Source organism: Mustela erminea, chromosome 3 (assembly GCF_009829155.1).
Source record: "Mustela erminea isolate mMusErm1 chromosome 3, mMusErm1.Pri, whole genome shotgun sequence".
In the NCBI taxonomy this organism is placed as follows: Eukaryota; Metazoa; Chordata; class Mammalia; order Carnivora; family Mustelidae; genus Mustela; species Mustela erminea.
Genome location: NC_045616.1, coordinates 102,391,006 through 102,461,995, shown reverse-complemented (window position 1 = coordinate 102,461,995; position 70,990 = coordinate 102,391,006). Strand labels below are relative to the sequence as shown.

General features: G+C 48.4%; 1 protein-coding gene across 1 annotated transcript; it reads right to left on the bottom strand.

Annotated features, from left to right (window-relative positions):
* Window positions 1–15,058: 15,058 nt before the first annotated feature.
* Window positions 15,059–30,366, bottom strand: STC2 (stanniocalcin 2). The gene is made up of 4 exons (XM_032334899.1): window positions 28,709–30,366; window positions 26,301–26,443; window positions 23,623–23,834; window positions 15,059–18,618 (listed from the first exon to the last, which is right to left on the bottom strand). Exons 1-4 carry the CDS (start codon window positions 28,857–28,859, stop codon window positions 18,216–18,218), a joined length of 909 nt encoding a protein of 302 aa, XP_032190790.1. The 5' UTR covers window positions 28,860–30,366; the 3' UTR covers window positions 15,059–18,215.
* Window positions 30,367–70,990: the final 40,624 nt, after the last annotated feature.

The window sequence follows — 70,990 nt, the reverse complement described above, 5'->3', positions numbered from 1 at the left end:
TTGCCGTCTCTGCCAGATCGTAGCCTTGTCTGGGACTCACCACTGCTTGGAGGGCACAGGTGGAGGTTCCAACTTTCCAGACTAGGAGATGAGACTTGCCCAAAGTCCTGCGAGCCAGAAGTGACAGGAAGCCATCTGTCACGTCTGGAAGCCGGAGTCATCTGTCACGCCTGGTCTCTGGGAGAGCCCACCTCCTGCCTATGCTTGGGAAGGTCTGGAGGGAGGTTTTCTGTGAGAAGAATCTCTTGAAGAGGAAAAGAAGGGAAAGAAGGACCTGTGAGGGTTTGGGCATTGCCTCCCGAAGTTGGTGGCCTGCTCTGTCTTCCTTGGGACTGCTGCTCCCTGGATTCCCACCCACATCTGGGCCATGATCACTGTCATCGTGTGGCCCTTTCCAGGAACAGTGGGTGGAGTTATCCTGATGTTTTTCTGAATTCAAAGAATTTCTCCAATCTCCTAGAACTCAGGGATTGGCCTTGACTTGGCCTGTGAGCTCCTCTGGGCTGTTTCCCTGGCCTTTCTTGAGGGTCCGATTCTGAAAGTCTTATCTCTATCCCCTCTGCTTCCCTCTCCTGTTCCCACCTTCTTCACCTGGTGGCCCTGCCCATTCCTTCCTTGATGCCTCCACACCAGAGAGTCATGCTTGGAGGCTCTGCATTCGGCTTCTCTGGTGGTCCTTTCCCTGGCCCTGTAGTTCCTGATAGCTCACGATGCCTCAAGTGGAAAGTCCTGCTCCAGCCACAGGCCCTAGAAGCCCCAGCTCAGCCTCAGACCCTTGGGGACACATGGCAGGCCCCATCCCTGCCTAGTCTACAGCTGCAAGACGGAGCATGCTGAAGTGAATGGGGGGGCTTGGGTGTCATGAGGCCCTATAGCCCTGGCCCATTTCCTTCTCTTTACCCTAGCATTTCCCAGGACACTGAGCCATGCGGAAGGGTAGCGAGCCATTTTCAGTCTTAAGGTAGAAATAGGGTAAAGGGAAACTAAGATGAGAAACAAATGGAAAATAGAAAAAAGAATAGTAGTGCTATGGTTGAGTGCTCTGTGCTAGGTACTTTACAAAGGTTATCTTGCTCTATCTCCATAGTAGCCATCTGCAGCAGGCACTGTTAACTCCATTCACAGAAGAGGAAACAGAGGTTCACAGTGGGACACTGACTTCCTCAAGGCCCCATAAGCTGGGCAATGGCAAAGCTGGCAATCCTGGCTCTATCTTTATCCGAATGAATCCTTTTTAAATCTCCAGGCCTTTCTCTCAGAGTTCTGGACTCTTATATCAGAGTCCAGATATCTGGACTCTTATATCTGGACTCTTATATAGAGAACCACTCTATGTGGTTCTGCTTTGAGCAATCTTCTCCCTGGCCACAGTGACTGTGGAAAAAACAAAACAAAACAACAACACGGGCCAGTGAGAAACCTTGGGAAAAAGAAGCTCTTTTTTCCTCAGTGAATGCCAGTGGGAAGGAGGTTGTAAGCCTGCAGCATCCTAGGGATGCCACGTGGCATCCTAGATTGAAGCTGGCACGGAGAGAATCAGGCCCGAGACATGGAGAGGAGGTGGCTAAGTCCTCATGGCACTGTCTGAGCCTGGATCCAACTATGCCTGAAGCTGAATCCTGACCTTTTTAGCCAATAAATTCCTGTTGTTGGCTTAAACCAGTTTGAATTGGGCTGCTGCCACTGGCAACCAAAATTGTCTAATACAATTGCCAGAACTTGCCCTAATTCCCACTTAAGTGATTTTGTTAGGTCTGTCCTTTTGAAGCACCTTGTACACAAAGGCCTTATAGTTAGTCTTGCTCCCAAGAGGGGTCTGGCCTTTATAAGTAGTTGTATGCTCCCAATCCTGGTGCACAAAAGGTGCTTTATCCAGACTTTGTTTTTTTTTTTAATTTTTCTCTCTTTCTCTCTTATTATTCTTATTTTTTAAATAAATAACATTTGAGTTCTAGACTACCAGCCAGGAACCACCTCCCTCTTGCCTGTTCTGACCCAGCCATATATTTAGTTCTTTTCATCTCTCTCCTTAAACTTTGTAGCCTCTCCATCTCCCTGTTTTTGCTGTCTTTATAAATACATGTAATGCTCTGAGTGGCAGGTCATGAATCCGCAGAGGCCCCCTGGACTTCGGGGTTCCCAGATACAATGTAGGAGCCTAGGCCCTAGAGTTTTGGGACACTCTGGCCTGTCCTGCTTCGGTCCCTCTGCCAGCCTCTGATCACCTCTGAGAAATGCTTAGGGAGCCATTGCCTGGAGCTGGTGGCAGCATCCTCCAGATTTCTGCTTTATCCAGTGCTCTGGGTAGACCAAGGACTGAAGATGCAAGCTGGGCCAGACTGCAGTTCTCGCTCCTAAGGTGGGGTTGGGAGTCTAGAAAGTTCTTTATGGACATAGTTGGCTTGGTTTTGAGGTCCTGTTGGACCCAACAGAACTGGATGGAGAACTGTCTCAAAGCCTGGCTCACTTCCTTGAAATGATCTTTTTCAGCCTCATCTTACCCATGGGAAAACCAAGGGAGGAACTGAAAAATGACCTGCTCGAAGTCCTGACTGAGAGTCTGACCTCCGGACTTGGAATCCCATGGGCAGCTTCTCTGCACACGTAATTCTTCCTCCTGCTTTCTTTGGTCTCTTCCCTTTGGAGCAGGGGTGGGGGGGTGGGGGACACAGCTGTTGGAGCTCTGGGGGAGGGTGGAATGCTTATTAAGAACCCCGCTCCCCAGGCAGTGGTTCAGCGGGTGAACTCCTGACCCCCGGGCTGCTGCAGGAAGTGTGACATACTGGCTCCGGCTGGATTCTGAGGTCTGTGGGGAGAGGCAGACGAGCCGGATTGGATTCTTTCATCCAGGAGGTTAAAAATGTATAGGAATGGCAGAGCGAAAGCTGCTGATGCACTTCTCTCGGCTCCTGGAGGCCTGGGCTCCGCCGAAATGACATGTGAGCATCCGTGCGCCTGCGGCTGGGAGGGCCCTGGTCGGGGGCCGGTGGCCCGCAGAGGCTGCAGGTGTGGCCTCTGGGCCTCTGGGCCGCCGCTGGACACCTGCAGGCCAGGTGGCGGGTGCGACAGGTTGGAAGGGAGTGGGGCTGATCTATCCCGGCTCTGGGAGCCCCAAGCTCTTCTCCGGAACCTTGGCTTCTGCTTGGTAATCTCCTACGGGGAGACAGGGAGCCTGGTACATTCCTACGACTGCCTTGGAGCCAGGCGGGTTCTTAGATGGAAGGTTGGGCCCCAGATGCAGGAACCATTAGTGTTAAGTCTGCCCAGCCTCCCCCTACTCTTCTACCCTGTGCCTGTAGGGCTCTGTTGAGCTTTGCTCCCTGGTATCCATGCCCCTTTCTTTTTGGTAGCAGCATCTGGACTTCCTTTGGGGAAATCTCTTACCACCTGATTAGGGTGGGGCTGGCCTTAGCTCCAAGATTCCAGGGTTGAGCCCTTGACGCCACACCTTAGGGCTGCAGGGGTGAATCTGGTCCCGAGGTAAACTAAGGACACATGTAGTAGTGAGGGTTTTCCAGGTGAAGCTGTAGCAGTAGCAAATCAACCCCCGTGATTTCTTTACAACCACAGTATTTTTTTTTTTTTTCTTAAATCCCCTCTCAACTACTGCTGTCTTCCTGCGGGGGTGACAAAACGGTAAGATCTAAGTCTAGGAAGCCACCCTTAAGGGATCCTGGCTTGGAAGGAAGCCGCCACAGAGGACAGCGGAATGGAGAGAGGCAGTTTCCTGATAACCTAGAGTTCGAGCACCTGGAGGTAGCCTAGATCCATTACCTGAGCAATACAGTGGCCCTGTTCTTTCCTCTTTCATTCCTCCCTCCCTTCCTTTCTTCCTTCCTTCTTTCCTTCCTTTTTCTTTCCTTATTGGGCTTAAGCCACTTTGAACTAGATTGCTGTTGCTTGAGCCAAAATAACTCTAATGTGTAAGTCCAAACTCTCTTTTTCCTGCAGGCTGGTTCAAAACTCACCTTCTCCAAGAGTAATGGCTCCTCTTTCTGATTCACTTATATTTTCAATGCTTCCTCAGAATTTATAACTTTTCTTTGCATGGCATCATTTAGTGCTTATTTATTTTAAAAATGATTTTATTTAATTATTTGACGCACACACACAGAGCATACACAAGCAGGCGGAGCAGCAGAGAGAGGGGGAAGCAGGCTCCCCACTGAGTAAGGAATCTGAGGGCCAGGCTCAAGCCCAGGACTCCAGGATCATGACCTGAGACAAAGGCAGACACTTAACCAACTGAGCCACCCAGGCGCCCCTCATGCTTATTTATATATTGTCATTTTTCTCATACAGTTGTTTTTAAATATCCTTGATTAGGCTATTTTCTTTTTTTTTTTTTTTAAAGATTTTATTTATTTATTTGACAGAGAGAGATCACAAGTAGGCAGAGAGGCAGGCAGAGAGAGAGAGAGGAGGAAGCAGACTCCCTGCTGAGCAGAGCCCGATGCGGGACTCGATCCCAGGACCCTGAGATCATGACCTGAGCCGAAGGCAGCGGCTTAACCCACTGAGCCACCCAGGCGCCCGATTAGGCTATTTTCAAGTCAGGTCAAAAACAAAGGTACTTACCAGGCTCTTCTGAGTAAATGGCATCGTGCTGGGTGGTGGGGGGGAGGGAGGGTAAGTCATTTGAAAATCACAATAGAACATCTGAATTGGGTCAGAGATAAAACTCACGCATTTGGAAGGCCCATTCAAGCCAGAGGAGTCCAGGAAGGGGTGATGCCGGAGCCAGGGGCTTTGTCCTGGCTGCTGTCACAAACTCAGGACTGGTTTGGAGGACCCTTACTTAGCCTCTGATGATTTGGAGAAGAAGGGCCTGTAAGCAGAGGGACAGGAGGGAGGGAGCCCAGCAGCCTGAATTGCCTCCCAGGCTCCTTCTCCTGTAGTCTGTGAACTTTTGAAGCTGCCTCAACTGCAGAGGCAGGCCTTGTTCCCATGAGCTGTCAGGGAGTGTGAAAAGTCTGTAAGGTCTCTCTGGCTGAGTCAGCATGCTATCACCTTGCTCTGACCCAGAGCTCGGCAGGCCTGTTTCCTGATGACCAAGCCTTGACTGACTTCCACCTGGATCTCTTGCCCGATAGAAGAGTCTTGCTGGGTGTGGGGTCCTGTCTTGACCTGGGTCTCTGCAGGCGCTGAGCCCTGGGCTGAGTCCCTCCTGCTGGGCTCTACATGCTCTGCCTTGCCTTCTGCTTATTTCTGTCTAATCCGGTTCTCCCTGACCCACCTGCCACTTTCCTGTTGGGCCTTCTGGGCTCTGGGCTTTGGATGGTTCCCAGAAGCCCATTGCATCCAGACAGATCTGGCCAAGATGGGTTCTGGGGCTCAGAAAGCTCCCTCTGCCCCCTGCCAAATTGCCTCCATCTCTCTGAGAACTATCTGCTTCCCCCTGAGACCTGGGATTCAGGGAGAGGAAGTGACCGTCCCAAAGTCACTCGTGGGGTCTGCAGTTTTACCCAGAAATGTTGGTGAAACATTCTGAGATTCTCAGATGAGAGGCAGCAGATAACTATCCTTAAAACAGCAGAGAATGACTTTTCTTTCTGGTTTTGGAGAAATTGGAAGGGAAAGGCTTGGAATTCTATATGCTCAGGCTCATAGCCCAGGCCTGACAAAAGCCCTTTCAGGATTGAAATAACTCTGCAGCTCCCAGCTTGGCCGCCCCTTTCTGGACACCAGCAGCACTTTCTCTTTGTCTGCAAACTGCTTGCTGGTGTTTGCAGAAGGGGTTCCTGCCGGCTGACTGTGTACTCTCGCGGCCCTGCAGAAGGCAACTTCCTAGGAAACCAGGCCTCTCATCCCACCGGGCCTCCCTGTTGTTTATCTTGTCTTCAGATGAGTCACTGCTTCTTGTGACTTATTGACAGGCCTGATGTGGCCCTGAGGAGAATCCAAAAGCTGCGGGTGGCCGCCAGGCCCCTTGGAGGAGTGCCTGTCTTGTGGAGGAGAAAAACCGGGACTAGGTCTCGGGGATTCCTGAGGTCAAGTCTCGGCAACTGCTGTTGCGACCTGGGGAAGTTGCTTAACTTCTGGGCATCTGTTTTCTTATCTGTAAAGGAGGAATAATAATTTCCATCTTCTGGGGGCATCACGTAACTCTCTCTTTTTCAAACCCCGGTCTAAATGTGGGAGTTGAGGAAAGATTTCCAGAGCCTGGGGCTACTCGCAAGGGTGCTGTCAAGCGGTCACTCCTGGTAGGTCATGGCCCCGTGCACGCCACTCAATACCTTCCCTCCACAAGGCCAGCTTCTCAGCGATCCTTCTGTGGGCCTGCTTCCGGCCCCTGGGCCCTGGTGGGAGGCTGGAGATGGCGGTCCCCCACCCACTAGGTGTCTTCAATCATCTGCCCAGGTGTGTCCTCAGGACCAGTGAGCCTGTCGTGCCAGTCCACCAAGCAAAACCGCTCTTCACTGGGCTGGTGGCTGCGCGTGCTATTTCTTTCCTTTTAAATTTTAACTTTTAGCTAACTACTACCTATATATAGTTAAAAATTTTTAAACACAAGTTCTATTGGCAGAGACTCCTTTTTCCATCACTGGCACATGGCTTTCCAGAATAGAGATGTTTTTTTTCCAACCTCCCTTGCAATGAGGAGTGACCATGGGACTCAGTTCTGGCCAGTGAGGTTTACACAGAAGTGTTGTGTGGTCACGTCAGGGAAACATCCCGAAAAGACAATGGGGATACACCCTTTATCCATCCTGCTGGCAGGAATATGGATTTGATGGCTGGAGTTGGAGCAGTCATGTTGAACTATAAGGTGATCTTGAAACTGGAGGCCACATGTGTGGTAGAGCAACAAGAAAGAGGAGCCAGAGTCTCTGCGAACTTTGTGGAGCAGCCCTGAGTTACTTATCTGCAGAATTTTACCTGGCACAGAAATGCATTTCTGGCTTAATGAAGGGATTTTGTTTTGCGTTTCTGTTTCTTTCTGCCAAACCGAATTCTAGCAGAGCCACATTACCTGCCCCACTCCTCCCCACCAACAACCCCTTGCTTTTTCTTCCAGTACTTTCCTCCAGATGTCTGAATAATATGCCTCACTGCTATGACTTTGTTTTTCTGATTTTAGATATTATCTATGACTGCCAACTACAAAATATTTGTATTTAGCTCCCTTTGCTCATCCCCTAACCCTCAGCTGTCCTCACACACAGACTGCCCTCCTGCCCAGCCAGCCAGCCAGTACGGATTCTGGTTGAATCCATATAGATTGTGTATTTATCCATTGTTACCACCACGTAATTACCATTTGCTGCTGAGCCAGGTCTATACTTACAGGGAGGGTGCCATGATTACATTTTCTTATTAAATATAACTTTTTACTTTTCATGGAATTAATGATGTACCTCTTTTGATTTGTTTAGTTTCCTTTCAAGACTTTATTGAGGAATAAAACACACGTAGTGAGACATAAATATCTCAAGTGTCTGGCTTCATGTCTTTCACATACGATACACCTGTGACACAAGACCTATGACATCCCCAGAAAGTACCCTTGTGTCCCTGTCAGTTAGCACCTGCCTGTCCCTGCCCTCTCCCCATAAGAGATAACCACTATTTCAAATTCCAACTCCATAGACTATTTTTTCTTCTTTTAAACCTTGTATCACTAGACTCAGACCCGATGTATTCTTTTCTGGCTGGCTTCTTAGCCTTCTTATGTTTTAAAGATTCATCCATGTGATCATGTGTCTCCGTCATTCATTCCTTTCATTCACAACGCTGAGCTGTGTTCCTGTATTCCTTCGCTTTGTTTATCCATGGGCATTTGGGCTGGTTCCAGATTTTGGCAGTCAGGCATAAAGCTACTCTGAATATTCTTGTACTACTATTTTTCTGGCTCTATGCACTCATTTCTGTGGACACATTCCTAGGAGTAGGGTTGCTGCCATAAGATGGACGGACGTTCATCTGTATAAAAAGTTGCCAGAGAGTTTACCGGTGTCGCCATAGGCACCATTTGTGTCTCCGTGTGCAATATATGAGAAGGCCAGTTGCTTCACTGCCTTCTCAGCACTTGGGATTGTCTGTCGTCCTTCATTTGATCAATTCTTCTGGGTGGAGAGTGATTACCGTTGTGGCCTTAATTTGCATTTTCCTAATGACTAATGTCCTTGGGGTCTTTTTCATGTGCTTATGAGCTAGCTGGACGTCGTCTTCTCTCAAACGCCTGTTCAAGTCTTTTGCTCATTTTTGGTTTGCTTAGTTTCTTGTAACTAATTTAACCATCACTAACTTATTCCTAAGCTCCCTCACAGTGCCTTGCAGTGATCACCTGTGGTCAACCTCTGTCCTCTGCTCCCCTCCCCACCGGACCCTTCTTATTGTCCTCTTGGGAAGTCCCTTCCCTTTCTCCTGTGCTAGATCTCAGCTTCCTGGATCTGATTATGTCTTTGTTCTCACTTTACTCCCTCATGTTGGTGGAGCACAGCCTCCGGGAGCTTCCTGTGGAAGGATATTTGAGAAGGAGATTTTTTGAGACTTTGCATGTTTTAAAAAATATCTGGATTGTACTCCCACTTAATTGATGATTGGACTGGATGTAGAATTACTTCCCTTAGCATGCTGAAGCCTTGGTCCTTTGTCGTCTGGCTTCCAAAACTGAGAAGTTTTGAGAAGTCCAAGTCCATGCTGATTCTTGATTCTTTTTATGTACCTCCTCCCCCTACCCCTAAGAAGCTTCTGGGATTTTTCTCCTTTATTCCTAGGAGTTTAGAAATTTCACAAAAATGCGTCTTATGGGGCCGGTTTTCATTCACTGTCTCGGGTCCTCCTTAGGTCTTTTCAATCTGACGATTCATTTCCTTCAGTTCCATGTTCTTTCTTAGATAATTTTCTCCCTACCATTTCCACTGTTCCCTTATTCTGGAATTCCTGCTGTTTGGATGTTAAGTCTCTGAGACTAATCTCCTTTCTTATATTTTTTCTTCCATAATTCAACTCTTTCTGAGGGATTTTCCCAAATTGAGCTCCCAGGTAATTTATTGTATTTTTCATTTTTCTTGCGTATATTTAAATTTCCTGGCACTCTGTTTTGGTTTTCTGAATGCGCCTCTTTGTATCCCCTTAGGAAATGGAATGACCATGAGTGGCTTGGATGCATCCATGGGTGTAGGCAGGTGGTCTACGGGGGCCAGGCTCATCAAGTATGTTAGTGTTGTCCTGTTAGGACAACAGGAGTGGTGGGGACTGTGGGGAACTGGAAAGAGGACTTGGGATGGCTCGGTGGATGTTTTTATTCTTAAAGAGAAGCTGGAAATCTGTATTTTTATGGGTTGTATGTGCTGGCAACTAATCTGGCTTTTAAAAAAATCAGCATGTAACTCAAAGCAAATACATGTAGGGCAATATTTGAGCTGTGAGCCATGATTTTGTGAACCTCTAGTTTGGGCCTTCTAGGCTGAAAATTACTGTTAGATTTATTCTCTCATTTATTTCTCTCAATAACCCTGTGAATAGTCCTCTTGCCCAAGGGCTGGCCATAGGTAGAACCTTTCTTAAGAACTGAGTACAGTGCCCTGCTTAAATGTGTTTAGAAAAGTGCTAGCAATGAAGCTGCGGCGGGAGAGCGAGGCTCAGGTCTCCCTGCAGTGCTCTGTAGCTAGCTCAGCCTCCTCCTGCCTCTCCTTTGGGGCCCATCTCAGTGTCCAGGCTGCTCTCAGCAGGACTGACCACACGGGGATAGGGGACCAAGCAGGCCATGCCTTCTCAAAACAGCCCTCCTCTTGTGGTACCCATTGCTCTTTGGTCCCCATACCCTGGCTGACACGTTCTCAGAGCTTCTCTGTAGTCTTGCGCAGCCTTCCCTCTGTCCTCCCCCACCCCCCTTGGCAGGTGGCAGGCTGCGCTGTGGTCTGAGGCTCTGCCTGCCTGCTCCAGCTCCCACCCGCTCTGCATGATCCTTCCCAGCCTTTTCCCAACAAATCTTTTGCACATTTAATTCCGTTTCTGCTTCCCCTAAATGACACAGCTTCTGAGGCCGCAGGCCCTGGAAACATATGTATTGAGGTTACTTCCATCTCTGCCTGTGGGTGTCTGTGTAGAAACCCAGAGGTTGGGAAAGGGCTCCTGGGACATTCATGCCCAGCAGGGAAGGGCCTCGAGAGGGTAGCTGGCCCCATTCCTTGGCAGAGCCATGACCACTAGGAGGCCAGAGGGCCCCCAAACCCAGGCCCCAGACCCCCTTCCCATGCTGGCTGTTGTTTGAATGGGTCAGAGGGATGGCTTCACTTCTTGAAGATTCTGGGATGATGTAGGATCTGGGGTGGGGGAGGAATTCTCTGCTGGTTCCCTATTTTCTGTCAGAATGTAGCCCATACTTAGCTGAACTCTTCCTCCCAGCCTCCCCTTTTCTGGAAACGTGTTTCCATGGAGTTCCATGCCCGTTCCATGCCCCGGAGGGGGTGGAACCCCATTGTGAACCCAGCCCTTACCAGATGACCCAGGGGAAGGGAGACGCAGAGCTGTGGCTTCTTTGTTCTCCCATCTCTTCTCATTATCACGTTTGCTCTCCACTGAATATTTTAAGATGAAGCTTTTGCAATCGGAGTCCTCTGACCTTGGCTGTTGGAGGGGATGGAGTTGTGTCACCCTCTGAGGAGGGCGCCTCCTTCCACGTCCCTCCCTTGAGGTGCCCCTGTTTCGTGGATGTGAGAGAGCGAAGGAGGAGTCCTAGGGCTCTCCAGCCCCCTGCGAGGTGCCCGGGCCTGAGGTCATGTTCCACCCAACTCCTCAGTCACAGAACTGACTACATTATCCTTATCAAAAGTGTGGAGAAGCTTCTGCCCTGCTGGATGGCTTTTTAGCATCTCTCCTGAAGAGGTGGGCACTAGCCCCTGGGGACCACAGACCTGGCCGGCCCCGAGGACTCTCTTCATTTTCGTGGCGTTATTCTCGGTTTAGAAACCCTAGTGAGCTCTCAAGCTTTTTTGCAGATTCGCCCCACTTACCCTGAGAAGGCATTTGGACCCCATCCTGGGGCTCCATTTTGTTCCTTTGTGCCTTTCATCGTTTCGCTTTTTAAAAATACATTTCTCTTCATTTCAGCTGAGTCATTTTCCTCCTCCTCCTTCTCTTCTTCTTGACACTCCCGGGAGCCGGAAGGAACCCTGTCCCAAATCCTTGGCTCCACCAGGCCAGATCTTTTCCAAATGTCAAAGTCTCAGGAGCCTTGGCACAGAACAGAGCGGAGTGGGCTCTGGCCCTGAATCTTCTCTCTCCCTCATATCTGTCAGTCTCTGTTTTCCTTTCTCATTAAGGAGGTTTATGAGCTGGCTTTTTTGTGGGTACCTTGCCTTGAGGTTTGCAGACAGAGCCTGGCAGGAAGGCCCTCCACTCCCCTAGCCTGGTCCTGCCCCTGTCTGGCTAAGCATGCCCTTTGGAGTTCCCCTGGGAACTCATGTCTGGGAGGAGGTGAAGCTGCTTTTTGGTCACTGTCACATCTAGGGAGAGGCTGGACCTTGCTCAGGGTCCCCACCTGATTGCCGTTGGTCTTGGGCTCTCATGCCTGGCTCAGGCAGGTTCCCACCCTGCAAAGCTGCCCCCCCCCCACCCCCCGTCCCCAATCCTGGCCACGAAAGGCTTTGTAGCTGCTTCTGAGAGCCACCAGGACAATGGAAAGGTTGGGTAGCCCATCTCATCTGGACTCTTGGCTGTAGCAGGGGGAGTTTTCCCAAATGCAGGAGAAATTATACCCACCGTTTGCAGGACCAGGTCATGATCTTCAAAGCATTTCCTATGTGTTGTGACCCTTGTACAGCTCCAAATACTTTGTCCTCACTGACCCCTGTGAGGGAGGCAGGCGAGCTGTTAGTTTCCTTATTTTGTGGCTGAAGAAAGTTTAACTAATTTACCAAAATCTCAGGGCCAGTCCTGATTTATGTTTCTCAGTTGTTATTAAAAGAGAGAGAGAGAGAGAGAGAGGGATTTACCTAGTGCAAGAAAGGGAAGAGTGGTATTCTTCTGTCTCCTGATTCCAAAATTACAGGCTTCTCAGGGATTTTCAATTTTGATGTCCGCTCACCGATTCTATGACATGTGGGTGCCCCTTACAAGGAGAGAAGGTCATATTTACTTTAGAAGTGTGTTGAATTTTGTCTGATTTGACAGCTCGGCACCCTTTTAGACATTCATTCATTCATTCATTCATTCATTCACTCTGTGCCATGGCTGGCTGCTGGGCAGACATGAAATTTTGTACAAGTGACATGGTCTTATCTCTCATGGCATTTGGATCCTGGGGTGGTTACAAAACCAAGGATGAAATAAAAATCCTAGCTTGGGGTTGAAGAGAGTGCTGGCAACGTTCTCTAAATTCTCTTATGGCAGCCTGTCCGTGTCTGTCACCCTGACAGAGCCCTGCTTTGAGAAGACCTGGGGGATGAGGGGCCAATGGAAAGACAAGAGAGGGGGGCCAGGAGCCCCTGAGCCACCATTCTGACGGGGCCACCAGGGAAGGGGACCCTCCAGCCCTGCTTGCCCCAGCGGATGCCAAGTGGATAAGAAACTGACCACCTGACTGAGCCCTTTCTAAATTTCTGACCCACAAAATGGGGAGCAAAAAAAAGTGATGGTTTTAATTTGTCTGTTTTAGAGGTAGCTTGTCGACATAGCAGTCAACCACTAGGGCAGAATTCTAGGTCCTGATCATCTATCCTGCACAAAGCCATCTTTGGCACCCGTGGTCCTTTGCTGACTCAGGAAGGCCAGCAGGCGGACATTCGCCGTCCTTGTTAGCAGGCCGTTTTTTGTGTACGTGGGCAATCCCCTTAACTTGAAGAACCATAAAAAGTCCGGGGAACCAACTAAGGAGAAATGGAACCAGCTGCTTCTCCTCTGCACCCGATGAACGATTGCCCTGCCTCTGAGCACTCCTCGGGGGAGCTCTTCTTGTCCCTCCCAGTTTTCGTTCACCTGGGCAGACTCGCCGGTACATGGCGGCTGGGGGGCTGCATGCCCTCAGGAGCCACGAGGCTTGGGTTCTGTTGAGCAAGCATCAGGGTGTATCCTGGTGGGCCCATTTCATGCATAAGCTTAGGTTGGCTTTGTGGTTTTTTTTTTTTTTTTTTTTCGTTCTCTTCAGGGAGTGACTTTGTGTGTGTGTGTGTTCTTTTTGGGGAGTGAAAACAACAGAGTTGCTTATGCAAGCGGCAACGCATGACTCCTAGCCCAAGGCTTCTGTTGCTCTTTTCTTCTCTTCTCCGCCCACAAAAAATAATTTCACATGAAACCTGTGCTCTGGCCAAGGCTTGTCCCCTCCTCGGCAGGGGGCTTTCTCTTTTGTTGACTTTAGAACAAATTCAGATTTCTGTCTCCAGATTTTGGGGCGCATAGCTCCAGCTTCCTTTGGAAGCTTTGATTAAATACCAGCATACTTGGAAGCCCTTCTGCCTTCTTCCTTCCACAGTCTCATAATTTCTGGACGGATGGATTGGAGCTGGCCCAAGGATTGGGAGCAGGGAGCCAGCTGCCATGTTTGAACGTGGTGTGTTTCACCCACCTTTTCACACCTGGGCGGGAGACACTGCAAGTTAAACTGAGCAGAGTGAGCCCTGGGATGGGTTGGCGTCCCATCTCTAGAGCTCGCTGGCCTTGGACGAGCTCCAGGCATATTAAGATGCCTTTGAGCCTCAGTTTCTCCATGTGCAAAATGGGGTTCCAAATAGTGCTGGTAGAACACATGGGGGGGCACACGATAGATTCACATGAAATCGCAGGTGTCATGAGGAGGGTGATGATGGCAGTGATGATTTCAAGGGAGCCCGGCTTCTCAGACAGAGCTGGCAACTGGGTGGGCTTAGCAGACAGAACTCTAGCCACAAATTCACAAAAGCCAGCTTCTCCCCCAAAGTTTCCCGCAGCTGTACCTGAGAACCTTCGAAAAATCACCTACATTTGGGGCGCCTGGTTGGCTCAGTGGGTTAAAGCCTCTGCCTTCAACTCAGGTCATGACCCCAGGGTCCTGGGTTCGAGCCCCACATCGGGCTCTCTGCTCAGCAGGGAGCCTGCTTCCCGCTTTCTCTCTGCCTGCCTCTCTGCCTCCTTGTGATCTCTGCTTGTCAAATAAATAAATAAAATCTTAAAAAAAATTATCTACATGCACAGAAAAGTGATGAGACTCCGTGATTCTTCTGCTTTCCCTTATCTGAACCAAAATTTGAGCCTTTGCTGAGAGGAAAGGTGAGGGCAACAATTTTCCTTTCTGTTCTAAAGCAGAGCTCCTCGGAGGTGCTATAAATATAAGAGTATAATTATTCTTTCTCTGAGCCTCATGTAAAATGGGAATAATACTCATTGGCTTAAATCAAGAATAAATCAAATGTGGAGATTCTAAGGCCGAAGTGGGGGAAAGCAGGGGAGCGTAGAGTCGTAGAGCTGGGTTTGGCTTCAGACCCCCACTCCCGACCCCCACCAACCCCATTCACTAGCCAGGGTTTGGTTTGGGCCCAGTTGCTTTAGCTTTCCCTATCTCGGTTTCTTTGCCTGTAAAATGGGGATGATACCCGCTACTTGTAGGGTGTAGTCTGCGTGAGATGATGTATGTGAAATGTGTGGCAGGACGCCTGGCGCGTGGTGGGTGCACTGTGAGAAACGGGGACTCCAGCTCTGTTTCGCTGTGGTGAGGCTGAACTGGGGAGGAGGCAGGAGCTTCCCTGCTGGCACTGGGCTGCTGGGCTGTCGTGCTGGTGGCATCGGCCACAAACTCAGTCTGCAAGAAAGGGTGGCCAGGCCGCAGGGGAGACCAGGGTCTCACAGGTGAGACCAGAGGGAGCTGCGAGGTTGTCCCTAATGGTTGGGGGGCTGGTGCTCCCCAGGCAGGCTGCATGGAGTTCGTTCACTTCTGTGTCTTGGTGACTCGGGCAGTGTTTTGGACATAGTCCCTCCAGTGAAGGAGAAGCCCAGGAGGGTTGTCTTCACCTGGTTTCCCTTCCTGTAAACCAAGCATCCAGCATTTTAAACGGACTCAAAACTCATTTGTGCACAGCCATTCCCCCTATGCACTGGCTCGTCCAAAGCGCTCTCAGATAACAATGCTACTCAAGGGAAAGCCATTTATTTGAAATCTTTATTAATGAATGGAGAAAAATAATGCAATGTGACAACGTTCATGTCCTGCTGCCTAAATCCGTAACAGAAGCAGACATTATTACTTAACAAGCTCACGTGGTGCCAATTCTGAGACCAGATGAGGTTGTCCTTCCTTAGGAAATGGGCTCCGGTAGCATTGTTTTTCCATGTTGTTCTAGCAAAGCCTTTTACTTGGTTCAAGTTTAAATGTCTCTGTGTGTGTTTATGCGCGTGTGCGTGTGCATGTGCGTGTGTGTGTGTGTGTGTGTGTGTGCATGTCTAAGTATGACTGCAGCTCTGGGCTGGTGTTTGCTATTTATTTGGTTTCAGGTGCCAGCATTTTGCTGTACTGGGTCCTCTCCTTTCAGAACAACAGAGCTATTTATTGATACAAAGGAGAGGTGTTCAGATCATCTTGTAAAGATGCAAAGCTCAAAATAAACGCTGTATCTTTATTTGGAAATCCACATCCTTCCTTAAAGGAAGGCTCAAGAGTCAATTTGTACGAAGCATGAAGCCCAAGTTGAGTGTCTATTTTTAATGACTACTTTGCTTACATTTTAGATTGTACAAATGCCTTGTCAACTCTTGTAGGAATTTGGACTTTATTCCGTTTTGAGCCAAAGAACCTTCACAATAAATACTATTGTATGCTTCAAAAACATTAAGAACCAGAATGAAATGAGAGCTACCTGACTTTTGAGAAGTAACAGGCTAGTGGTATGAAAAATAGACAACAGAGATCAGTGACAGGGTTCAAATGAACACGGTAAGCCATTTTATGCCTTGGGGGAAAACACTTGAGATAATAAATACAAATGACAAATATTTACAATAGAAGCAACAAATGGGACATCAGTAGGCGAACACATAAGACATTTACACTGAGGAAAATATAAAAGTGATGCCTTTCACACATCCAGCCCAGGAGCCGGCGAACAAATGAACAGCTGACCCAGCAACGCGGGAGAATGTTATTGCTTCAGCTTTTGAGTGATGTAAGTAAAACAGTAACGTGCTGCAGTGGCCCATGGCATGAGACAGCCACGGTTTACGTTTGGTTCCCATGGCAAAGCCTGACACACCGGTCCTCCTCCCCCGGAGGGCAGAGCGGGATTAAGCGCACCATCTCTCCAGCTTTTTAGGTGCTTCTCCCAGCATTTTGTCCCCTCCCCCCTACCCCCCACACCCAAATGGTTTCTTTCTAACCTGGATCATGGAAGATTGGGGAGCTGACCTTCCAGTAGCAGCATGTCCCGGCACTGATGAGCTTGGGTTTGGGGTAATAAAAACACTAGCCTGGTTTGGGGTAAGGGCATTCCCTGGAACAAATTAGAGCAGATAAATTTAACTTCTTTACCTCTGGCCTCGGGTCACTTCGAGGGAGAGCTATAAGCTGATCAAACAGAGGGTGCATACTTTTTTGCCAGCTCACTAGAATGGGGGGTCCCAAAACTCGGGCCCAAGAGCCAGATCCAGGTGGGCACCTGTTAAATGCAATCTTACTGGAGCAGAGCCAGGCCTGTTGGTGACATGTTGTTTTATATATGCCTGCTTTTTGGGCACAGTGACAGAGGGGAGTACTTGGGACAGAAACCGCATGACCCGCCAAACGAAAAACAGTGTAATTTACTCTCTGGACCTTTACAGAAAAAGTTTGCTGACCACTGCTCTAGAAGGAACTGGCCGAGAACACCTGTCTACGCCTTGTAATCCTGGCCTCCTGTTTGAGTACTAGCTGCGAGAGAGAAGCTTTAATGTTGATAACTCAGTAGGCAAGAAAGAAAAGGCCTATCTGTGGAACGTTTTGAACAACCCCAAGAACCCCATTCTGCTGACCCTTTGTTACAGTCCTCTTCCCACTCCCCCTTCCTTGCCTTGGATTTTTAGCTCTGCCCCTCCCCTCTGTCTTTATTTTGTCCACTCAGACTGCTTTCTCCGTTGTTACATTCCCAGTCCGGATCTGGAAAATCCTGTCCCTCAGTGCTTCCTGGCGGTCGCCTCCATTTATGTAAAAGGTCAGCCTTCCCTGCTGGAAGCCACAGCCCCCTCTGCTCGCTTCTCCCCCTTTCCGTCCTGCACACCGAGAAGCCCCATTTCCGACTTGGCCTCAAGGCATCAGGTACAAGGCTTTATCGATCTTGGCTGAGGGTCAAGGTGGGGTAACCAAATGCTAAGGAAAAAAAATCTGTCATATGTACTTCTCACGTGTGCGTTTTCCTCCAGGGATGTGGTTTGCTCGGAGTGGCTGTGAGCTCACGCCGGGCAGGCAGACACACGGCTACATCGCTCTTTGATTCCTTTTAAAAGAGCACTCAAAAGAAAAAAAAAATCATCCCCAAAAGATGGGCTGTATTTCTTTTTCCTTTGAGCTGGTTTTAATGACCCATTTGCTTTGTTCAAAAGCCATTTATTTAGACGACAGGTATGTAGATGTAACTGGATAAATAAAAAAGTGAAATAGAGATTCGAAGCAGTGGTTAATATACAGACCCACAGGGACCACTCCCTCGGACATGGTCCCCCAGACGGAACAATGGCTCAGAAATTACACTTAGAACCCTTGCCCTCCCCGTCCCCAGCAGCTCCAAACCTCAAGGTCCCATGCAAGAAACTGAACTTCCATTTGGCACCACGCACCCACACAGCCTCCATCTCCTCTGCAACCTTCTGACTCCCAGGGCGGTTTTCACATTCACTGCTGCACCCGGATCCAGCCTGCCCTCTGCCGAGACAGCACCAGAGCTGCGGGCCTGGAGCCCAGCACCGAGTGTGCGGTCCAGTCTGACCCCTGCCCTTCCCTGGCCCAACTCCCCCACAGCAGAGCAAACCGCAGGCCGCTGCCCAGTGGCTCCACGGATGGAAAGAAGACAAAGTTGCAAGGAGGCCGCGTGAACGCTCACTTAGGGATGTGCAAGTGTGGGAACCCTCCGCAGGCCCAGCCGAGACCTCGCTGCTGCCCAGGTCGCCTCTGCCTCACCTGTTCGTTCCGCTAGCACACACCTGCATCAAGTCCGCAATCCCCACCAAATCCTGCGTGTAGACATCCCCCCTCTTTAATGGCAAATGTTTTGGAATGTCCATAGAGAAGAAAATGGACGGCATGGAGGAAAGATTTCCCGGCCAGGCCTTTCGTTTCACCTCCGGATATCGGAATACTCAGACTGTTCCTCCTCCCACTCGCTGCTTCCAGAAGTTCCCTGGCCCCCGTGGCTGGCGGCTCGGCCCTGGGCATGGGCGTTTGGATGGCTTTTGCTACCTCGCTCTCCCCTGGCACCTCGGCCGGTCTCCCGACTACTGGGCTCTGAGAGGGGGTGACCTGCCTCCCCGTGGTGGGCCCTGGAGAGCTTGGCTCTGTCTGCCTGGAGCTGGCGCTCAGGGGACACTGTGGGGGGCCTCTGGATGGCCGAGGTACAGAAGCTCAAGATGGAGCACAGGCCTCCCCAGTTCTGCTCGCACTGGGCCTGGACGCTGTGGGTGACAGCCTCCTTCACCTCTTCTCCGCACGTCAGCAGCAGGTTCACCAGGTCCACGTACGGTCTGGAGATGGAGAGCAGAAAGAGAAAGAGAGAGAATGGAACCAGTCCTGAACGGGCCACCGAGGACATGGAGGATACCAGGCACAAGGGACATATGGCTGAGGCCTTAGTTTGGTGAAAGAGATTTCAGCAATTACTTCAGGTCTTTATTCATATCCTAAGGAGTGCTGGCCTTAGCCGCTATTTCCTAGATGGCCATTACCTCCCAGGCTCCATGCTGGGGACTGGAGACAGGCTGGTGCCTGAGCCTACTACCACCAGGAAAACGGCCAGTGACGATTTGCAGGTGCATAGTGCCTCTGGGGAAGGCGGGGGAGAATGCCAGGTAGGGCGGCTGTGTGAGTGTTGAAAAGGACTGTAGGAGAGCTCTGGGCATGTTTCCCGTGTGCCAGCTAGGAGGGTTTCAGTGGGAGGAGTAGAGAAGTGTCTTGGGGCCAGTGGTATAAGAGGCAAATGGTGAAGGGTTGGAACTACCTAACTGAGGACTCTCTTTGGCAGGGGAGGAGAAGCCATCAAAGATTTGGGGCTGCAGAGCTCCACATCGCCCTCTCGCCACGTGGTGTCAGTGGGGCTGGCTGGCTTTGCACTTGGTGCCAACTCTCCCAGGTCAATCTTCTCTAAGTGAGGCTCCCCAGAAGCCATTTCCCCACGTCTGTTTTTGCCCCTGCTTTAGGCTCCTGATGAAGGGTGTTTCTGGAAGGTCCTGGGTGCACTTCCCTCTGTACTCAGTGGAGAAGGGTAGGAGGCAGACCACGGCCCTGCAAAGTCACTTCCCATGGAGCTCTCCCCCATTCCTGGTACTAAAGGTCGAAGATGGGGAGTGGCTCTCTAGGCATCTCTGTTCTTCCAGTCTGGCTTGGCTAGAACTGGAGGTGAGGACTGGCCACAGGGGGCCTAGGTGTTGGGGTGAGGGCTGGCGATCTGTGAAATACGCACATTTGGTTCTGGCTCAGGCCATCCAGCTGCCCTGGGTTGTTCTTTGGGAAAAATGCTGGAGGAAGAATGAGCACATCATGCCGCACAGGGGTGGGAGGTGTGTGCCGCGGGCGGGAACAGCGTGCCTGCTCTTTACGGGCCCAGCTGGTAAGAGGTGTCTCCCGCAAGGGGCTCTCATAACCCACTCACTGAGCCCTTCTCACATCTCACTGGCCTTCCAAAATCCCCAGGGAGGGTATAGACTGTTTCACGTGGCTAACCAGCATTCTTTAGCAGTCCTTGGCCAGCAAAGTTTCTGGGTATCTCAGCCCATGAGCACTACAGCTCTGGGCCATCGCCTCGGGCAGGGCAATCCCTCTGGAACGTGAGATCACTTATGAGGAACAAGACTTTTTTCCTCTGTGAGCCGGGACCACCTGGGTGGCTGCCTGTTAGCCCACTTCATCTTCTCTTTGCAAGCTGGCAGTTGCTAGGCAGAAGAGCAGATTGTGTTTTAGGACTTGTGAAGTAGTTCACTGCCATTTTTATGAATTAGTCCTCAAGTTGTAGTTGAACTGTCCTCATGTCATAGATGTAAAAATGGAGATGGCTGGTGGTGGGGGGAGGGCGGGGGAGAGGAGAAAGTCAGTTTTTGGAAGCTTCTGGGCTGGGAAGGGCCCAGAGCTGGGCTGAGAGCAGAGAAGAGGAATGTTCCGGCTGATAGAGATCAAGCTGCCTTTTAAGGCCTACTTGATGCCTTTGGAGTCAGAGAGTCTGTGCATGGCTGATGGACAGGGCGCTTCAACTCTCTAAGGCAGGCCCCTAACAGTGACAAGGACAGCGATAACACTCCTCCTCCCGGGCTGCGAGAGGGGGCCATGGGGCAACACAGAAGCAATGCTGCATGCATATTTGCTTTCTTCTATCTTTTGACAACTAGCAACCGACTGCCTCAGGGAGCTCAAGGTCACGGAGCACATCTGCTACAGCAGCGTCAGGATTTCAGTGTCTGATTTGTACCTGCCCCTCTCTGGGGCAACAGGAGCAAATTGCAGGGGCTGAGAATCTGTCTTTTTTGGGACCAGCCCAGTGATCTTCGAGTTTTCTTTCCCCAGAGTAAGGGGAGGGCTCTCTTGGGAATGCACGGACCGCCTCCTGGCCTCCTTTGCCAGGGCAGTCTGCCTGCCAGATGAGCTCTCAGAACCCCAAGGCAAATCCGAGAAGGCTGGACTAGCGAACGCTCTCTCCTGCCTTTGGCGCTCTCTCCCGAGGAGAAAGCTGTGAGCCATGGGGAGGGGTGTGTGTTAATCTAAGCCGTGTTTTGAGCTGGCATGGTGCCTTCTCAGGCTGCAAGCTCAGCCCGTGTCTAATGACAAAGCCCAGCTTTCTCAACTGGGTGTCAGCAAGGCTAAAGGATTTTTAAAAATACTTGGAGGGGGACGTGCCTGGAGGCTGCCAGCACCCAGTGACAGGGTGTGTGGTGGCCAAGGCAGTTGATATGAAGAAAGTGGGGCGGGAAGGGGTGAGAGGAACAGAGGGAAGCGGAGAGCTTGAAGGGAGCCACTTTAAGCAGACATGAATGTTTTGGGGGTGGATAGGGATTGGGTTGAGGAATGGGGGTGATGTGGATTCTGGAGCGACTGTGACTTCCTCTTCTCTAAAGGGAAAAGCAAATTCAGTTCTTATTTTCTTATCTGAGACCAATGCCACGCATTCTTAAATGGCCTTCTTGATATCTGGGGACTGATGGGATCCTTTGTGCCCAAATCAGTGAAGACAGTTAAAGGACAACACCATCGTTCAGCTTGAAGTTGAGCTGACACACCCCATAGTCATGGCTTCAGAAGGAAGGTAGTGGGGTGCTGGGGGTAGCTGGGGTTCGGTGAGACCCACTGCCTGGATATACTGGCTTAGCGAGAGGAAAGAGGACTTGTGTGCAGGCACAGTGAGTGTTCTTAAAAGAGGCCCAGGCTAACTTATGGGGTGAGTCACCTGCATTTCCAGAGCGGGCTGGGGTGGAGGGCTATGTGTTCATTCTAAATGATATGAAGAGCCCCTGAGAAGTAAAAATCTCATGGCCTCATGGGCCATGTTTCCACAGAGGAGGTACCAGAGAAGCCACAGCACTTTACCCCTTCTTAAATTCCAGAGGGAGCAAAAAAACCCTTCAAAACCTTTGGTTTTCCCAAAGAAGACTTTTCTCCCATCTTGGAAAAGACAAAGTCTTGTTGCACTCCAGGAATGTCTTACTGATATATAAGCTCATGCTCTTCCTCCATTCTTGAGGCCAAGAAGCTATAGTGGATGACAGTGGACTGAGGACAAAGGAGTTTTGGGAGTCTCTTAGCCATGGGGCATTTGCCTCTTTCCAGGGGCAGCTTGAAGGAAGGGACCTTTAGAGCTCTCTCCTTATATAATGGGGGTATAACTGAGAAAAGGGAAGGACCCCCTGCTACATCTGGGAGCCCATGAGCCTCTCACAGGCCAGTATGGAGAGAGCAGGTCAGGAGCTAGGAGGTCCCATGGCTATTCCTGATAATCAGCTTGAGTTGTAGGTACTGCCAGGTCCCAAGCTGGATAGTGGGGATCAAATCTCAGAGTCAGATCTTGAACCTCTTAGCTGCCCTCTCCTCTTCTGTGATGTGGAGAGAGTAATCTCCACCGGGCAGCCCTGTTGGGAACGATAAATGAGACCGTCCAGGTCAAGTCCCTTGCCCACTCATACAATGATAGTGATTATCATTATTGTTGTTGTTGGAGATGTTGTTGCTCTGTGTCTTTACAGGTATTTGGAAGAGTGATAACTATTTCATAGGGTGTCAGTATGACTAAGGAGAAGACAATATCACTTTGCTCTTGGCAAGAGCTGCTGGCAGAGATTCATGGTAAATCTTTGAATTCTAAAAGGGCTCTGGGGGCGTTGCAAGATACTTAGACCCTCCTAACCCGGTGGGTGATGGCTGCTGTCCTCCATGATCTAAGCGGTGTGTGCGTGGGGTGGGGAGTCGCCTGCTTGATGGCAGAGCTGGGGGAAGGCCATGGCACCAACTCAGGAGCAAGAGATCATAAAATTGTACTGATTTGGCTCCGTGAGCCACTGTGTAAAGACCAATGGTGCCATCAAGCTGGTTGTGACTTGTTTCGCTCTGCTTAGCAAGTGGCCTGCTTTCTGCCCTCAGTCTCCGAGGAAGAAGCCTTGTGACCTACTGCCCAGGCCGCATGTCAGGAGCACCTTGGTACCACATGCTCTATCACGTTGCAAAGTTTAGGATCCTACAGGTGAGATTTTTTTTTTTCCTTAAGGAATAACATTTCTGGGGTTTATTACTGAATTGCCAGTCTTTGAATAAGCAAGTTCATATTTACCCACTTTGGCAAAAAGGTGTTTAGCTGATTCAAGTTCTTGACATGGGTCTTGTGTTTTCTCTGGGAGGGAATCAATGTGTTAGAGAAGGGGAACTGGGCCTTCTGAGGGAACCGAAGGCCATGGGGGCAGGAAAAAGGGCTATTGCTCTCAGTTCTTGGTTTGAAGCCTCCAGAGCTGGATGACCTGGCTTTGCCTCTCATTCTCTGTATGACCTTTACTCTAGTGAATCTCAGCTTTCTGATCTGTAAAATGGAGAGAAGAACGCTACCTCGCTCCCAGGGCTGCCGTGAGGATCCGGGGAAAGATTTCCGAAAACCGCTGAGCACAATGCGTGGCACTTAGTAAAGGCTCAGCCGCTGTGATGGGCTCTTGGCTGTCTGCTGGGGCACCTGCGAGGCCGCATGGAATACTCAGAACTGTTGGGATTCGCACTGAGGGGAAGGGGAAGCATATTTCTGAAGCCTACGCATCTCTTGCTTAGTATGATATTTTCTGTTTCTATGGCTTATGCTTTTGAAACCAACGGTGGACATTTCTTTCATTTTTCCTGAAGGCCAGCAGGAAAGGGCCTCCCAGGGGAGTCTGTGCAGCTTTCTGAGGTAGAGTGCAACCTTTCCTATTTGGTGGGAGGTCGGCCTCCAGACACAGGCCCCTCAAAGTCCTCCACACCAGCCTGAGGAGCGGGCCCCCTCCTTCCCATGGCCCCTGTGGGGCGGCACTCACTCATGCAGCAGTAAGTCCTTGAAGTGAATCATCTCCACCATCACCCGTGTGTTCTCCTGGGCGGCAGAGCACAGGTCGTGTTTGAGGTAGCATTCCCGCTGTAACTGGAACACCATTTCCTTAATGGCGGGGCACTTCCGGCTTATGCAGCCGAACCTGTGCCGCAGAGCGTGGGCCTTACACTTCAAGGCATCTTTGATGAATGACTTGCCCTGAGAACAGAGAGGACAGAGAAGAGAGAGAGGGGCAGAAGAGACAAGTCCTCGTCAGAAGCTTGTCAGTCACACTTCTTGGCCTCGCACGGGATTTTTGTTGGACAACTAAACCCCAGGGTCCTGCCTCAGACTGACATCCATGCAGGCAGCAGGCTGATGACCGTCAGGGGGTATGTCTGGAGTGACAGGACACCTCCGGCATTTGGCCAAAAAGGATGTTACTTTGGGAGACAAACAAATCTGCCTCCTTCCTCCCAGCTGCTCTACTAATTTCCCTCATTCTGGGGCTTCTGTGACCGTCTGTCCTCTAGGCAGCCCAGGGTTGGCTGCTTGGGGGCAGACTTTCTGGAACCCAAGGGGAATGTGGACAGACATAAATCCCAAGCTTCCAGCAAGAGCGTTTCCCAAGGAGAAGGTGCTTCCTGATCCAAGTCTCACATCATTGCTTTTTCCTCCAACCCCACGAGGGACATTGAAATTGGGTGCTATCTGTGCCTCAGTAACTCCCATGGCTCCCAACCCATACGCGTGTCTCCTCCTATCCTTCAAGGAGGAGCATTCTTTTCCTTTTTGAAGCTGTTAGGATTATTGCCTCTAAAAGGCCCGCCTGGCACTCTGCCTGGCAGCATCTGGAGTCTGAACTGCCCAACTGACAGCCCCTCCCCCACAATTCCTGCCTCTGAGTGGCTAAGGCAGCCAGGCATACATCTGGGCCCCAGTTCTCTTTCCTGGCAATCCCATGGGATTGTTCTTATCCTAGAAAGGAGACAGCTGTTGGGGTTGCGGAGGCTGGCTGGGGCATGAACTCCCTTATCAGCCTCTCAGGGCGGGGAGGCATTGTGGGATACCTACCTAGGGATCCCCACTCCCCCATTACTATAGAAACAAGCTGTCGTTGGAGAGGGCACCCCTCTGTTTTTAGACAGGCCTGGAAGTAACTGAGTGGAGAAAGAGAATGGGTTTAGGTTGGAAGTGGGAAGCCAGCCAGCACATTTAATTCAGTTCTTCCTTTAGAAGCAACTGAAATGTCTACCCATAGTGTCCGGTTGCTGAAAAAGCCCCTCCCTGTGGCCCCTTTTGCTCTGACTTTCCAGCGGGAGCCAAAGACGATGGAGGGTAGGGTGTGTCAGTTCATGGAGTAGTCACATGCTGGGAGCCAGCTTAAAAGGGATGCTTCTCACTTGAGAGCATGCTCCTCTTGGTTAAGAGAAAAAGGAAGATTAATGTATTCGAGGGCTGCAGCAATCTGTTTTGGTATTCTTCCCTGACATCCTGTGGGATCGCCCTTAAATACACATCTTTCCCCCGGATTTCCTATTACGTTTCCTAATTCCAGTTAATCCAGAAGGGATGCTCTATTAGGGAGCCTTGAGGAGTTCAGATGTTCTACTCTTTCTTTCCCTCGTCTCTGTTTCCCACCCCCTGCCACGCCACATCCTCTGGTGTGTAGGCTCCCAGCCCTGTCACATCCCTTTCTGGTTCCCAGGCATTGCTTTGTCAGGCTCTCTATAGCATGTCAGTAGATGGTGGCGGGTGGCATTTGTAAGTCACACTGTAACTGTTGGCCTTCTTCAAATGTTGTCCCCACTCTCCAATTGTAGGGGAGAAGAGGTTGGTGAGACAGAACAACAGGAGGCTTTGTAGTGCACATATGGGCTGGGGAGAACATGGAGAATGTGAGCCTGATACCACCTGCCACCTGAAATGTATTTGGGTTGTTAGCACTGGAACCATAAGGTGGCTTGCTGGGTTCTTGCCCTACCCCAAACTACCACTAGGCTTTTTTTTTTCACCCTGGCTACTCTGGGATAGCTGGAGTAGGTCAGGCCTTGTTAGGGGACTCCACAGAGCAGGACTCATTCGGGGTTTCTGGGTTGGGTGAGGAGGGTCTGCTACTTAGGAGGAAGAAGTCTGTTATTCTGGAAGCCCCGAATTATCCCTGTTACCTGCTCACACACCCAATGGAGATGATGAGTTTCTCTGAAGCTTGTGTCTCATTTATTCCCCCCAGGTAGGTGAAAATAGGTCTTGGAATGTATAATTGGAGGCCTTGTCCTCCCCTGACAAACCTGTTTCTAATGTGATGGGCCTTGCAGACTGAGTTCTGGGTGGCCAGACATAGTGTGTCCCCTTACAAGATGTTTATTATTTGTTCTGCCTTTTGTGTTCTCTGCTAAGAATGCTTAGATGATTGTTTAACTTGCTCTCCATACCACTCTGCCTGTGTAGACACAGCTTAAGGGTGGAGAAGGACTTCACCTACTCCATGACAGTTCTGGGAACAGAACCCCATGAATGGTGTGGGAAGAAACTGGCACCCTGCTCTGCACCAAGAATGGTTCTTGCAAACACTAAAAAACACCATAAAGATCAGCTAAGGAGACCTGTTCACAAGTCTTTCCAATGAACACTTCAGTCATGCAATGCCAACCTAAAACATTTTGTGCTCTATGTGGTTTTTACCTGGGCATCAAATTTTCCAGCGTTGTGCAGAAAAGTCATGCAAATCCCATGTAAGCCTCGAATCTCACAAGAGTTGTTCTCGAAACATTCAAACACACCACACCCCACATCGCCAGCGTTGACCAAACAGTGTTGAATTTCCGCTAAAATGAGAATGACATACAAATATATACAAAATTCTCAGCCATGCTGGGGAATGCTGAGAGGTCGGCTGAAATACAGACTAGTAATGACTACAAGAAAATTTAAGAAGATAAAGTTAGAAATGACTATTTCAGGATCTAAAAAGTTGCACAAGGAATTGTCATCGTCTAATGTCCTTATGAAAGTGTCAGTATTTGTAAATGCTGTATTTGTAAAAAATCAGCCAAACCTATGTTACAAAGATCATAATCAGAAGTTAGGACTGAGCACTCCATTTTTTATCCTTTCCATGGTCTTCAAGTCTTTGTGAAAATACTTAGTTTGAGGGTGCCTGGGTTAAAGGCTTCGGCTCAGGTCATGATCCCAGGGTCCTGGGATGGAGTCTGATATGGGGCTCTCTGCTCGGCAGGGAGCCTGCTTCCCTTCCTCTCTCTCTCTGCCTGCCCCTCTGCCTGCTTGTGATCTGTCCGTCAAATAAATGAATAAAATCCTTAAAAAAATATTAGTTTGAAAGCAAAAGCAATTTCAGCTTTCCAAACCCACAAACACAAGGAAGATTTTAAATGATTCGCTTGCTCTCTCCCTTCTGTACTTCATCAATGAAATACCCTTCTCTACTTGGAATTCAAAGCCGCTGCTATTAAATCACAGCCATTTCCTTCCTGACCCCAAATGCGAGCGTCCAAAAAGCAGTTTCAATTCAGCTTTATGATTCAACACCTAAAAATCAAAACAAAATTCCTATTAAGGCAGCGCCTCCAAACCATCAGCATTAAAAATACCAGGCTAGGGGAGCTGCGGCTGCGAGCAGGCTCAGGAATCGAGCCAAATGGGGGCTAGCCTGCAGAAACGCAATCTTCGCACTTAGAGGCTCCTTTTAAATAGAGATCCGGTGTGAGATATCACTTAATCCCCTAGAAATTCCCGCGATCCGGGAGTTTGCTGGTCCTTCGCAGAATGTGGTCCTAATTCATCTCTCCAAAAGGATAGACTGAGGGAGTTAACTGTCAGGCTGTCGCGTGCAAGAGACTCTCTTCTATCCCTCCCCCCACCTACCCAATTCACTGATTTAAGCCAACCTCAAAATTACATCAGAAAAGTACATTTTGGAAGAAGGGCGGGGTCCGAGTAGATAATCCGCATTCAGATTAAAGCTATCGAGAGAATGAGTGGAGTGTATTTGTGGAGGTCACCAACTACCGAGAATCACGTTCAATTTTCAGGGAAAGCCCTGGAGAGGGGGAAGGGTGGGCGCCGGTCCTAGGCTGAGGCCAGCGCAGGCTGTGGGTGCGGGCGCTCGCGCGTGGAGATGGGAGACTCCTGGATGATCCCACGCGCGGTCCCGACGCGCCGGGCAGGAGCGCGCAGGGCGGCGATTCACTTGCTGCGGGCGTCCCTAATGGGCACTCGTGCATTCCTGCTCGTGCGGTGAGCGCACGCACGCTGCCGCTGGGTCTCAGGCCCCCAAATTAAGGCGGCGGCGGGGGGCGGGGGGCGCCGAGTGAAGGAGCTCCAGGCAGATTGTCTTTCTCTGCCAGGAGCTGGGAAAAGGGCCAGCCCCGTGCCCTGCACGCCTGGCTCTGCTCGGCAGCTTGCCGGTGAGCGCAGAGCCGATGGAGCAGCAGCCGCGCACGGGTCGGGCCGTGTCACCATTTCTGCGCCAGCTGACCGCCCTGGAGAGAGAGAAGGCGGCAGCACCTCAGAGGTACGCTTTGCGCCACCTCCCCCGACCCCTCCCCGGCAAGCAATGCCCCCGAGGGGAAGTCCACCATACAATCGGTCTCGCCTACAAAGTTCTTGGATGTCTGGCATCTTTTGAGGAGGGGGAAAGCAGTCCTGTCCCGGTCGGCCGGCCGGCTGGGAAGAGAAGTTCTCCGGGGTCAGGGCGCAGGCTGGCTCCGGGGACCCTCCTTGCCTCCCGCGGGCGGGCCAGGATGGAGCAAGGAGCTTTGCACTGGACCGAGAACTCTCGGGCCGGCACTGGCCGTGTCAGGCGCTGCCTCGTTTACCCTCGACCCCGGAGAGGACAGCAACAAGTCCTGCTCCAGCCATTTCATCACCCTGCCAGCACGTGCGGATTGCCGGCGCGCGGAGCCCAGCGTCTCGCCTAGCCTCGCGCTTTGCTTTGCATGTCCCGCGCCACCCCAAGAGTTTGCGCGGCCCTAGATGGGCTCCCAGTTCCGGGCAGAGCGCCCGGGGCACGCTGCTTGGGTGCACCGTGTTGTCTCCCAGCAGCTCCCTGCCGCGGGGGCGCTTGCACTTACCTGTGTTCTGCAGGGACAGGCGGCCTTTCTGCTGGGAGCCCCTGTCTTGGGGACCCTCCGGCGGGTTGGTGGCGTCGGTCCCCCGCGCCGGGTCGAAGGTGGCCAATACCAAAGCCAGGGTCACGAACTGGCCCAGCCGCTCGGCACACATGGTTTTGTGTGTAAACCTCCCGCCCGGAGACCTGGATTCTTTGTGCTCTCCTCCTCTTCTTCCTCCTCCTTGGCTGCGTCCCCTTCTCCTCCCACTCTTCCTCCTTGCTCGCCTTTTCCCTCCTCCTCGCGGCCGCCGCTCGGATAGAGGTTACCCAGCGCCCTCCCGTAGCTCTCTGGAGAGCATGTGACCAGGCCGTTAGCAGCGCCGCGAGTGCCCGGCAATGGCAGGGATGGTGCCTCAAATATCCCTGGAAGCTCTGGTGTCACTTGAATGAAGGAGTCGAGCAGGTGTTGTCCCAGCGGCTGGACCAATCCGAGACCCCGGCCCGTTTGACAACACGACTGGGAGGCGGGGCCTGCGCCCAACTACTACAGGAGGAAGCCGAGCTCTGCCGGGAGCGCCCCACAAAGTTGCCGACCTGGCGCCGGCCGCGCGTTTGCTTGCGTGTATGAGTGTGTGTGAGCGCGGCCGGAGACGCGTGCGCGTGTGCGGGTGATCCAGGGCAATGGCCGAACGCACTTTAAAAAATAAAAGGGAATACCAGCTCCGATTGCGACTAAAGAAGAGCGGGAGCAGACGGTCTGCGCTGGGACAGCGTCGTTCCCCCCACCTCCCACTCCCCGGGCCCCTGGCTCGCATCACACCCGCATCTTGCCGGGAAAGTTTCCTCTTTCTGTCGTTTGGAATTCAGTGAGCTCCCCAGACCCGAGCCTTGACAGATTGGAGGTTCTTGGGCACAGTGACGCTAGGGGCAAACTGAGCACAGATGGGAATTCCTGGCTTTGTGACGCTTTGCTTTAAGGAAAAAAAAAAAAAAAACAACAACAACAAAAAAACACCTTTCGAACTAAGATAGGAGAAGCACTAGATAGGACTTGGCCTGCGCAACTGTTCCACCCCCCCCCCGCTTTTTTTTTTTTTTTTGCCCCGATTTGGTGGGCCGTGCAACACTTAGTGTACCAGTTCCTCACCCCTCCCCCAATCCAGACGGATTCCGGGCTAGGCTGCAGGGATCCAGGTGACCGATTGGACTTGCATCATTTCTAGGCGGGTGACAGGGAGGCCCAAGCCGCCCTGAGTCAGCCCGCCGCGGAGCATCGCTTGCCCCGGAGGTCGGAGCTTGAAAGGCAACTTTACGCGTCTCCAAACACACTCTTCCATTTCCCTAAAGCGCTACTCGCCGCCCGGCTCCGGATTCCCTTTAGTCTCCAGTTATCGATGGAAATGGGCAAAAAACAAAAACAAAAAACCAAACCCTCAAACCAAACCCGGGGAGATCCTCTCCATCTCTTCCGTCTTGTTGCAGCTTCCTCCCCAAGCACCGCCCGGGCTGGATGGCTCTGGCTTTCTCCCCCGGCCCGCGGAAGCAGGGAGAAAGTTGGGCGCCGCTCTGAGCGCCTCTTCCCCCGCTGTGTGTGTACGTGTGCACGCTCACGTCTCCCCGGCGCAGGGGCCGGGGACAGGAACTGCTCTGGGCACCGTCAGTCCGACGGCTCAGCTCTGGGGGCTCGCGCGGCTGGGGGAGGGGGGGACGCCAGCGAGGCGGCAGAGAGCCCAGCCGCACGCACTCACCCGGGTCGGCCCGCCCTCGCCCCTCCCCCGCCGTCCCCACCCTCATCCGGGAGAACAGGTGAGCTCGGGTACCAGCTCCCACCCCCCACCCCCGCCCCGCTGCCCGCCTGCGCCTTCTGCGGTAATGCGCCGGGGAGGTTTCATCACCCACTGCCCGCGGCAACGCGGCCCCGGGTCTCCGCGGCGGGACGCACTACTGCGCCTCGTTGGGGCCGCCATGTGACACGGTTGGGGGAGGGGGTGCGGAGACGCGGGGGCCAGGTCGTCCTTGGGCCGCCCCCGTTGGGCCTCCGGAGCTTCCCTATCTGGGTCCCGGTTGCACTGGGGCGTAGAGAGGGCAGAGGCGGGAGGCCAGGTGGCCGCCGCTGATCACAGCTCTACGGCGCGTCGAGCGCCCAGAGTGGGGAGTCTGGAGGGCGGGGGAAGGGCGCCTTCGGAGTGGGCAGTCCACCATCCCCGCCCGACTTTCAGAGCCCCAATAAATGGTCACTTTGAAGGTTTGAGTCTGCAGCCGTGACAAGAAACCGAGCGCTCATGCCCAGGACTCCAACAGCAATTACTATTTGCAGCCTCAGATCTTTGTGGAAGGAGGTGGGGTACAAGTACATTAAAATGGGTGGTTCGCATTTCCCACCCTGCTTTTGTTTGCATAGTTAACTTAGCTTCCTTTATTGCTTTATGAAAAATGCTCTCGCATAGATCCTTGAGAGACAAAACATTAACAAACAAGGGCATTCTGGCCTCTCCAAGAACTCCATAAGCCCCAGAATTTCCTGTGTCGGCTTTTTTCCCAAAAAGCCTCTTTTGTAGGTGAGAACATGAGCAATATCAGCATTAAAAAAGGCATCTGGTCACTTGGCTCTCTGAGCCAACAGAAATAGGCGAGGGCCAGGGGCAGGAGCACGCCCACCTTTGCTGGATGCAAGACACTGTTGAGTCTACTTGGCAGAAGGCTCCAACAGGTAGGCAGGTGTAGGTCTCCGGGCTCCCACTTCCTCACTGCCTTCGGTTAGGCACTACCTGGTGCCATGAGGCCCTCAGGGGACCTGCATTATTCATCTTGAGGCTATTTGCTCTAGGTTCACAGGGCACATTCCTGTCTCTCCCCTGAGCCAACTGCCTCTTTATAGAAGGAAGAGTAGTGGCTAGATTTTGAAGTATTGTGAGCCCAGGTACTCATTCTTAAAGGCTTCATCTGTCGGCCACTTGGCTGGGGCCAAACATCCAGAGAGGAATGCCCATCCTGTTGAGTTCCCTCATGGCTGAGAAAATTCTGCTCAAATATTAGGCAGTTTCTTGGGACAGCTATCCCAGGCCCTGGGTCTGGGGTGGGAGCTGGGAGGGGGAGAGCGACTGGTGACTTTGTTATAACTGTCCTCATTCTTCTGGCTCTAGAACTCTAGCCTCATTTGGCGGATTGTGGCTGATGAGAGTGACGGTGGGGAGTGGACAGTAATTATTTTATTATTATAAAGCTAACATGAATGGAGAACAGGCAACGACACCACATACCGAATTTGTGGCTTTGGTGTCTCCCCAGACCTGAGTCCCTCTTAGATGGGAACTGGGACTTGGGAGGAGCAAGGACAGGACAGCGGGTATTGTCCCAAGGTTCAGCAGGGAATCTGGCTGGATGGGCCCTCCCTCTCAGTTTAAGACCCAGAGAGTGGCAGTTTCTTGGGACAGATATCCCAGGCCCTGGTCTGGGGTGGGGCTTCCGTGGTTGGTGCTCAGGACCCATGTTTTCCTCTAGGTAAATTCAGCTGAACACTTAGTGATCAGTTTCTTTTTTGGGGGGTGGGGTGGGGTGTGATATTTGGGTCAGATTTTGAGAGATAGGAGAAGATATTGACAAACATAGGTAAGGAAAAGTGAGAGGGCACCACAGTAGGGAGGACCCTCTGTGGGATTTGTATCAAGAATAGGGGTTTCTCAGTTTGGTGTTAAAGTGGGAGATAACTGGTGAGGGCATCTGGGGCCCGTTGCCAAGGCCTTTGGGACAAATCTGTGCTCACCATAGACGATCTTGTTCTCTCATTGTAATGGTATTTAAGGCTGAGACGACAGCATGCTCTTAGACTAGATTCCCCTTTGGAATTAGGAAACGTGGGAGGCCCAGTGCTGCTGTGGTGAAGGAGGCTGGAGAGAAGAATGGGAAGTAATTAGTTTGAATCCTGATGTGGGTTGAGATGCCCTGTAGGACAGAGGTGTTCCTGCTCAGGTGCGAGCAGGTGGGGCGGTGGAGGATGGGAACAGCCCTTAGGTGTTTGAGGCAGTGATCTGTAGGCGGATAGGGACTGCCTAGTTCAGGCTTACTGTGAGTTCCAGAGCCTGAGTGGAAAACGTGGCTTCCACGTGGAGAGCTCCTCCTACTGCACTCTCCACCCCCTTGGGGCTGTCTGTCTGGGCTGATGGCACCACCTTATGGTCAGAGAGGGAACTGTCTGACCACAGAGTGGACTCTTCCTGACTCGAGGGCTTGGGGCACTAATATGGGGTCTCCTGCCCTCTTTTCAATTTCTTTGGCAAATCAATTCATGCGGTGTTCTCATAACAACTGCTTTAGTTGCCTCTTCAAGGAAATATCTTTTAAACTTTCTGCTTTTCCTCCCCCATCCTTAGCTATCCTACTGTGTAAGCCCCAAGTTTACTCTCATCCTGGCTTTCCCCCATCATGCCTATATGAAGGAAAATGTGGGCAGACAAAATAGCAAACTGTTGCTATCAGCCTCCAAAATTCTTGAAAGCAGAAGTCTGTCCCTAGAAAGTCTCCATCTTTCCCCTTGTCTTCTTTCACTGAAGTGGTTGTTATATTAAATAAACTTCAGGATAAAGGAGAATATGTCTTCAATATTTGGGTTTGTTTGTTAGTACTCCAACAAAATTGCTTTCTACTAATTTTTACTGTAAAGTAAAGGGCTTCAATAATGTTATGAGTTAAGGCTTTTGTGGGTCTGGTTTGGAAACCTCACCATCATTTATAATGTTATTTATTGAAGGAAAATAAATCCTGAGTTCCCAAAACAACCAACTCCCAAAGATTTGGAACACACCACTTTTGTGAATTGGACATTTCCTCTGTGTCATAGATTAATAGTCAAAGTGTATTCATGGATTGACTGGAAACAAAAGATAAAAAAGAGTTTTTAAAAACCCCAGGAGAATAGGAACATTGTCTGCCTCACCATAAATTCGTTTACTGGAAAGAATATAAAGCAGTACACGTCGGGTGTCTGGTTGTGGTTTGAGTTTTGTTGATGCCTTGCTTTGAAGCCTGAGTAGTATTCCGGAAGTCCTTCTGTTTTCCTTGGGTCATCATTTTTGCTTCCTCATTGTGTGCCAAGACAAACTCCAGGGGAAAATGTCCCAGGCGAGGGGGCTGCTTAGTCTCCATGGAGGGTGCTGGTGGAACCCACAGTATTGGAGAACTGTGTAGCTCGCATGGCTGGGGTTTCCGTGCTGGTCTGAGAACTGATGGATTTCAAGTGGGTGAGGAAAGAGTCTTTTTGTGGGGCACTTTTCCAGTGGCCAGATTTTGAAATTCTTCATGAAAGAACCATATCTGTAAATATGATTTAACTGTCCATGTATTGTCAGGGTCCATTGGACCTAATTTTGGTTTCTGAGTTTTTTTTCCCCCCTTAGCAGTTCTGTTTGTAAAGGTCGATGTTTCATGACTTTTGCTCTTTTTAAAGATATCTTCCAAAGAGCAAAGAAAACATATACTTAAAAAAAGACAAAACAGACTAAGACTCAGTCTCTCTTGAATTTACCATATGGGACCATTGGAACCATTTATAAAAAAAGGTACTTCATGGGATCTTAGTGATCTTATTTTTCTTATATCTTGAAACATTTTCCATTTTATTTTTATTTTATTTTTTGAAAAAGATTTTTAAAATTTATTTGTCAGAGAAAGAGAGAGCACAAGCAGGGGGAGCAGCAGACAGAGGGAGAAGCCATGGGACTCGATCTCAGGACCCTGGGATCATGATCTGAGCTGAAGGCAGACACTTAACCAAAGGCAGACCCTTAACTGACTTATCTACCCAGGAGTCCCTACATTTTCCATTTTATTTCCCAGGAATTATATCATCATTACCCATATTACTGCTAGTTATTTTATGCTAAAAACACTAAAATAATAAAAAAATGGGAGAGTGATAGAATCACCACTTAGAAGGATGATACAACAGTGAAATAAGCCATCACTACTGCATTACCTTTCTGTTTTCTTACTACATTCCTTAGCATATTACATCATGTTTCCAGAAGGTGTAGAAGATGGAAGACGCCATCTTTGTTTCTTTCATTGCATCCAGTTGAAAATCCAGGATTTTTCATTTCCTATACAAAACCGTAAAGAGGAGAAAATTGACAAAGGAGAATTTTTATTGTAGTTAGACACATCAGAAGGGACAGTAGTGCTGTTGACTCTAGTAATGCTAGTAAAATTGCTTTTATAAGCAAAATCTCAGACTATGAGTCTTCCAAGATAGTAATCTGGATGAATTTTTCTCAAACTTCTGAATCAATGAATAAACAGTATCTTTCCGAGGACAAAGAGAAACTATGATATTCTTATCCAGTTAGTCATTCATCAGGAATGATTTCATCACCCAGTATTTTGCAACAAGAACCTGGACCATCTTGTTTTGCTTAAAGAATGGGAGCCAGTATTCTTTTACCTCTTGTGTTTGGTTACTAGAATGTCCCTGATACAGTCTGCAGATGATGAAGTCAGATGTGTTTACAAAAGCAATCAAAAGGAGATAGATGATATAGAAATGGACAAAAATTATTGGACTCATTCTTTCTGGTGTTTATGCACATAAACATGCTTTGCAAATTTGGAGAAAAGAAGATATTCATCTCTTTAACAAACTTATGAGCCATCAGAGATTTGAAAAGTAACTGGTTTTGTCATGCGAGTGCAAGGAGAATCAGAAATTATGATAAGCTAGAATTTATTGAAGATTTACTTGAGATCTGGAATCAGTATTGAAGAGATGGATCTGTCCCAGTTCCTCCATGACAGGTGATAGACAGTTAGTTGCATATAGAGGACATTGTACATTTTGAGCTTATATACCTTCAAAGTCAGTATAAGGGAATGAAAATCTGCCATATTTAAACCATTAAATTTTGTAATAAAGTTTTATTAAAAATTTTTTTGAGAGAGAGAGGATGTGCACATGTGCACAGGGTGGGGGAGGGGTAGAGGGAGAATCCCAAGCAGGCTCTACACCCAGCACGGAGCCTGACAAGGGCTTTAATCTCACAACCTCAAGATCATGATCTGCGCTCACATCAAGAGTTGCATGCTTAACCAACTGAACCACTCAGATGACCCAAATTTTGTAATAAAGTTTTAAACACTATCCCTTTATTATTACATCCATAAATTACTCATAAAAATAAAAAGGGTCCATTGGACCGTAATGGTAAATGATGCTGACAATTTTTCCTCGGTGTACTGGCGGTGTACTGGGGGTTAAGGTTAGTGAGGCAAAATATCAATTATAAAAATTAAGTAAACCCCACTGTGTTAGTATCCATCCACTCCATTACCCCTTCCTACCTTCCCAAACATGCTCACCATTAAGGATTGATGATTGTTTTAAATCACTGAATGAGAGACATTGTCATATAGCCTCTCAGGTGATTCTCTCCTTTGGAACTCAGTGCTTCCCAAAGTTCAGTGGGATAAGAATTACTGTACAGGACACATAACATGGATACTTATTTTAGTGTATGGTATACAGGACTTTCAAAGTTAATTTTGAGCATTGAATGAAGGCTTTTGCTTTGAAACCTTTAGAACCTGATTGTCTTAGTCTGTTGGTCCGCTGTGGCAGAATACCATCGACTGTGTGACTGATGAGCAGACATTTCTTTCTCATGGTTCTGGAGGCTGGAAATCTGAGATCTGGGTGCTAGCATGGTCGGGTTCCTGGTGAGAGCCTGCTTCCTGGTTACATCTGCATATGGCTTTCTTGGAGTGTGTGTCAGGAGGGAGAGGAGTGAGAGCATGAACGAGCAGGCAGATTGTAAGCTAGGTGTTTGGGATGGCTGTGCAGGATGGTGTTTGTGGAGGGGAGGACTCACAGTTGTGCATCGACCAGAGCTAGAACCCTTAAGCGATAGAGGCAAGCACGTTACCCGCCCCCCCCCCCATTCTGGGATGTCCAGGGGCGTGGGGCTAGTGTGGGTGCAGCAGATGGATTGGACAGGGAGACCTCTGAGGAAGGAACACCCTGAGACGTCAAATGGCAAATTAGAGACAGAAAGGAAGAGGTGATTTTGAGAAGCTTGTGGGGGACAAACTAGCAAGGTGACCTGCTTGTGCACGTGATGAGTAAGTGGGGAGAATGATGGCAGTTTAGGTCTCTCACCATTCCCTCCTGCACCTGCACCGTGTCCCTCCCTGTCTCCTCCACGACATCTCAATCAGTGCCATCACCACATTTCCGGGTGCTCCCCGACACTGCCACCAGGAATCGTCTTTGATACGAAGTCAGTCTTTTCCTCCTCCCTTTATGCTTCTGTGTGGAATTTGTCACAGATTCTTATTTCTGACTGCGAAATACATATGATTCTATTCACCTCCCGCCATTGCTGCCATCGGCTCCTCTTTGTCTTGTATACTGCTGTGGGGTCACCCAGCTGGTCTTCTGCTTCTCCTTTTGCTCACTGGCACTCTCTCCGGTTCAAATTCTCTGCACGGTAGCCAGACTGAGGAAAGACCAAACCAAACGAACCAACAAAAATAAACCCCAAACCAAATCATACCGCTCAGCTGCTTAACCCTAGAAGGCTTCTCAGAATCCCTTTTATACTCCTGACCGTGGGCCTGATGGCACGGCAAAATCTGGCTCTGCTGGTTTTGAAGTCCTCATGGGAGCCACTCTCACCCTTCCTCATTCCCTTCCAGCACCTTCTTTCCACACTGCAAACAGGCCAACCTCTTCCCTGCCTTAGGGCCTTCGTGCAGGCTATTCCCACAGATCCAGGGCTTTGCCCGGTTATTACCTTGTTTATTTATTTAAATGGTTTGTTGTGTCTTATTCTTTCTCCCACTCAAAATGAATTATAAGTGCCTGAAGGAGCTGGTGTCTGCCACGGTCAATGTTCAATCCTTAGCGCCTACTAGAGTCCCTGACTCATAGCAGATTAAGTGTGTGTCTGGTATGTGTGTATGTGTGGTTATTGGATGACAAAATGCCTCCTGGTTCTATTAGCAGAACTGAGACTTAGGGAGGGGAAGCCCAGGCTGATGGGGAGGGGTGAACTGAAGGGTCAGTGGGTGTCCTTCCAACTCTTGCGGCATTTCATGGTTAGGCTGAGGCCTGATCCCATACTGCTTTGTGCCGGAACTATTCGTGGGTTGAAAGTGCTTTCGAGCACATCACTCCCTTAAACCTCTCTATAACCTTGGGAGGGATATTATTCCCATTCTACTGATGGAAAACCTTGAACTCAGAGATTCTTGCCCAAGACACACACACAGCTGGAGAGGTCCAAGTCCAGATTTGGACACGAGTACTCAAACTCCCATTCTTTGTTTTTTATTATTGTCCTGGAAGTCATAGCCCACTTCTCCATCCCTACCAGTGAACAATAAAGGTTATAGATCATATTGAAAAACACTTTCATTTTGATGCTGAAAGAAATGATTTTAGTTAGCATGATGGTCAAAGGAATTCAGTACCTCTGTATGTATATGTAATACTTCTATGTCTTTTTTCCATAAGCTCTTAAAACCTTGAAAAAGGCAGAAGAACTAGGAAGAGAACTAAGTGAAAGAGAGAAAATTAAGAGAAGACCTCAAAGCAAAGAAATGGAGAGGAACAAAGGTAAGATTATAATCTAAAAGGAAGCCAAAGCATATTTTCTCAAACTTGTTTTTTTTGGCAAGGTCACAAACTAAGGAAATGGGTAACAAGATAAATTAGGCACACAGAAATAAAGCAAGAAGGCAGATAACTGGTGAGAAAAAAGGGAGAAAAGTGCCCCCCAGGGGAAAGCAGAGGAAAGGAGAGACTGACCAGATGGGGTGACTCTGAGAAGCTTGGGTATGCTATCATCAACTACATGATGTTCATTGTGGGCCTGGCACATGGGGCGTGTTTATTGGCTGTTGGTGTTAGCTGACAGTGGAGATGAAGAGCAAGGAGAGTTAATCTATGGAGTGTGCACGTGGGGAACACCTTCTGGATGGGTAGAGAGGGCAGAGACTTTGGATCAAGATGCCATGAGGTTCACATCTCAGCCTTGACATTGATTAGCTGTGTGACCGAGGCCAGGTGACTTAGCCTCTCTGAACTTCAGTCCACTCAACCTAAGCCCAGGGATAATACCACGTACTTTGTAGGGTTGTTGTAGGATTAAATGAGATAGTGTGTCAAAATGCCTTGGTCAGTGCTTGGCACCTGCCAGGCACTAAATAGCCATTGTTTTCCACAGTGATCAAAGGAAGAGGTGATGGTTACTTTCTGACCGACATTCGAGTTTCAGTAGAAACTGTGACATTCTGTTGCTTTGGGCACCCTCAGATCCTCAGAAGGCAGGAAACAGAGTTGGGGAGCTGCCCCCTCCTCCTACCTTGGTTCCAGTGCACCTTCTAGATGGTGAGATCGGGGTGGGTTTCATCTTGGGGCAGCTGTATGGGTAGTGATTGGGTACATTTTTATTTGCAGGTTACTGTGTGCAGTAACATCTCACATTTGCTTTTTAAAAGTGCCTTAATAGACTGCTATAGTAGAAGGAGAAAAATCTTTCATTCGTATGTGTATGTCATTCAAATGGTATTTTTAAAGATTTATTTTTGTGTGTTCACGATGTTCTTGAATAATGTTTCCATAAGTACGGTCAAAGATAAAACTTGCACGGTGCGCAAAATCTGGTCATGCATATTTTAAAGTGTGACCGTCTTTTGGCTGGCCTCGGGCTCCATTTGCCCAGCTCTTCTCTGGCCATGTTTCCTTTTTTTTTTTTTTTTTTTTTTTTTTTAAAGATTTTATTTATTTGTCAGAGAGAGCGAGTGAGAGCGAGCACAGGCAGACAGAGTGGAAGGCAGAGTCAGAGGGAGAAGCAGGCTCCCTGCGGAGCAAGGAGCCTGATGTGGGACTCGATCCCAAGACGCTGGGATCATGACCTGAGCCGAAGGCAGCTGCTTAACCAACTGAGCCACCCAGGCGTCCCATGGCCATGTTTCCTTAGGAGGGCTTGCTTGAGCTGGCTCACCTGCCGGGAAACTTCTGAACACTGGCCAAGCTGATGGTGGTGCCCTCTGCTGGTGTCACCCCTTTCCCCTTTACCCCCCAACAGCTGGGCTCTCCAACGGAACCAGTGGAGGCCAGTCATTTGTTCAGTAGATACCCGGTGAGCATTGCTGATGTGCTGGGAGCTGTGCTGGGCTTTGTGGAATCTGATGGTGAGTAAGATGGGCAAGGTCGCTAGTCTCATGCAGCAAAGGAAGTGATGAGAAGATACAGTGTCTGAGGGCCTCTGTCAGGGAGGAGGGTCTGGGATGACCTCCTTGAAGAGAGATTATTTCTTGAATGACACAAAAAACTTGAGTGATGCAAAAAGATCACCCATTATGAAGATCAGGAGAGGCTGCTTCCAGGCAGAAGCTGGTAAATACCAGGGCCTCGAGGTTGGCATTTGGTTTGGCTAGTTCACGGAACTGGAAAGAGGCTGGCATGGCTGGAGCCTGGTGAGTGATGTCTGGAGAGTGGCAGGAGATGAGTACTTGAGGGCCGGTGGCCAGGGTAAGGAGTATGGATGTCTTGGCTAGCTCTGGCTGCTACCACAAAATACCGTCTACCGGGCAGCTTAAACGCCAGACGTGGATTTCCTCCCAGTTCCGGAGACTGGAAGTCTGAGTTCAGGGTGCCAGCAGGGTGGGGTTGGGAGCACGTTTCCTGGCTTGCTGATGGCTGTTCTTCTTAATGTGTCCTTACCTGGTGGAGAGAGAATGAGAACAAGCTCTCTGGTGTCTCTTCTCATAAGGGCACCAATCCCATCATGAGGGTCCCACCCCCACGACCTCATCTAACCCCAGGCACCTCCTGAAGGCCCCACCTCCAGGTGCCATCACGGGGCACCAAGAGGCACCCAAAGGTGTCAGCTCTTAAGATGCAGAGGAGAACCCAGCAGCTGTGAATGCCTGCCTCTGTTCTCACTCAGTAAGTCTCCGGTCCCCGGGTTCCTGAGTCAGCCTCAGACTGGGAAGGAAGACAAGTCTCTCACAGACCGGGCAGCGTTCGGAGTTTGAGAGCGAGGAGCACCACCTCGGGAAGGCAGAGAATTGGTGGAAGCTGGCTAGGCAATGGCCCTCAGTCAGGCCTGACAGATGGAGCGGAGGTTCTCTGTGCCACCGGAGAAGGGCCTTCCATGCGGGCTCAGGGCAGCCCAGGAAATGACTCACTGATGTCCCTCCTTTTCTCACGCTTTTAGAAGCACCGTCCTCTGATGGCTCTCTCTGCCGCCAGGACGGCACCAGGGGCCTGAAGTGACTTCCTGGGAGCCAGGTGGTGAGGTCACCACGGAAGGAACGTGTCAGGGCTCTTTTGCTCTGAGGCGGGTTTCCGTAGCTCCCGAGACCCACTCTGCGGTCACTGAGCCAACCCTGGGGTCCGTTTTCTTGTCCCTGCTGCCCCACCGCTCTCCATCTGCTTCTCCCCTGTACATTCTGTTTTGCTTCATTCTGTAGCAGTTTCTGCAAATTTGAAGACCTGCTCTTTGCAGCAAACGAACGATAAGCTTGCTGAAGTCGGATTGCTTCCGAGTGATGCTCTGGTCCTGGATGCAGCTGCGGCTTTTGGTAAACATTTGTCTGTTGAATCAGTTGGTGGTTCTGACCTATTCTCAGTTAACCAAGGACCAAGATGGGTCTGTGTGTGTGGGGGAGGCTCTGTATTTAGGTAATTTATGTCAGGATCACCAGTCATCTGTCATTAGCTTGTCCCCTTTGTGCATTCCACCGTGCAGTTCCTGGGCTTTCTACTTTTCTTTAAATTGGCTCACGTTTTTCCCTGACATAATTAATTCCAGCTGAAAATTTGATAGCATGACTGTGTGTGAAAACCACTATCACCTCCCATAAATAAAAGGTGATTGTAAAAAGAAAGCCAAATCTCTGAAATGGAAAGCACGTGTTTCTTGCCCCCTGAGTCATCTCAAGGGTTCTAGGAATCCGCACGTCACACTTCGGGGAATTGTGATGTACGTGACAAGTGAGGATGCGTTTAGGAAGATGACAGCCGTCCCCGGATGCACTTCTGGATCTTGGGCACCTTCCCATCCTATGCGCTGTGGGTGTGACAGCCAGGGACTGCCACTTGCCACCGGCTGCACAGGGAGGCAGTGGGTGACAGGTGAGCAGTACTCTGGTGCCGTTCTCCTGTCGTTGGAGACACCTGGCTCTTTGACCTTCTGACCTGCGTCAGGCTCTTCCTGGGACTGGGACACAATATTCTTCCTCTGTTAGCTGCTAGTCTGAGAACAGTTGTGGAGGAGGGGGAGGAGGGGGCGGGAGGGAACCAGAAGGGGAGGGGGAGGAGGTAGGGGTGGATGCAAAGGGAAGGAGAACTGGCTGTGGAGCAAAGGCTGGTCAGTCAGTAGCTGCCAGGAGGAGAGAGCACGATGAGGGACCAGAAAGTGGAGGGGACGGGCTGAGAGGTGTGCGTTGCTGCAGGGAAGTGGTTTTGGCCGAGAGCCAGGGGAGAGTGAAGTGTGCATTTGTCTGTTGAGCCTGGAGGCGCTGGCTGGGTGGACAGAAGCAACACTTTGATTCTTACACTGCAGTGTGTAACCCTCTGTAGGATGAAAGATTTTAAGAGGAAAAGGCAAGGTACAAGTGTGAAAATAGTATGATTATTATTCAGGTAATGGTTTTCATTCTGTGCTAGATGTTTGGACTTGGCTTAATTGCCAGTTTGGATCAAATGACACAGCAGATCATCTGTGAGCCTCCAGATTCTAAGTCTGTTGTGTCCTGACTCACCGTAGGTGCAGAGACTCAGAGAGGACAGGGACCTTCGTGGGAAGCAGCTCCCCAGAGCCCCTTAACTGAGCCACTCCCAACATGACTGACATTCCCAGAATGTGAACAGAAGTCTGGTGGTGGTGGGGGCTTCCTAACAGGTGACCCCTTAGCTTCCCAGGGCCCCTCTAGCATTGTGCAGGCTAATGCTAGTGCTTAAGGCGGCAGCCCCTGCCCTCTGCGCTCTGGGTTCTGGGCTCCTATGCAGACATCATCCTGGTTGGGGACAAGTCTTTTCGAGGCTGTTGGGGAACCAGTGCACCTGGTGGAGGACCTGGTGGAGGCATTACAAGCTTCTTCCCCCTTTAGACCTGGTTGCTCGTAGGGTTGGGCCAGGCTGCTGTGCTTGCAGGTGGGCAAACCAGCCACCATGTGTGTGCTTGTGGCCTGCGCTTGAGTCCTGCATTTATCTCCTTGCCTTATGCTTCCAGACAAATCATCTTACCCCTCACACTTAAGTTGACTACCTTGAATCCCAGCTTTGCCCCTTGCTTGCTGTGTGACTTTGGGCAAGTTGTTAAGCTCTCTGTTCCTCTATTTCTCTGTAAAATGGTGCTAATAATCATACCTCTCTCTTAAGAGTTGTGAAGATTAAGAGACTTGATGTATGTGAGTCTGCAGAGCCCCGAGAGAAGCCCCGCTTCTCAGTGTCCCCAGCCATCCCCAGGCTCCAGCCAGCTTGTGCTGTTGCCTGTATCATGGGCAACCTTTAACAAACCCCAGAGGCCAGGACACAGGCCCAAGACCTCTTCACAGAGTCCTGTCCCTGCTGACACTCCTGCCTTGTGGCCCCTGCGTTTGGCTCACTGTCCTCAGCATTCTGTCATGCCATCGTCTCCTAGGCCAGCCTGCCTCGGCACCCCTCATCCTGCCCTTCCTTGCTCCTGAACCCAAAGCTTCTTGTCAGGTTAGCTTTATGGAGTAACTTGGCTAGGTCATAGGACCCAGTCGTTGGTTGAATCAGACGCTGCTCTTAGTGTTGCTGTGATGATATTTTGTGGCGATGGTTAACATCCAACCTTAGTGGTCCTTAAGTAAAGAATGTTACCCTTGATGTTGTTGGTGGGGGGGCACCCATAAAGTCACCTGAAGGCTGTGGGAGCAAAACTGAGGTCTTGTCGGGATGGAATTCTGCCTTGGGACTGTGGCATCGACTGCTGTGTGTTTCCCAGCCTGCTGGCACCCCCAGAGTTCCGCCGTGCCAGCTCCCCATGACCACACGAGCCTGTTCCTCCCAAGTGTGTGTGCGTGTGTGTGTCTATATACACATTTATCTGTGGGCATGTATGAGCAGTCCCACTTCTCTGTGGTTTCGCTTTCCATGGTGTCTGTTACCTGCGGTGAACTATGGTCCAGAAGCAGACGACCCTCCTTCGGATGTGTCATCAGAAGGTCAGGAGCGGCCTCATGCTACATCTTGGTGTAGCATGTGTCATTCACCTACATCACCTCCTCTTGTAGGTGTTTTGTTATCTCCTGTCTTCACAAGTGAAGTACAGTACAATATTTTGAGAGAGAGAGAGACCACATTCACAAAACGTTATCACAGTATGTCATTGTAATTGTTCTGTTTTATGAAGTAGTCACCATGGCTCAGCTCTTACTGTCTCCACTCTAGAAATCAAACATGATCATAGGTATGTACATACAAGAAAGCCATAGTGTATGTTGGGTTTGGTACCACCAGCAGTATCCACATCTGCTTGGGGTCTTGGAATTTAACCCCCGTGGATGGGGGGAACTTCTCTGTGTACACATACATGTATGTATCACTGAGTCTGTTTCTCTGGAGATCCCTCACTGATACACCTTCTCTGGCATGGCCCAAGCCTTGCTTTCTGGAATCCTTCTCTGATATCCAGCCTTCAGGGGCTGTACCCTTCCACCTATCTCTAGTGTTAACGATTGTTGGGAAGCCTCCTTGACTTGGCTTACATGGTGGCTGGTGGGGTTACGTAGCTTTAAGGTTATACAATCATTTTCATATTCGTACTTCTCTGGAGCTTCCTCAGCTACCAAGGGAAACTGGGCACATAGTAGGTGATTGATTTCCAGATATCTGCTTACTGAATGCATGTGGGCCTCAGTGGTGAGTTGGAGATTATAAACACTTCCCTGGATTTGCAGGGAGAGAATCCAAAGTGTCTAGCCCAAGGTCATACTTCAAAGAGTTGGCTTATTCTTTTTGTGTTGGAGCCCCGAGGCTCTAAAATATACCTTAACTGCATTTCTTTCCCCTTTTCCTCCCTCTCCCTGCCCAGCATGGTTTCCAGAACATAAAATACAAGTTCAGACATGGCAGAGGAGACAAGAACATGAAATTCCTGATCTTTCAGATGGTTATTTGGTTGGTAGACATGGCTTGATTGTTGTTGTACTCGGGAGGACTATGTCTTGCTCATGGTGGAATATTCTGGGATTTGTCTTCTAAGTGGCCATCCCTTGGGTATCTTCAAGGAGTTCCAAGTGGAAAACCACACAAGTGCCTGTATAAATGCAGATGGCTGAGTAGACTTCGGAGTGGTGGCATCCTCGGGACTGGAGGCCAGCCTCTACCATGTAGGCGGCCCCTTCCATGTCCCTGGCAATGCTGCACCACATGACCTGGCATCCTTGGTGAACATTCACTCAAGAAGTTCCTGCCTTGAGCTAGGGAGCTTTTCAGTGTTAACAAAATCCAAGGCCTTCCTGGAATTTTCTTTTAAAGTCCCAGTACATAACCCTGCTTTACCTCTACTGGGACTTTTTGGAATTGACAACGCTTTTAACCAAAAACACCCCTCTTCTTGGTGGGCGAGGCAGAGTTAATGAGCACAAGGAGGGCATTGCAAATGAGTTTTGAAATGGCAAAAATTCCTTTTATTTTGTCGTTTTTATGGAAAGGTCAAATAGTTGAAAAAAAATGTCCTCGATGAGGAGTTATACTTAGGGTTTACAAAAAAGCACACTTTGTTGATAAAATATGAACTGTTTGAAAGATTTATAAGAGTCTAAAATCCTGCATAGCCCTTCAGAATTTGAAGCAGCAGGAAACCACTGTGATATTTTTAAAACAAGTATTTATAAAAGTAATTGGGTACTCTTGATGTGGAATAAGGAGGAAAAAAAAAACTGCTAAGGAAGCTATATTGGACTTGACATAAAAGCGAGGTATGTAATTTGGGAGCAGAATGAAGGGCGGGGAACGTGTACACATAGTACCTGCGGGCCCGTCTCGTTCAGAAGAGCCGGAGGCAGCGATGCAGCACCGGGAGAGAGGGCGGCTCTTCGGGGCCCACGGGCAGCGCCCAGGTAGCCCAACTTGTTGCTGAAACCCTAGTTTAAAACTCCAAGGCCCTCTGAAACTGATTACATGCAAACAGGACAGAAAACACATGTTTCTGAGGACATTTTGGTTAAAATTAAAAATGTGGCAGAAACAGTGCCAATAATTTACTTGAGAATATCTGAACCAGATGCTGCTAGCCCGTAATTCTGAGTAATTTGCCAAAATTATGTATTTAGTTTAATCCCAGAGATGAAGCTAAAATATGCATGGTTTTTGTTATTTGTGATGCAAAAAAAAAAAAAAAAACCAAACCCAAAACAAACACAAACCCCCCCCCAAAAAAAAGACCCAAATAAAACCTGAGGTGACTTCAGCACATATCAGAGAAAGCATGAGAAAGGGACAGGGTGTCTATCAGCTACGGCTCGAACCTGTGCTGAGTTAAGCAAAGGGCTGTCCGAAATGGATCCTCAGAAAGCAGAAGACCCTAGGAGGTTAGGCAGACATTTTGGAGTAGGTAATTTATGAAATGACAACCTCGTATTAAGAGCGTGTTTCTAGGGGCGCCTGGGTGGCTCAGTCAGTTAAGCGGCTGCCTTCGGCTCAGGTCATGATCCCAAGGTCCTGGAATCGAGTCCTGCATTTGGCTCCCTGCTCAGTGGGGAACCTGCTTCTCCCTCTCCCACTCCCCTGCTTGTGTTCCCTCTCTCGCTGTCTCTCTCTCTCTCTGTCTCTGTCAAATAAATATATAAAATCTTAAAAAAAAAAAAAAGAGCGTGTTTCTACTGGGGATGGTTCCTGAGTTGCTCCTACCTGTGGGCCTATCCTCTAGTTTAGCTGATACCAAACATCTGGATGCAAATGGAAAAAAAGTTGATGAGCTGTCTGGTTTCCTCTTCTCTGTGAAGTCAAATAATTGAATAGTGGGGCTAGTTGGTCATTAGACAAATGGTTTTTTGTTTCTGTTTAGATAGTATCTAACTGGACAGAGGCCGTTTAGTGTAGTGGGTAAGCCTGCAGGCTTTGAAGTCAGACAGGCTGGGTTTAAATCCTGTCTTTGGGGAGCCAGTTTTGGGGTAGTTCCTTAAGTTCTCTGTGCTTAGTGTTCTCATCTGCGAAATGGGCGTGATAACAGTATTTCCCTTGTAGGGTCTTTTTTGAGGGTTAAATGAGTTAATACTAGTAGGATACCTGAACACAGTAATTGTCCTCAATAAACATTACTCGTTTTCATTCTTCCTAGTATTTGAGAAGTATTGAGACCTAGGAGAGGTCCTTTTGTCTTTTTGACAAAATAAGTAGTCTCACTTGGAGAGGGAGAGGGTTTTTTTGTTTGTTTGTTTGTTTTTTGTTTTTTTTTAGTTGTGGTAAAATATACAAAACAAACTTTACCATTTTCACTATTTTTTAAGTGTATAGTTCAGGGCCATCAACTATATTCAGAGTGTTGTGCAGTCATCATCACATCTACAGAAGAGAATTTTTTTTTAAATTATAAAAAAAATCCTTAGAATCCACGGCTGGCTTTCAACACCTCAGTTTGGCCCTTGTCCCCTCTCTCTCCTGAACCGTTATCATGACCTGTGGTGGGCTTCCTGCTCTTCTCTAGTTCATACATGGTTCTAGAGCCATCTTTCTGAAATGCTGGTCTGATCTGTTAGCTTTTGGGGATCTTTCCGCACCCTCCCACCCCGTGTATCTTTCCTGTGAGACAAAGGTTAGCCTCACTAGCATGGCCTTTTTGGAAACTTCATTCCTGATGGCCCTATACTTGGTATACAGGCTCCGAGAAGTGTTTGGGGGCCTCTGCATATGTAGTGCTCTTGGGATAAGGATCTGGGAATCATGCCCATTTTACAGATGAGAAGTGGTGTCAACTTCAGCTTGGGATGGTGCCCCATGTAGAACTGGGTGCTTTTTGGAGTCTATCTTACTGCACACAATTTGAGGGCCACCAGGACCCAGCCAACATTCTCTGCTTCCACACTCCTGCTGGGGGTTGGCCCTTGCATGCTCAATGGAGCTACCAGTGAGTTGGGCCTACGGAGATGTGGGTTCTAGTCCTGCCTCTGCCCCTTATTTGTGGTAGGATCTGACTCTCCATCTCTGGTCGCTTACATGAGGAGGTTGGGTCTTGATGGTCTGTGCGGGGGTGGGTGAGGCCCTAGAAGGGTGAAGGATGCTTCCTCAGAAGGGTGGAGAGTCATGGTCAGAGTGAGAAGGACAGACCTTATTTACCATTTTGCTCAGTGAGATGGTAGCTGCTCACATTCTGAGAATGTGCAGCCCAGGGCCTGGTCCAGCGCTGATACCCACTAGTTACCTGTGGAGTAAAGGGATGATCTTGGGCCTCAGTGACACTGGTGACACTTTGGACAGTCATTTACTGATGAGCAGACTCTTTTCTTCGGCTCTGATCACTGACTCCCTAACCTCGTCTCCCTCTGTGTTAGCTACTATGCCCTGCATTAGCTAGCCATTGGCCTGTTCTTCTTTTTTTAAAGATTTTATTTATTTATTTGATAGAGACACAAAGAGAGAGGGAACACAAGCAGGGAGAGTGGGAGAGGGAGAAGCAGGCTTCCCACCAAGCAGGGAACCTGATGCAGGGCTCGATCCCAGGACCCTGGGAAACATGACTGAGCTGAAGGCAGATGCTTAACAACTGAGCTACCCCGGCGCCTGACACTGGCCTTTCTTATTCTGCAGTTTCAGTCTACCTTGGGGAATTGACGCCTTTCTTTTGCATGCTTAGAAAGCAACTGAATGCTCAGGAGGCTACATGCCTGCTCTTTGCTTTCCATTTCTTACAGGTGCTCCCATTATTTTGGAAATGATCCCAGAGTTTTCTGGCTTTACAGATGGGACAGGGATCTCCCTGGAGGGGCATGACTTCAGATTCCCCCACGTCTGTGGAGAAAGCTGCTCTTCGGGGTGTCTCTCCTTCTGACCTGGGTCTCACACACTCCCTCATTTCTCTCCTACATTAAGCTGCCCCTGGGGAAGACTTTGCTTGTCTTGAGTAGAGAAAAGTCTGCGAAATGACTTTTTTTTTTTTTTTTTTGTACTTGGCAGATGCTGTCAGGTTGTTGATGATGTTGGGATTAGACAAGTTAGATCCCTGCTTGCTAAGAAGTTTCTATCATGTTTCACTTTTCTGCTGTTTGCCTGATTTCCAGAAAGGCCCCCAAAGTGAGGCCCCGTCCCATGGAGTCAAGAATGGTGCCATCTGTAGGGTGGACTTGAGGACTTGAGTGTGTGACCGCTGTCCCAGCTGGGGGATCCCAGCTCGCCTCAGCAGAAGGAGACCCCAGAGGTTGGTCATGCGGTTTCCTTTCCATGCTGCACAGGCAGTCGGGCCACACAGGACTGCCTGGGCCGCTGCTCCTGGTCATTTAGACCCTAAGCATCTTCAGGGAGGCTGGAAAGAGCAAGCTCTTTCCTTCTTTCCAATCCGAAGAATGTGTGAAAGGCGAGTGTCAGACCAGAAAGGAGCGCCCTTAACTGTGCCTCTGGGGCTGCCAACCGGCCTGCCCCGCCACAGCCCTGCTTGCTGTCAGTGTGTCAGCAAGTCGGCCTGAGCTGCTGTGCCAGGCAGGAGACATCTGCTGCCTCCAGGCAGGGCGGAGGGCCGGCTCCCAGGAGGCCGTTTATTTGGATGAACAGTTTTGCTGGCGATTAGGCCAGGTTGCCGCTGGGAAAGCACCAGCCTGTTGGTGAGGGTGTGGGCGGTCGGGCTGCTTCTGGGTGTGGCTGCTGGTTGGGCTCGCGCGCACACGCGCACGCACACGCACACACACACACACACACACGCCAGCCTGTGCGGAAACATGCGTGCGCCACGCCCTCATGCACGTAAGTGCATCATGGACACATGTGCCTCCCACAGAGGCAAATGAATGCACGCACAAGCACATGCTCACACACGTGGATACCCACCTTGCAGCTCCTTTATTAAGCAGGCCAGCATAAGCATCAAGCACCCTGTTTATAGAAATAATAAAGCTGGCAGAAATTAATAAAATAAATGCCAATGCAAAATTTTGTCTTTTTCGCTCTACTCTGTCTCTATCGACACTTTGTCCTCCTTTATTTCTTCTTTGTCCCTTTATTTCTCATTCGGCTTTGAGGAGGCAGGCCCCTTCCTCCTTCCACCTTGGCTTTGAAAGCTGCCCTTGAGTGTGATTCTCGGCTCTCCGGCCAGAAGGAAGGTAGTCACCTTGTCTTCTCCGGACACAGTGTCATTTTATGACATCTGGAATCAGGCTGCCTGAACTCATAGGCCAATTTTGACACTTATTGGCTGTGTGACCTGGGGAAATTCACCTAACTTTTTGTGGCTCAGTGTCCTTGTCTGTAAAATGGGGATAATAATAGTCCCATCTTTTGGGGGCATTGTGAGAATTAATAAATGCTGAACCCAATGCCTGGCACATAGTAAGTATACCACGAATGCTAATGATTATTACCTTGCCCCTGGCCCTGATTATTTTCTGGAGATACTCCCAGCTGTCTTGGGCTTTCAGCCTCTTGCACTCAACTATGCAAGTGTTTATGTCTGGGGAGCTGGAAAAAGGAGGAACCAGCTGGGAGCTGAAGAAGGAACCAGGAAGGTTAGGCATAGACCCCATGATTTCTTTCTCCAATTCGTGGACTTCTGTCTACCTGACTGCCTCTGTTTATACCCTTTGGAGCTGTAGTTGGGATTATTCCTAATTTACTTCGCATGGTTCCTTAGCAACACTCACTAATATAGGATTAGGTACAAAAATACTTTTGGTTAGAATTTCAAGGATCTTGATTTATTATAGACTGTTGCTTTAAAAAAATAATTACTTTGCTTTCCCCTTCCTTATTTCAAAATTAATTGTAAAATATTTAGGATACCTAGATGACCAGAAAGAATAAAAACCACCCTTCTGTCAGCATCTTCATGTATATTTTTCCAGTTTTAAAAGTATATATATATACATGCATCTGTCAAAATGGGAATTGGTGTACATATCCTTTTTGTGAATAGTTCCCCCACAATGTCCATCCACCCATAATGTTTTGAAATGATTTTTTGAAAGAACATGATATTTCCAATCACATGAAGCATGGCTTCCCAAGGAAGAATGTGGTACCCATGTACACTTTTTTTTTTAAGATTTTATTTATTCATTTGAGAGAGGGAAAGAGAGAGAGAGAGAGAACACAAGCAGGGAGAGAGGCAGAGGGGGAGGAAGAAGCAGACTCCCTGCTGGGCTGGGAGCCTGATACGGGGCTCAATCCCAGGACCTCCTAGAGATCATGAACTGAGCCGAAGGCAGTTAACCATCTGAGCCACCCAGGCACCCCTGTGTACACTCTTCATGGAGAGGAGGTGGTTGTGTGTTGGCAGAGGGCTGGATTGGTGGGTGCGTGGCTGTAGGGGCACCCCAGCAGTGCACGCATGTGGGAGAGGCAGGGAGGATGCAGTTAGGTCACGAGTGGGAACAATATCATTCTATCCTGATTTTTCTCCTCCAACTGGAGATGGCTTTCAGCGCATTTCAGTGCAGCGGAATGGATGGACAGCCTGCTGTCACTGTCATTTACGGACACCGGGGCAGTTGCCAGGGAATGTGAACCCCTTGGGACTGGACAAGGAGCAGAGGTGTCTGGGGCTGACCTTCCAGGGAGGCAGGCAGAGGTTAGGCACACAGCCACTGGGAGCAGCCTGTTTCTGTTCAGGTCCTACTACTGTTGCTTGTAAGCTTTGTGGCATTGGGCAGATGGCCTCCTGTTTCTCTGTGCCTCAGATTTCCCATCTGTAACATGGGGATCATCACTGTAGATATCTCCCAGTGCAGTTGTGTGGATTAAGTTCATATGCACATACAAAACATCTTTAAAGCCAGCAATGGTGTGGTTGAGTCTTGCCAAGCACCCTCTGATCTCTTCTGCTTCCTTCTTGCCCTCTTAAGAGCCTTGTTACATCAGGCCCACCTGCATAATTCAGGACACTCTCTTTATTTTAAGGTCAGCCAATCAGCAACTGTAATTCTATCTGCAACCTTGATTGTCCTTTGCAGCATAGAGTGACATATCTACAGGTTCTGGGGATGAGGATGTGGACACCTGTGGGGGCCAATTTCTACCACATCTATTGTCTTGAGCAAGTCTTTGTGTCTTCTGTGGTGATTCATCTGGGGTGACGTGCTCAGAGTGAATTTCCCTCCCCAGATGTGAACTCCTGGAAGACTGAAATTGTGTCTTGTTCTTATCTGAATTCTCTATGACCTGATCTGTAGACCTGGGCTACAGGTACCCCTCTAGGCGTGGGAGAACTTTCCAAGGGGACGTGGACAAAGATAGTTTTAAAGGGACCCATTTATGGATGTACCTGCTATGGAGGTTAGTTTTCCTTTTCTCCTACTCTTTCCAGATTCTTTTCACTCACTTTCACAAAGAAAGACTCAGCCCTCCCTGGCCCTGAAATATATAGTGCCAAATAGTGACATTCAAAATATTGGTGTCTGAGAAGCCTCCACGCATCTCCTTATCCTAAGTAAGACTTGTATTTTCAATGAGTTCTTTGTGTGTATTTAACAAGCACGCAGCAACCTTTGTAATGTATATTTATGGCCTCGATCAAACATGTACAAATAATAATTGCAATGATAGCTGAATCCAGAGGAAGAATTTTCAACACTCAGAGCCCCACTGTTGTAGAAAAGAAAGAGTAAATGAAAATTTTACTTGATATACATTCTTCTTTCACCGAATTATGATAAGGTGAATGATAAAGGACTTGCTGCCATAAAAATTATATTACAATACAATTCTGTGAGGAAAAGTAAATACACTTTCAAGGAGGGAAAAGGAGGAACCGTAAACTTTTCCGACTCATAAAGAGTTTTTTTTATGTACTTTTTAGAAGAACTGATGGTGGGTATCAAATTGCTGTGGCATTTAAATTCCGGAAATGTTTAAGAGAGTGATGTAACAGTTTTGTATTTATAAAATGTCAATATTTACAATACAGTAGGAATTGCAGCTTATTTAAATTTCTGATAAAAAATTTTCAATGCTGGGGCGCCAGGGTGGCTCAGTGGGTTGAAGCCTCTGCCTTCGGCTCAGGTCATGATCCCAGGGTGATCTCTGTCTGTCAAATATATTAAAAAAAAGAAAAATCTTAAAAAAACTTTTTTCGATGCTAGCCAAAAATGCACAGGGGTCTACAGAGTGTATGAAAATTCCTTTAGGAGGAATATGAACTTGACTGAGGACCATCTGCTTTTGGCACCTTCCACACAGTAGGTGCTTCAAATGTTTGTATTTGAGGAGAAATTTCAGTGAAGTTTGTAAAACATTAGAAAGGATAAGTGTAAAGTGGTCATGCCAGCTTTCAATGAGAGAGTGTCATTAAAAAAAAAAGATTTTATTTATTTATTTGACAGAGAGAGAGATCACAAGCAGGCAGAGAGGCAGGCAGAGAGAGAGAGGAGGAAGCAGGCTCCCTGCTGAGCAGAGATCCTGATGCGGGCCTTGATCCCAGGACTCTGAGATCATGACCTGAGCTGAAGGCAGAGGCTTTAACCCACTGAGCCACCCAGGTGCCCCAATAAGAGAGTTTTAACAAGATTCTTGGGTGGATGGCTTAGGTGTGTACCTCTTAGCAGCTCAGAGGCATCTTTGGGGTCTCTGTGTGTTTCATTGTCCCCCCAACTGGTCCTTTGATTCTCTGATACCAGTTGGGGGCATCCCACAATTTGCTTTGATTCTGGCACCAACTATGCAGAGGGGCACAGATCCTGTGGTCCTCCAGCACTTCCCCTGGTGCCAGGTGCCAGGTGCAAACCGGGTCCCCCGGCTACCTGCACTTCTGCCTGACCAACTACACATTTGTGGGGTTTCATGACCTTCATGCCTCTCCCCTTCGATAATTTGCTAGAATGACTCATGGAACTCATCAAAGTGCTGTACTTAGGATTATGGTTTTATTTTAAAGGATATACGTCAAGAACAGCCAGATGGAAGAGATGCATAGGACAATGCTGGGAGGGGTGGAGACAGAGCTTCCATGCCCTTTTTGGGGTACCACCTTCCCAGTACATCCATCTGTCCACCAACCTAAAAACTCCCCTAACCCTATGTTTCAGAGATTTTTTAAAAAAGATTTTATTTATTTATGATGGAGAGAGAGAGTGAGAGAGGGAACACAAGTAGGGGGAGCAACAGGCAGAGGGAGGAGCAGGCTTCCCACCCAACAGGGAGCCTGATGTGGGGCTCGATCCCAGCACACTGGGATCATGACCTGAGCCGAAGGCAGCGGCTTAACCAACTGAGCCACCCAGGCGCCCATGTTTCAAAATTTTTAACAGTTTTATTATTTGGGCACGAATGATTAAATCATTGGCCATTGTTGCCATTGTTGACTGAGCTCAATCCCTGGTCGCTCTCCCCTCCCCAGGGGTGGGGCTGTGCAAGGTGGGGTGGGTTCCTTGGGCATCCAGCTCCCATCCTGCAACCTTTGAGGGGGCCTGCCAAAGATTACCTCAGTGTAAATTCAGGTGTGTTCAGAGGGCTCGTTAGGAATCACAAAAGACTCCATCACTCACAGAATTCCGCATTTTTTAGGAGCTCCATGCCAGCAACCCAGGACAAAGAATATATATATATATATATCTATATATATCTCATAACTCAGTGGAATTCTAAAAAATCCTAAACTTTCTTAGTTTGGGCAATTGGGGATTGGCTTACAGTAGCAGAGATAACCATGACCTATGTCCTTTGCCAAGTCTTGGAGGAATAGCACAGGGGAAGGGGATTTAGGGTTCTCATTAGAGATTTTAGTTGTTCATTTAACCAAGTGACTAACCAACCGACCAATTCACCAACTTCACAGAGCCCTAAGTCCTCAGCTAGGAGCCCAGGGGCCTGGAGGTGGAGGTCAGAGGGGAGACCAGAAGTACAAAGTTTAATTAAGTTTGGTTCCTGCCCTGGAGGAGCCTGCAGTCCATGGTGAAATGCATGGCCTCTTGCCTTCCCAAGCTTTTCCTGGGGACCATCTCTTTCTGTCTTCCTTTATTCCTTGTGGGATTATGTTTCACTGGCAGAACGTGCCTCTGGTGGGAGGGCATCTACTGGACACTAGCAGCCATTGGGAACTGGGTCTCCAGCTTGGCCGCTTGTTCTCCTCTGCATACCTCCCGGGATGACCTCCAGCTTGGCCGCTTGCCCTCTGCATACCTCCCGGGATGACTCCCATACCCTCCCTCACCTATGCTCCGGGTTGCCTTAGTCTCTTGATTCCTCCTTGGCAGGAATGAATCCATTTTTAGGAGTGATGAGTGGATGGAAAAATGTCACCAATCACTCATGACAGATGTCGCCAAAGCTTAATTAAGACCAGACAGTTTCAGCTCAGTGACTGTGGCGATGATGTTGGAAGAATGCTGGACCACAGAGCAAAGATTCAGGGTCTCAAGAAGGATTCTGTTACCTTTCTCTCACCTTTGTGCAAAGAGGTGTGCTCTGCAAGGTGGGGAATGCAAAATGTGTCGGAATATCAAGAACCTTAGGCTGGGGCTTTGGGAGAGGTTCTGATGGGGAATCAGCCACGACTGGGCTGAGGAGGGAGGCTGCTGAGGAAGGTGTGCGGTAGGAGAGACCAGGGCTAAGAAGGGGAGAAGTGGGGGAAAAGGGTTTGATTGAGTGTTGGTATGGACTATGAATTAGATCCTTCTTGAGCTTCTAAAAGATTGGAATGATTTTTCTGGAAAGATTAGAATGACTTTGAATTATTTTTGGTCTCTAGACCACACTTCCAAAAATGTGCTATCAGATAGACACTGGAGCAATACAATAAAAATAATAACTTCTAGTTTAGACTGAGGCCAGCTACGCTGTGGAAAATATCCTCAAGCTAATCATGCTAATCTTCCGTTCTCATTTGCACTGGAAGTGAAATCCCATCTCCTTACTGTTGCTTCAGGATAGGCTTCTGTCCACCCACCCCTCCCAGGACATCTCAGGCCATTTTATTCACTGTGCTCTGGCCACACTGGCCTTCTTTCAGTTTCTGGGGGACTGCCCATTCAGCTGCTTGCCTGGGCCTTTGCACAGACGGTGCCCGCAGTCAGCAGTGCCTTTGTCCCTGTTCCCACTTCTCTACTGTGCATAATATGTTCTTCCTCATTCTTTAGGTTTTGGGTTTAAATCTCACCACTGAAAAGGCCCCCCGACTATGCCCCTCTGATCTAAAATCAGTTACCCTGTTATTATTTCTTACAGTGTAGTGTAATGGGTGGCCCCCAAAAGGTAGGTCCTGGAAATTGTGAATGCGACCTTATTTTGAAAAAGGGTCTTTGAAGATGTAATTATGTTAAGGATCTCAAAATGAGATCATTCTGGACTACCTGGGTGGATCCTAAAACCAAAGTGTCCTTCTAAGAGATAAACAGAGGAGAGTCACATGGGGAGAAGACTTGAGAAGGCCTTGAGGCCATGTGGTGATAGAGACCTTTCTTTGCCATAAGTGCCATAAGGCAGGGAACATCTGTGATCACTCCAAGATGAAGCAGCAAGGAATGGTTCTCCCCTAGAGCCTTTGGAGGGGTGGGAGTATGGTCCTGCAGACACTTTGATTTCAGACTTCTGGTCTCCAGAGCCATGAGACAATCAATCTCTGTTGTTCTAAGCCACCCAGGTCAAGGTACTTAACTCACACACACAACAGCCTATTCCTTTCCTTCCTGGTGTTTATAACAGCTTACTTTTTTACATCACAGACTTGGTGATCTGCTTACTCTCTACTCCCAGCTCCCCCTCAACATGGCACGACATTGTCAGATCCAGGTCCTTTCTGTTTCCCACAGTCTCTGCAGTGTCCCGCACAGTATGTGACACACGGCAGATGCTTGGAGAGACATTTACTGAATGAATGAAAAGAAGTAGCGCACCTCATTTAGAATAGTTGATGAAAGCACCACCTTCTTGGAGAACCTCAGTCCCGTTGAGATTGTAATGTGTGCTTCTCAAGTACTTGATGTCACCTGCAGATGTCCGGTGACAAAAGCCTGCAGCTAAGGGCTGCGAGGGGTAGAACCATTCCCTCTGAATGTGAGCCCACTGGTACTTTTCCTTGCTAATTCTTTCTTGATGGAAAGGGAGATGGTTAGCTTCCCGAGGTACTTGTCCCAATGGGCCCAGACAGCAGTGTGAGATGGGGGCGGCCTAGCTCTGAGCCTGGGGTTGAAATGCAGGAGGCCTGGGCGCATCACGTCTCAGCAGGGGTCAGCACCGAAGAAAACATTCTTTGAAGAGAAGGGTAATTGTTGAAGGCTTTGTCTAATGTGAAGGCAGAGGGGATGGACCATTTGAACTGGGTTAGTATTCATGATAATATACGGTTCAGGACTCAATAAAAGGGTATAATTCTATTGAGGGATTCCACTGAGCTCATAAACCACGGGAGTGTGGCTCGTCAGCAGAATGCTGAGCCTGGGTTACCACGGAGCTTGTCAACAGGGACCACTCTAGGCTGTTGATCACTCCCGAGAAAGGATTTTCAGGGGGCCCCTCTGGACTGCATGACTAGAGAAATCAGGGCCCAAACAATTTAGTTAAATCGTGTGTTTGTCTGTGGTCCCAAAGGATACCGTGGAACAAATGATTTCATTACGTGGTATTTGTTAATGGAATCGATGTACAAAAATTTTTGTCTCTAAAGATGCCGTGAGTGAGAAAGTAGGTGTTTCCTGAACTGTGGGTGAAACAGCCTTTACCTTTACTCAGAATCATGACAGTAAATATGAAAGTGTCATGGTATCAGGGTAATAGGGAGTAGTGGGACCCATGGTCAATAAGAAGGTGAAATCCCAGGCTTCAACCTGGGGTTTGCCAAATGAGACATGTCTGAAGGCCTTTGTTTACATGTTTATCTTTCCTGTAGACCAGGAGATCCCAAACTACAGCCTGTGGGTCCAATCTGGCCTGCCACTTGTTTTTGTATATAAAGTTTTATTAGCACACAGCCATACCCATTTGCTTATGTCCCATCTGTGTTTGCTTTTGAGCTCCATGGCAGAGTTCAGCAGTTGTGCAAGAGGACAAATGACCCTCAAAACAGACGAAGTTTGCCAATTCTTGCACTAGACTGTGAGCTTCTAGGGGGCATCTTGGCAGATATTCTAAATGCAGTAATTATTAGTTTATTTTGAGGAGAGATTTTATATTTTCCGAGGCGGGTACAGGGATTGTTTAACCCGACAGCAATTCCCTCTTCTTTGCTAAAAGGGCAGCCGTGGACTTTGGGAGTGGTGGATGGACTTCTCCCAGCCCCCAGAGGGTGAACTTTGCTTAGTTCAAGCTAACGGTGGTTGTTCCCTCCTCCTGCTAGGTCTGTGGTTAAGACACAGGGTTGTGATGGGATTGTGGCCAATGAGATGTGGGGAAATGCTGCTTTTCCCCATGATGGAAGTCTACTGGAGGTTTCTGAGAAGTTAGGTCTAGGGGATGGGTTCACACTCTTAAAAAGGGGCCCAAGGAGTGCTGTCTTTCCTTCTTTTGCTGTTGGACCTTGTTAAAGGAGGAACATGCTTGCAAAAGCTGTAGCATCTTGGGACCAGCCAAGGCCAAAAGCTGAAGGTGAGGATCTCAGGGTGAAAATAGAACGTGGGATCTCAATGACATAATGAAAACCAAGTTAACCAATCCAGGATCTGTCCTACTGTGTGTGTGTGTGTGTGTGTGTGTGTGTGTGTGTGTGTGTGTGTGTGTGTTTAAATGTCTTTTTTGCTTATTAGCTTTTTAATTGAGTTGATTTGAAAACTTGTGTGCTAAGTAATTGGAAACGTTACACTGTTAGATCTGGATTTCTAACTTTCATGTCTGTTTACTAGGAAGGTCTCCTGTACATTTTATGAAAATGTTGTTTGGATGTTGTTTTATTTTTCATTTAGAACCTTACTCCCTCAGGAATTCATTTCTTTCTATGGTATGAAGTAAGGGTTTTTCCTTGATGGAGAAATACATTTTTTTGAGTGCATAGTAGTGAGTGAATTCCAGTGTGCTTATAGAATTTTCAAAAAGATGGTACGTTATTTTTTACACTGGAAACTGTTATGGCAAGACTGGTTTCTCATAGATACCTTCTTAGAAAACAGCTAACCTAATGGATGTTTTTAAGGGTAATACTGTTATAACTGGAATGTTTGCTGTTTCCTAACAATGAACTTAAAGAACATGAAGATCTTGGCCAGAAGTTATCAATTTTAAGACAGACCATATCATGTAAGGGAAACACCAGCCCTGCTAAGTATATCTAATCTGGCCCATCCCAACGACAGATATTGAGTTATTTCCTGGCCCTGATTAGAAACGTTGAAAGAAAAAAAAATAGTGAAAATTTATCAGCATCTTGCACTGATTTGAAGGAAACAATTTGATTTTGGGCTGCAGAAGTTTCCCATATCTGGAGATAATTGGTACTGGGGAACAACCTTTCAAGTATATTTTTCCATATACATGACCAAAGATTAGTATCAAGAATGTAAAAAGAATACCTGCAAATCAACAAGAAAAGAAAATAGAGACATGGGCAAAAGACATTAACTGGTGTTTTTCAGAAGAGGGAGCACAAGAAGCTAATACATTTATGAATTCTCATTCATATGGTTAGGATCAGGGAAATTCAGGTCAAGATCTCAATGAGATCCCCCCATCATGCCCATTTAATTGGGAAAAATGTACCATACATTTAACCAAATTTAGTTTATAATTGCAACTGTGCACTAACTCTTAGCACGTGCAAAGCAAAGGTCAAATATTGATTTTTTTTTTGGATATAACATTTTTAGGACCATAAGCTGTGTAATTTTTAAAAAATTGTAAGACAGCGCTAGTCTCTGAGAGTCATCTTACAACAAGGATCGATGTTGAAAAAATATTTGAGGACATCGAGTTCTGATGTTTAAATCATTCTTTTAAAAAACTTCTTGTTTTGGTGTCATCCCTGTGGACTTTTCCTTTTGAGTTATAACCGGGCTAGCTTTGGCCAGATCCTCCTTTGCCAACAACCCTGCGTTTGGTTTAAGCAGCTCTCCACCATCACTCTTCTGGAATTCATGACTTCTTGCATCTTTGTCAGTGTCGCTTTGCAATCTGTTGACAATGAAATCATGCGGCATTGTAGAGCCTTTGCAGTTTCCCTGGGACACTGACAAAGAATTTGACTTATGATTGATGAGATTGGGAATGTGGGAGAACACTGGCAGCTGGGGTGGCTTACTGTTGTTTTGGTCTCTCTAGTAATCAGTTTCTCCTTTTTGGGCATAGCACCCTGATTTTCCTGGGGAGATGTACTTTCCTCCAGCTCTCAGTCCACATGTTTTGACTGAGGCTGCTTCCACCTCCAACTCCAGGGCTGGGCGTGTGTGCCCCAGGCTTGACCTGTCTGAGCATGGACATTACCCTGGTCACATTGATTGGTTCAGGGATGGGCATGTGACTGAAACCAGGCCCGTGACATTTCCACTCAGTAGCTTTTGATGGAACCCTTGGAAGAGAGGGTGTTCCTTTCCCCTGGGACTGCTGGAGCATAAGCCTGGACGTACTGTGACCTCTTTGCTGTCACTAGGGGAAAGCGGATCTGAGAATAGAGCCAATAAATGGCAGCATGCTGTCACAGAGGGAGATAGCTTCTTCCTGACATTTTTTAGGAACACGGAGAGGTTTTTGTTTCTATTTTTCCCATGAGTTGTGTGAGTTGGATTTCTTTCACTGGCCCTTAAAAGAGGCTGGTGGATGGGTAGGATGGCAGGATTTAGATCTGAGCACACACTTCTTAGTCCTAGGTCACTGCATTCCCCACCACACTTGGGTGCTTCCCCCAGAGCTCTTGTTCCATGGGCATAGCTTCTGGATCTGTGGTCCAGTGAGAGGTGATGTTCTCACACGTGGAAGAAATTGCCATCCCTGCTGATGGAACCCAGCCCACATCAGGCAACCGGTTATCTGGGAACACATTTGTTCCATGGAAGTGTGGACCTCACTTGACTTGCCCTCGGCCCGCTCATACAGTAGCTTCAGAATGAAACTGCCTTGTAAAAAGTGACTGGGAGCCAGAGCCAGCAGGGGAAAGTGTAGGCCCTTGAAGAGGGTTAGAAGAACCACTGTGTGGGTCCCGCTTCAGCTCCTGTGTGCTCAGTAAGAAGCAGGAAACACCATGGGGCTTTCTTTCTCTTCTTCCCATCTTACCAGGTTCTGTGCCACTAAATGTGGCCAGAAATGGTTGTTGTAGGTTTGGGAGGAAAATAAGCAACTTGATGGGGTGCCTAGTTGGCTTAGTGGTCCTTAGTCGGGATCCTTAGCGAGGATCCTGGTTCAGGTCATGACCCTGGAGTCTTGGGACTAAGCCCTGCAGCTGGACTCCCTGCTGAGCAGGGAGTCTGCTTCTCCTTCTTCCTGTGCCCCCCCCCATTTGTATGCACTCTCTCTCTCTCTTTCTCTCTCTTTTTCTCTTGCGTGCTTGCTCTCACTGTCTCTCAAATAAATAAAACAAATACACAAATACATAAAATTACAAAAAAATAAGTGATTTGACAAAATGCCAACTGCTTCTGTCATGCAAAGTGCTGAAGGGTAAAGGGTATGACACTAGGGTGTATGTATCAGTCAGGGAAGACTAGGTTTTGCTGCAGTAACAAAGAATTCCGAGATCCCAGTAGCTTTTAACAACAAAGGTTATTTCTTTCTCTTGCTACACGTCCACTGTGGGTTGGCAAGGGGACCAGGCTGTTAGAGAGCAGCTACTACCTCCATTATAGCCAGTCACCTTCCCAGATGGGAAAAGAGAAATGAAATGGCATGTGTCACTTCACTTAACTCATGGGCCAGGACTAGGCTCTTCCCAACCATAAGGGGACCAGAAAGTACACTCCTCCTATGAGTTAGAGGAGGAAAACTGGAAATATTTGGTGAACAGCACCTGTGATTTCCACGGTAGGTAATTTCCAGCCTTGTGTTTGATGGGGGGGGGGGAATGAAAAGGGCACTAATCCTGTGGGGGCAGGAAGAACCATATGGGTAGAGGAGGCTGGGGTGGGATGAACAGGCCTCAGGGTCATATGAGTGTGGGATACAGTCTGCTGAACCTGAAGTTACCCCTTTTTTGCTTAAAAATACAGCATATCACACCTCACCCTAGACTGAACTGAATTAGAACCTGCATTTTGAGCAAGATCCCCAGGCAGTTTGTATGCACAAAGTTTGAAAAGTCTAACATGTACAACAAATGAGAGTATTTTAGGTGGCATGTGGACACATTTTGTTTTGGTAATTATTAAATACCTATTTGTTTTCATAATACTTGATAGTTAACATGTTTTATTACAGTCTTTCCACATTTTCATCCCAGCCAAACCTCCTCCCACATTCCCTGCCTCACCCCCAACTCTCTGTCTGCTTGCAGAGTCACCTGAGACCAGACTATAGAAGTCACGGGTAGGAGGTAACAGGACGGAGACATACCTGGGATCTGCTCATGGAAAGGGAAATGGCCGTTCAAGTTCAAACTATCTGGCTGGGAGGGGGAGTTATCTGGAAGTATCAGGCCTAATAAATATTAGGATCCTGAATCATTCAGCTAGTTTCCTCATTTCCCCAGGCACTGTGTATGCATCTGTGTGTACAGCCTCAGAATTCTCCCCATTAGAGGTTATCAGACTAAAATAGAAAATCTCAAATGAGAACAATGATGTTCAAAGAGTTCTCTGCTTGATGTCCATTTTAAGCTGATCCATTAGAGACAGTGTCTTTCTGAGTCCTTAATGGTAGGTGTTGGTGATTTTATAAGGTGATGCTTTTTTTTATTAGCTTTCTTGTGGTAGTGGCCCCCTCCCAATATCCATGTCCTAATACCCCAAGTGTGACTCTATTGCATTACATGGCAAAAATGACTGCCAGTGTGATCGAGATTCTTGAGACGGGGAAGATTATCCTGGATTATCCAGACGAACCCAGGATAAACACAAGAGTCTTCTAAGAGGGAGGCACGGGTCAAAGACAGAGAGGAGATGTGACAGTGGGAACAGATGTTGCTTTAAAGGGCTTTAAAGGTAGAAGAAGAGGCCACTTACAGAGAGTTGTGGGAAGCCTCTAGAAGCTGAAAAAGACAAAGAAGCAGATTTTCCCCTAGAGCCTCGAGGAGAAACACAGACTTGATGACACCTTGATTTTAGCCACATAAGACACATTTTGGACTTCTGACTTCCAGAATTTTTGGATAAGAAGTTTGTATTGTGTTAAGCCACTAAGTCTGTGGTGCTTTGTTCTAGCAGCAAGAGGAAGCCAGTCTCCCTCAACCCCCACTCCCCACTACAGGGGCAGACTCCAGCAGCCCATGGGAACAACCTCAGGGCCACCTTCTCAATTAAGACCCCCAGATGGCCATTATCCCATGAGCTGGGCTCCTGCCCCCACCCCCACCAAATAACCTGCAAGGTCAGGTGCTCCTCCCAAGGAAAACTCACTTGAGTGCATTTGCCTACTTTAATCCTGTGGATGCCCATCTGGGTGATGGACAAGCCGGGCCAAAAGATACCTCCTTTCCAAAGATCCTTTTAGCAAAAAAACAAAAAAAACAAAAAACAAAAAGAACAAAAAACAAAACAAAACAAAACCCTTTTAAATCACTCCCACAGTAATGTCCAAGCATGACAAGCTGGCTCTGGAGGAGGTGGGGCTGGGGGGAGGGTTCCATCTTCCTGCCCCCAATCTAAGTAGGATTTTGTGCATTTAGGGAGAAGAATGCATGGTGGCTTCCTCAGAATTCCCCCAATTCTCCTCGTCCCATTTTGCACTTTATTTTTAAATTTTGACAATGTTTTTTTGTGTGTGTGTTTTCCCATGGACCAGAGGCTGAAGGTCATTTATTTCCTGCTTTCCAACAATAGTATTAGACTCATATGAAATTAACTCACACATCCTACTTTTGTTTCTTGAAGTCGACCTAGCAAAATGGTGTGCTGGGGCTTTTTCCACACAGAGATCCAAGTTTGTTTTCCCACTGCGTCCCTCTCAGCTGTGTGACTTTGAGGCAGTCACCATACTGCTCAGAGTCTTGTTTCCTCCTCTATAAAACAGGAATGACAATTCCAAATTCTAAGGGTTGCTGTGAGGATTAAGTAAGTAAGTTAAGGATGTGATGTAGAGAAAGCATGCACAGCTGTGTTCAGCTGATGCTGCTCAGGAATTAAGAACTCTGATGGCACTTTGCTCCTGAATTACACGTGAGCTCATCTTACAGTTTTGACTTAAGAGGTAGGGCATTTCATGAGATTTCCCCCTGGATTCCCAGGCACCCTGGTATCTTACCATGCTCCCCCTCCCACTCCACTGTCCTTGTGTCCCACAGTAGGCATTGTCACCTGAATACCTAGCATTTACTCCTCCTTTCTCCACTGCCACAGAACTGCTTTTCTGGTTTCCACTTCTCCCTGGAGGAAAATCTGAGCTCCCCCCACCTCAAGGGCTTGGTTGACCTAGGATGGTTCCCAATAATTGGTTTAGGGATTTGGATTTGAGTCAGTGATCATGTGGCATGGCCCTCTAGCAAGAGTGATTGGGTCAGCATGGGTATGTAGCCAAAGCTGGAATGAGCTAAGTCATGATCTCTGTCTCCTCTGATATATAACAAGTGCGCAAATTCATTTGCTGTAGGCAGCCATGAAGGAAGCCAGCTTGAGCTGCAGTCAACATTTGGAGGAGGTCTAAGCTCAGAGACCCACAGAGAAGTTCAGATAGAGCCCTGATCACACCGTACCTGAGGCCTATACCATCTGTCAACTCCCTGTTTCAAGAGATAGTGCATCTTCTGACTGTTCAAATCAGTTTGCCTCAGGATCAACCCTCCATGGAAGAATTTTCTCCTCTACGTAAGTGGGCAGTTGCCATACAAAAGCACTATCCTTCACATTGTTCCAGCTCTAAGGGGTTCCCTTTAAGGGGTCAGGATGGGGCTGAAAACTGCAAGCCTAGGTGAATTTAACAAAAAGATCCAGACGAGGGATTGTGCTTTCTCCTCACCGAGGTAAGAAGTCCACTGAAGATGGGATGATGACAGATCCTCAGAGAGCTTCAGTGGGAAATGAAGTGAGACACTAATTTACCCCTTTTTGCTTCTCTGAGAAGCAGCATGGCTTGGTGGGAAGAATCATTCAGAACCTCAACTCTGATTTGGGTCTGGATCCTGACTCCCCCCATTCCCTAGCTGTGTACATTTGGACAAGTCACCCATTTTCTCTGATTTACCATTTATTGAATGTCTTTGAATGTATTCTGTCTGTTGTTCTGGGTGCTTTCTGTGGATTAGCTTACTTTATCTTCCTGCCCCCGGAGTGGGGATGTTTAACCGGTAGGGAGATGGGCTCAGATAAATGAATAACTCACCCAGAATCACAGAGCGGCAAGCCGCGATGCTGGGATTTGAATCCAGACAGTGGGACACCAGAGACACATGGTCTGACCCAACCACCACACTGTACTCCCACCAAGCTTTGGAGAAGTAGGAGTGACTGGTCACATCTAGGCAGGAGTGCTGAGGTCAAGTGACAGGGAAGCTCTAATACTCAAAGCTCCAATAGTCTTTTAATTTATTATTATTTTTAAAAATTTTATTTATTTATCTGAGAGAGTGAATGAGCACGAGTAGGGGGAGGGACAGAAGGACAAGTAGACTCCCCACTGAATGGGGAACTGTATGCAGGGCTTGAACTCAGGACCCTGAGATCACAACCTGAGCTGAAGTAAGACGCTTAACTGACTGAGCCACCCAGGTGCCCCTCCATCCTTTTATTTTTAACTTCCTTCTATAGACATCCCCCAAACTAGGAAGATTTGCTTTCAGCTTTTCAATTTACAGCATGGCACGCGGGTGATCATGACCTTCTAAGTCAGGCATGACAAGGACACAGAAAGCCGAGCTCCCCTGCAGTGACACTTCCCTAGTTCCAGTACACCCTTAAGTAAGACCTATGTACACCCAGCAACAGAGGCTTCCCCCTGAGAGGCCCCCAGTGAGGCCGAGAGATCAAGCTCTCTCTTTAGAGACTCTAGGTTCCTATGCCTCTCATGTGCCTGGTGAATCCCAAGCACCATTCTGCCCTCTGGCTCCCGAGCCGACCACTGCCCACCAGCCCACCCTGCAGACCGGCGAAATGAGTCCCACACCTGCCAGGAAAGCCCTAACCGGATCAGCATCTCTAGCTGGAAAATAAGACCTAGAGATGCTGGGCTCACCCTCACCAGATGCCAGCCGATCATTTCCCTCTAAAAAGTGAGAGGGGTCACAGAGGTCTGCCCTCCTCACACCGTATCAGGGGGACTGTATGTGTGAGAACACTTTGTAGACTAGAAAGTGTTCTGTGAATGTGAGGGTTGCATGACTAGTAGTAATGTGGCCATCTTAAATTCCTTCTCATCTTCCTGCATCTTGAAAAAGGGTGATAGAAGGCCTCTGGATCTGCATGAGACAACAGATCACAACGGTTTAGGTACAGGCCTTGGGGTCCCATTGAGTTAGGCCTTTGGCACTTCCCAGCTGAGTGATGTTGGGGCACTGATGAGGCTCAGGTGCTCAGCTTCCTTGTGTGCAAAAGAGAGTGGTGATGCCCGTGTTGTGCTTGCAATGCTCCATTTGGACTTAAAAGTGCTCTTTGAACCTCTGTTTTGCCCGAGTCGTCACCAATCACTACCCCCTTGCTTTAGAAGCAACACCATGATTTTCCTCTGGGGTACGTCTCTCCTGCATGCAGTCTTAGTGGGGTTGCCCCTCAGAGCACCCTGACGGTGCACCCCAAAGCCTGTTGCACCTGTGTGATGAGAAGACAGGAAATGTAGGAGCTGAAGAGGCTGTGATTTGATCCTGCCGCTGACAGCCCTGGAGCTGACCTTGTTGCCACTGGGAGGCCTGCTTCATCTGCTCTTCCTCTTGTTCTGGGAGCTCTCCTGGAGTCTGCCAGTAGCCCCCACTGTAGCTTTTTGGCCAGAGTGGATCTCTGTTGCTGACCTCGTGAGCAGGCTACCTGTGTGAAGGTTCACGCGGGAGCTTAGCAGCTACACTGCTCGCACGTAACAAGTGGTAGCTCTACATTCAGCCGGCTGTGTCGCACGCTCAGGGGACCCTGTGGCCTGTTCACTCCACCCCAGCACCCCCCACCCTCACCTTTCTTTCCTCCTTCATATGTGTGCTGCCGTTTTTATTCCCTTCTGCATGTCATCCATGCCCCCTGAAAGATAGGGCCCAAGGCCCAGATCTTGCCTACTACAGGCATCATGAGTGCTGCTTACAGATGTTTTTAGTTCTCCACCTTCTAACACATGGTACGATTGCACTTTCTGGTCTCCTTATGGTTGGATGGGGCCCAGTGCTGGCAAATGAGTTGTGATTGGAAGTGACGTGTGTCACTCACCTGCTAGGATGTGACCCCCCCCCCCCCCCCCCCCGCCACAGAGTTTTAATGCTCTCTGGGATGCTGACCAACTATGTATGAGACAGGGGCTGGGCACCCTTGCCAATCTATAGTGGATGTAGAACGTGAGAAAGAAATCAACCTTTTTGTGGTTCAAAGCCCCTGGGATTTAGGGATTCTCTGTTACTGCAGCAGAACCTAGCCTAACCCACCTAATACATGTGCCCACTGTTCCTTTCAGCACTTTGCATGTGGGGAGCACTTGATAAGTGTTTGTCAAATTGTTTATTTTCCTCCTTAAATCTATAACCACCATATCGGCATTTTTTTTTTTAGATTTTATTTATTTTTGGAAAGAGAGCATGAGCATGAGCAGGGGGGCAGGTGGGGCACAGAGTGGGAGGAAGAAGGAGAGAAGCAGACTCGCTTGAACACAGAGCCCAACATGGGGCTCGATCTCATGACCCTGACATTATTATGACCTGAGCTAAAATCGAGAGTCAGGCACTTAACTGACTGAGCCAACCAGGTGCCCCCATATTGGCATTCTTCTATCATTTTGGCTGTGTTCAGTAGCATTGAATTTGATAAAACAGGAAGAAGAGAAAGAAGGCCCAATCCTATTTCCTTGCTTCTTTGAGATGTACATCACACTTAAGGAATCACTCACTGCAGTGGGGTCCCAAAGATGATGGGGTTCTCCGGTGTAGACATTCATCCCACTGTTCTAGTGGGGATGTACTAAGCCAACATGTACTGACCTAGAACTCTGCATTGGGTGATGTACTAAGTGTAGGCAGGTAGGAAAAGATGTGAGTGGGAAAACCAGCAACCTCAGCTCAGCACGCCTCTGGGCATAATCCACATGGCTCAGGAGTAGAGAGGTAGGAATGATTAACCCCAGTTTTGGAGATTCAGGTGACATTTGAGTTGAGTCCTTAAAGAGAGCAGGACTTACCTGGGCCAAAAATGGTTTTGGAATGTAGTGATCCAGAGGGGTAAGAGCCCCTGGATATTTATAGCAGCAATGTCCACAATAGTCAGACTATGGAAAGATCCCAGATGTCCATCAACAGATGAATGGATAAAGGAGATGTGGTACACACACACACACACACACACACACACACACACACACACACACAGGAATATTATGCAGCCATAAAAAATGAAATGTTACCATTTGCTACAAAGTGGATGAAACTAGAAGGTATCATGCTAAGTGAAATAAGTCAATCAGAGAAAGACAATTATCATATGATCTCACTGATATGTGGAATTTGAGAAACAAGGCAGAGGGTCATAGAGGAAGAGAAAAAAAAATAAAATAAGACGAAACCATAGAGGGAGACAAACTCTAAGAGACTCTTAATCTCAGAAAACAAGCTGAGGGTTGCTGGAGTGGTAGGAGGGATGGGGTGGCTGGGGGATGGATACTGGGGAGGGTGTGTGCTACAGTGAGTGCCGTGAATTGTGTAACATTGATGAATCACAGACCTGTACCCCTGAAACAAATAATACATTATGTGTTAAAATAAATGAATAAAATAAAATACATAAAAGCTATTTTAAAAATAGCTTTGGAGCAAAGCCAAGGGCATCAGCGTGTTGTGGGGGAGATTTCGTGGCTTCCAGCTCCCCGGGTGTAGTAGATAGTGAACCCCCAGGAACCATGGTGTTCTGAAAATATGTGTGTACTGGGCAAGTCATTTCTTCTAGAACTTTTTTTTTGTTGTTGTTGTTGAGAGATGGGGATATGGGCAGCTGAGGAAGCAAGTTTTCATCAAGTATTTAGAAAAGAGCAGGACTTGACCTAACACAATGCCAAAAGGAATGGGAACAACTAAAGCCAGATTTTCCCTGTGGTGCTTGGAGGAAACTAGCAGTGGGGGGAGCCAAGAGGGTGTCAGGCTGGGCCCCGGGGGTGAAGCGTGCATGAGATGGAAAGGCTGGGGCATTGCTTCAGTTCCGGGTTTCAGGCAGAGTTGAGCCACACGGTCACATCACATCAGAGTTGCTGTTTTAAAAGAATGCTTCCAGAGGCTGATGGATCATAGGAGTGAAGGTTTTGTGTTTAGAGGGGAGGCCCCTCTAATTTTGGAAGATCCAGGAAGAGCCCCTGCAATAAACAAGTTTACATGAAAGAACATATATCCGCCCCTCATTGTGCACAAGAAGCATGAAGTTTTTCAATAAGATGAAGTTAATACCCTTCAGTGATATCAGTGCCAATAAACACATAGAAATGTGCTCAACCTTGTCAATAATTAGGGAAATGAAGAGTTGTGATTTATGCTCATGCTGTTGTGTTGAATTCTCGAGTTTGTGCAGGATCTGCTGAGACCTAGGTTGTCTTCTTTCCTGCTGGACTGGAACCTAAGAGGATGTAGTCTGATGTTGTTGCAGCCATCTTGCCACCATGAGGGGAGAGCCGATCGAGAATGGAGCCATGCCAGAGGAAGGAGAGATTAGAGATGGAGAGAGAGATAGAGAGAATAGGGCCTGCCAGAGCCACTGAGTCTCTGGATCAAGCTGTTCCTGAGGCACGGACTCTCTCAGACTTTTCAGTTATGTGAACTAGTTTGAGCTAAGATTTTCTATCTTCGGTAAGAGTTCTAGCTGACACGATCATAGTGATGGAAGGAGAAAGGCTCATGATATTTCTCACTTACTGAGTGTTTACTACACACTGTTCTCAGCACTTTTCTATGTCTTACTTCACTGAATCCTCCCAACAAGGCTCTGAGGTAAAGCACTCTAATCCTCATTTTACACGATGCAAGGAAACTGAGGCATATATAGCTAAAAAGCTCACCCAAGATCCCACGGCCAAGCTTGGAGCTAGGCATAGGCAGTCTGGCTCTTAACTACATCCACACTGGAATCCTAGAGCACAAGTCAGGAAGGTTTGGAGCTTCCTGGGGTTGAATGAGGCCGGCTTTGCCTGCAGGTTTGTGTATGTGAGCTCTGCCCATGGGATCCTGGACATTGTCTGCAAGGAAAACCCACAAGATGTTTTCAGATCTATGGTCTTCCTCTATGTAGAAGCTGCCGCTGATTTTCCATCATGTGGTACAATGATATGGGATTAATTTGGTAATAAATGTTTGTTGCTGGGAATGGATAATAGTCCTTCCTCACTAGGAGATTTTGTCATGTCACTTTGAAGTTGGAGAAGCAAGACGCCTGCTTGTTTATTGTGGCGTTCACTTCCACTTTGTAACTTCGCATAATATATGCTGACAGTATTTCCCCATTTGTATTCTCTGGGAAGATGTTATTTACTGTCCCTGATGGTAGAGGGGAAAAAAAATGAGGTCATTGCCTCACACGTCTTTCTTAAACCATCTGAGCACATGCTTCATTAGGCAGAGAGGCATTTTCTGAAGAAGAGAAAACCAGTCCTGTCTTTTTTCTGTCCTAGCCCAAATTTTCTCCAAGACTGCTGTTTGCGAGTGTTTGCAGATAGCATTTGAAAATGATGTCAGATAGGTTTCTTTACTTTCTTTCTTTTTTAATTTTTTTTTAAGATTTTGTTTATTTATTTATTTGACAGACAGTGATCACAACTAGGTAGAGAGACAGGCAGAGGGTGGGCGGGGTGGGGAAGCAGGCTCCCTGCCGAGCAGAGAGCCCGATGTGATTCGGGGCTCAATACCAGGACCCTGGGATCATGACCTGAGCCGAAGGCAGAGGCTTTAACCCATTGAGCCACCCAGGTGCCCCTAGGTTTCTTATTCTTTATGAAGTGCGTTGTCTGCATTCTCTTGCCCAGCTGTAACATCATCGAATTTTA

Bases quoted from the DNA above. Each gene is read 5' to 3' on its own strand.
- STC2 (XM_032334899.1), bottom strand. From the start codon at position 28,859: ATGTGTGCCGAGCGGCTGGGCCAGTTCGTGACCCTGGCTTTGGTATTG. The intron at 23,835-26,300 runs GTAAAAACCACA...CTCTGTTCTCAG, and splicing joins CTGGAAAATTTGATGCCCAG to GGCAAGTCATTCATCAAAGA. The intron at 18,619-23,622 runs GTGAGTGCCGCC...CTCCATCTCCAG, and splicing joins AAGGACTTACTGCTGCATGA to ACCGTACGTGGACCTGGTGA.